Here is a 68,346-nt window from a genome sequence, read left to right as displayed (position 1 = left end):
TGAATAATTCTGATATTTAACCATTTTTGTTATATTAAGCAGAATTTCAAAATATAGATTAAAATATTTAAAAGATTAAAGCTATCTATAAGCTTAAAAATAACAACTCTGGAAACGATACTGTACATAAAGCTGTACGTGTAGACAGTGAAATGTTTTAATAGTTCACAAAGCCACAAATCACTAAGTAAAACTCTCTTCAAAGCCCCCAAAAGGTCACCACTACTGTTGGTGCCTTGGGTTTCTTCTCTGAAGATGTCTGCACACCCAAGAGCACACAAGTCCCTTCTGACCACGCCACAGAATGGACACCCTAAATATCTGTAGGTTTGAATAGTGTCCCCCTAAACACAGAATGTCCCAGTCCAATACCCGAGCGTGACCTCACTTGGAAAGAGGGTCTTTGCAGATGTAAGCAAGTCAGGGACCTGGAGAGGAAAGCACCCTGCACTGAGGACCCTAAATCCAATGGCTGGTGACACTAAGAGAGGAGAAGGAGACCAGGGGCTGGAGGAGGCAGGGCAGAGGAAGCTGCACCACGCCAAGGACCACCAGGGAACACTGGGGCAGTCACAGGCATGGGCGCATTCTCCCCAGAGCATGGCCCTGCTCACCCCTGACTTCACACTTCCAGACTCCAGAGCTTGGAAAGAATATATTTCTATTGTTTCAAGCCACACAGTTTGCGGCAACTTGTTACAGCAGCCACAGAAAACAAATGATACTGTTCCACGCTTGGTGTTTTTGCATGTGATAACATACAATTGTCCCCCCTTATCCACAGTTTCAGTTACCTGAGGTCAACTGCAATTTGAAAATATTAAGTGGGAAATTTCAGAAATAAACGATTTGCAAATTTTTAATTGTGCACCATTCTGAGCAGAGCTATAAGATCTGGAGCCTTCCCACTCCATCCTGCCTGGGGACATGAATCATCCTTTTGTCCAGCGTGTCCACCCTATATATGCTACCTGCCCATTAGTCACTTAGTAGCTATCAAGCTTATCAGATGGATTGTCAAGGGACTGCAGAGCCTGCATTCAAGGAAGCTTTGATTTCCTTAATTATGGCCCCAAAGCCCAAGATTTGTGATACTGTCCATTTTTGTTAATTTCATCTTAATTAGAGTATGTTGCTATAAGTGTTCCATTTCATTTTCATTGTTGTTAATGTCTTACTGCACCTGATTTGTAAATTAAACTTTATCACTGGTATGTACAGGAAAAAGAAAAAACAAGGAAGATAGTGTTCCTCGGTTTCAGGCATCCACTGGGGGTCCCCCATTGATGGGAGGGACCCCCGCGGTACCTTGGAGATATTTACTTACAATCTCGTGGACCACCTTCAACCACATAGATCTCCCCAGGTGACTTAATAAGAAAGGGACAAACCTGTGGACACACAGGGAGTGGACGGCCATCTACAGGCCAAGGAGAAAGGCCTGACTGTGACCCGGGACTTCTGGCCTCCAGAACTGTAGGAAAATTAATTTTGAATGTTTGAGTCAGCCAGCGTGGGGGTGGAGATTTCTAACCCCATCAAATCTGGAGGCTGAGGCAGGAGGACGGTTCAAGGCCAGCCTGGACAACTTAGTGACACCCTGTCTCAAAATAAAATTAAAAGGGCTGGGGATGGAGCTCAGTGGTAGAACACCCCTGGGTTCAATCCCCAGTGCCAAAAAAGAAAAAGAAATTGCTGAAGCCATCCAGTCTGCGGTGCTTGCTGAGACGGTCTGTCCCGACGTGCACCCCAGGCTAACAGCTCAAGCACCACCCTGCAAACCCAGGAAATAGAGACTCTTCCAGGATCACAGCTGTAGAGGTGCTGGGCTCAGGGGCCACCACGCTAGACCCTACCCTCTGGAGGATCAAAAGTGGCTGCACATTCCTCCAGCCCCTTAGGTCATCTGCTGGCTACCCCTCTGGTACAGAGGCAGTGCCTATCTCTCCACAGGACTTCGGTGTGACTTGCTCTGGCCCATGGGGCCTCAGCACTCGGTACAGGCAGGGTTTGTGAAATCTTGCCTGCAGGGCCTGCCACCCTGAAGCCCGGCCCCCAAAGGCACGCAGCTGAGCAGGCCTGCTGCACACAGGTAGCCCTGTGGCCAGGCAGCCCGCCACAGCCACCACTAACCATGCAAGGAAGGCCGTCCTGGGTCACTGAGCCCCAGTCAAGCCAGCCACATGAGTGACCCTCACATGGCCAGGAGGAGTGACGTGACGCATCCCACCAAACACAGCTCACACACAGCTGTGACAGCATCTGTAGGTGTGAGTGGAGGTAAAGGGGAACCCTGAGTGATCTGGTCAGCTGAAAGACCTACGGACAAAACTGAGGAAGCCAAAACTGGCCCTGTGGATTGCAGGGGCAGCCTGAGTGTCCCTGGCCAGCCCTCCTGAAGGCCTGCCCCGCAGCTTCCAACTCACCCACCAGCACCCACAACGGCCTACACCAAGTGCTTGCAATGAGGCTCTTTATAAACTGGTATTTATGACCAGTCAGCCAGCCGCAGCTGCAGGTTCCACACCCTTGGATTCAACCAGCTGCAGATTAAAACTTTGTTGTTGTTGTTATTTTTCCAGAAAGTTCCAAAAAAGCAAAACTTTGAATTTGCTCTGTGCAGAGTACTGGGCTGAATCCCGTAGATGGAGTGGGGTCCCCTGCCCTGGGGACCACAGGTGATCCAGAGACGGCTTTCAACCTTAGGGCTGAAGACACTGGATGGGTACTATTTTTCACGCCCGCTTCAAGCCCACTTTGGTCGGGCATTCCCTCCCTCTAGTGGAGCCTGCACCTCCTCACCCAGTCGGGCTCTCCGGCTGTCAAACCGTCTCCCTTTGAACTTAAGGACAGAGCAAAGCTGCTTCTGCCGTCTCACTGGCCACCATGTCTGACCTCACTGGCCACCATGTCTGAGCACAGCGCTCCAGCTTGGGGCCCAGATAAACTGTCTGTCCCCTAAGCCCCAGCCCTGGAGCTCTTGCGTTGCCTTTATGGAGGCACAGATATCGGTGACCAAGGGACTCTCTCCGGCTCCACATCTCATCTGCTACCTGACCTTCGGGAACAATGAGGGTCCCAAGATCCTGGATTCCTGATCTGCACAGGGAGCTGTGTTCTGAATACGGCTTGTCCCATCTGAGACTCTTGCTGAAATCTGGTCCCCAATGTGACAGTGTTGGGAGGTGCTGGGACCTTCAAGAGCTGACCCTGGAGATGCCTAAAAGTGTGTGTGAGGAGTGTGGGTTCTGCACGAATGTCACACTACCTCCTTGGGGAAGGTGCCTGAGCATCCCGGGCGTCACATCCCCAGGGGGTCCTGGACCCAATCCCCGTGGACACCAAGGGGTGGCCGCATGTTGGTCCAATACAACCCATCCCAGACTAGACAGGCCCTCACGTGTGGGTTCCTGCCTGCCTGGCCCCTCAGGTGTCCCCTCAGCTGTCTCATCCCTGGGGCACCAGCCCAACACTGTGCCTGACAAGGAGCAGCGGCTCAGGACATACCCACCACATGAGCAGGTCAGGGCCGCCCCTCAGCCCAGAGGTCACCTTGGGGGCTCTTCTCAAGATGGGTCCTCACCACTTTGTCCCACTCCACCTACTGAAATCCAGTGTGTGTCACTGTGCCCTTCCAGAGGACATCTGTCCCCATCCGCATCAGTCCTGTCAGGACAGGAGCCTCCAAAAGGCAGTAATGGGAGAACACAACCTGGGCTGTCCCCAGAGAATCAAATGGTGACATCAAAAGCAGCCCCTCCGACCCCAGCAGTGGGATGCAGATGCTAGCATGTCCCATAGTGACCACCCTTGGCAGCACTGAGCCCCCTTTTTTTAAATTTCTGGGGGGGTTTTCATCTTTATCTTTTATTTATTTTATTCACGACTTTTCTAGAGAGCCTGTTAGGGCTTGGGTGTGGCTCATGGTTACGGAGCTTGCCTGGCTCGTGCAAGGCCCTGGGTGCCCAGACAGAGAAAAAAGAGAGAACCCAGTGATTTCCGAATGCACATGGAGTCCCGCCAGGGGGCCCAGGCCAGAGCTGGGCGGTGGAGGACATGTCTGGACGGTGCGTGAATCTGCAGGATCTCCACTCCGTGTGCGCCACACACCCCTCTGCTGCGGGTCTGGCCTCCCCAAGCCCAGCATCCAGACTTTATAAGCCAGCGCTGCTCACTGCTGCACAAGCCAGACGCGGACACAGCTGGCCCTCCGTCTACCCGGGTCTGGTCACAGGAACTACAGGACACCTGACCCGGAATAAATATCGCCAAGAGGTTCAAAGGAAGGGCCATGACCTCTGGGCATCCTGCAGAGCTCTGGGCAGCACACAGTGAGCCACAGTCTGTGGGAGGACAAGAACAAGCAGTAGGGTGGCTCTGACCAACCTGGCAAGGACAGGCCCGTCTCCAGAAGGGAACCCGGGGCGGGGGGAGGGGGGATGGCCTTCACTGCCTCCGGAGTGGGGACCCTGCTGCTGGGGAGGGCAGGGGGGTTTCCAGGTCACACCGTCTAACCATCTGGATTTGGCAGCCTGGGCACGCCCCACCCAGGGTGAGCAGCTGATGGTGGTGGAGGGGCACAGGAGGGACCTGCCCTGTACTGGAGGGAGTCGGGTTAGAGCCCTCACTGGCCCAGCCCACCTGGGCCAGCCCATCCTCACCTACAAAATGGGGTTTTCATGGTCCCCTCTAATTTTGAAATGACTTGATTCCAAACAGAACTCCTCGGATCATGACAGATTTTTGCCAACCAGAAGCAGGAAGTCTTGTGCATACCCTCGTACTCTCCATCAACAAGCCGCAGGATTGATAGTCTCTTTTCGTGTGTGTGACCTGAACGACGGTTCTGAGCTTGGGTTCTTTCAGAAGAGAAGTGGCCCAGCTGATGAAAGGGGGAAGCAGAGCATGCTGTGGAGTGGGGAGAGGGTGTGTGCTGCGGGTCTCTAATCCATCACTCTCAAAACCCCTGGATGGCTGACGGTGTCCAAAGGATTTACAGAGGATGCTTGAGACCACCTCCGGCATGGAGGAAGATCAATTAGCAGACTCATGAATCGTGCATCGGGGCAGCACTGCGGATCTCTAAAGTAATTATTTGCTCTTAAGTAAGGGCTTCACCCTGGATTTGAGACCTTCATAAGTGCTAATTTTAAAATTGTGAAAATAATGCAGTTCACACTGGAAAACTGCTCTCACTAAACCATTTTACACCACGACACCTCTGCAGAGGTCCTGGGAAAGAGCAGGGGAGGGTGTGTAAGTGCCACAGTTAGCTGGTGTTAGGATACCACTGAAACCAGCTAACCAGCAAGTGTGTTCTGAAGCCCCCCGGAATCCACTCACCACTGCCAGGGCTGCTGAAATCGAGGACAGATGCACCTGCGGCACCTAACCTGTGAGTGCAAATCCTGGGGGACAGTGTCACATGCTGTTCTGGAGACACACTAGCTCTTTGCAAATGCCCTGAAAAGAGGTCCACTTTGACACTATTTTAATTTCAAGAAACTGGAACCCCGCACTGATGTGACTGCAAAATGAAAAAATGACACCATTTAAAATAAAACACTCATGCACTGGAGACCTCCTGTAAGGGGCTGCAGTCTGTGTCCAAAGTAACATCAATCAAAGCAACAATTATTTCCCACCTCCTGTCTGCGTACCTTAACCTCCCCCGAGGGAGCCCTCCCATGGAGGGCTCTGGTCTGGGCAAATCTTTGGGGTGATGCAATGGACTAGGCAGCCCAGGGGAACAGTACCAGGAGTCACCTGCTGTTTCTACCGTGTCTGACCTCGGACAGCCTGCGTGCCAGCTGGAGTGGCCAGGCAGGTGGGAAAAGGCAGAGCTGGGCTCCACAGCCCGTACTAGGAGCCGTCCTGGATTCCTTTTCCTCAGCCGTAAGGTGAGGGCTTGGGAAGGCCGCCCTTTATAAGAAGTGTCTTGAACAGTGAGAGCTGCAGACCATCCCTGGCCAGGAGCTCAAGGTGGAGCTCTGGGGTCAATATTTTCATGGCAGGCCCAGGAGCGCTTGGCCATCTGAAAGCTCAAGAACTTGAGTTCTGATATGTAAACGTCGGGTGGCGCCTACATATAACATTGTGCCACCACATACACAGCGGTGGCACAACATGACCCAGTGGCCTGTAAGTTACACCTTTGTTTGCAAAGGTGGAGGGAAGCTGGCGGGAGGGGAGGAAGTCCGACGGTTCCATTAAATATTAAGCATTATGCGATTCTGAGTTCATCCCATGCAGACCTGTTGAGAGGAGTCTGGTGGCTGCCTGAGGCCGATATTCTTGGATTGCAGTTAGGAGACAGTACTTTTAGATAAGCTAAGTGCTCATGAAACTGCTACAGACATACCTATGTCATCCAGCTGGGTCTTTCCTGCTACTAGGGATTGATCCCAGGGGTGCTTTCCTACCAAGCCACATTCTAGGTCCTTTTTAGAGACAGGATCTAGCTGACTCATCGTAGAGTCTCCCTAAAATGCTGAAGCTGGTCTTAAACTTGTGACCCTCCTGCCTCAGCTTCCCAAGTCACTGGGATTACAGGCACGTTCCACAGTGACAAGCCGTAATCTAGTTTTAACCAAAGCCAGGGTCACTGGGTTGATCTCAATCCTGACTTCTCTGCTGACTTCAGAAGGACACCAGCAGGTCCTTCCCCACCTCAGTATCTCTGATTTTCGATAGTCAAGTGCATCATGAAAATACTTATCCTCTCATGTCGCTTGCATAGAAAGTGTTACTAAACAGAACACCCGAGATGCATCCCTTCCTGCCGGTACTTTAATAATGCTTGGTATATGTTTTAAACATTCTTATAGGCAGTTAAGCATAAATGTGAGTGTACATAAACTATCCTACCCCAGGAATAATTTAAGGAACCTTACAACTTTCATGAAAAATATCTTTACAATATATCCCTTGGATTATTATAGACCTGCACTGGTGTCCAGTACAGTGACCACCAGCCTCAAGTGGCATTTATTCATTTTTTTTAGAGAAAGAGAGAGAGAGAGAGAATTTTTCAACATTTATCTTTTAGTTCTCGGTGGACACAACATCTTTATTTTATTTTTATGTGGCGCTGAGGATCAAACCCAGCACCCTGCTCATGCCAGGCAAGCATGCTACCGCTTGAGCCACATCCCCAGCCCCTCAAGTGGCATTTAAATTGCTTATAATTAAATAAAATGTAAAATTCAATTCCTCAGTAGTATTAGGCACATTCTGAGTGCTCATTAGTCACAGGTGGTCAGTGACCACCATACTGGAGCATTTGTGCAAGTTCTGCTAGGCAGAGCTGCTGTAGACTTTCTCCCATATCTAACAGTCCCTACATGACAGTAAATACTGAGTAACTGTTTGTTGAATGAATCTTAAAGAATTAGTTCTAACTTGTTCTTTTTTTTTTTTTTTTCCTCCAATTTGAGACAGGGTCTTGCCGAGTTGCCTAGGCTGGCCTCAAACTTGCAGTCCTCCTGCCTCAGCCTCCAAGTCGCTGGGATTACAGGAGTATACCACCGCACCAGGCTTGTCCTATTAATTCTTCAAATGAGTCCAACAGAAAAGAGAATCTGTTTCAGCACAACCCACAATCTGGCACATGGGGACTGACTAGGGTCACTCCTTTTCTGCCTACTACCTCATAGAAAACTTCACCCACTCTGGATCACACCCTCACCATATTTATCTGATGGCTTCATTCTAGTCAAATTTGTCATGTTTCTCTTCATAAATAACCTAAATGTTGTTTTTCCCCATTGGGCATCTGCAGTGGGTTGAGGATATATTGAGCCTTCCAAGGATTTTTTTTTCCCAATGCCTTAGTGTCAGATTCTAAACTAACTTAATTTCTAGTGCAAGAAAAAATTCCCCCCTTTAAAGCTTTTTGTTCTTAGAAACAAAATCAAAGCAAGTACCTCAGCATTCTGTGTATCAACAAAGAAACTGAAAACGTTCAGGGCAAAACCTTACACCCAAGACGAATTCTGCAAGAAAACATCGCTTGAAACGGATCCAACTACTCTTGGGATTACAATAAACCCACCTTTGCCCTGGCTGACAATTTACTGCCTAGCTGCACAGGACAGGGACAGAAAGGGCTGGCAGAGAGATGGCATGCAGCTCCCTCCACCCGCGCTCCTTTTATCTCCCACCAGGGTTTTCGTTCACAGCCCCCCTAAGTGAGCAGTCACTGGCCTCAAGAAAAATGTTCTTTTCCTGTCCCTTTGCAAATGGTATCTGCCTTTGCAAGTTCTCTCCACCATATCAAATATATGTAGCCATTTAATCAAATAAACAGGAAAAGGTCCCATAAATTGGGGAAGGGAGCATTCACAAAGTTCCTCTTCTACAGTAGGTCTTTCTGCTAAAACTAAAAATACAGTTCTCCTCCAGAACCCTTCATAAATATGGTGGTAACCACAATTACAGTGAGCAGGTTCCTACGAGAAACGGCTTTGGGATTTGCTCAAAAGAGGGGGAGCTTTGCAACTGCACTGTAGGGAGAAAACAGAACCAGAAAATGAATTTTCATGGAATTAGAATTAAACTCAAAGTTAAGGCTAATGTATATCTTCATTCCGTGTTGGACTCCTTCTGGTTCAAAACACAAATACTAAGGGTGAGTTGCTGAGCAGAAAGAATCTTGGGGAGAATAAAAGTGTAGGGTCGCCTGCCCACGGTGACCGGGGAGGACCGGGGCGTTCTCCTATGACAATCTGGGGTCCTTTCCGTTTGGCGACTGATCCGGAGGCTGCTGACAGCCGACCCTGAAAGCCCTTGAATGATCTGAGTCCTAAATCGGACGCATCTCTGCAAACCGTCCCAAGTTCCTGTAACCAAAATCAAACGAACTAAGAACAGCAGTGGCTTTTCTCCCCACAGGTGTCCTGAAACTTGGCATCTGGGTCTCGCTGTCACTGCAGTTTAGTAAGAACTAAATTCGTATAACTTCTTTCTCAAGTGGTTGGCATTTTTAGTTATTCATGCATTTTCTTCTCTTACCTTTGGGGTTGGGGGAAGCCTGGGACGCTGTTTTTGTCCCAGAGCCCCACCCCCGCTGCCCGTACCTATTTTCCATCCCTTCCCCACTCCTGGCCCGTTTTGTTCCCTTGCAAAACAGAACTGTCCCACCAGACCCATAGACCCAGTTCAAGGCGGGGGCGCCGAAGCAGCGCCCCTCTACGGCGGGGGCAGGAAGCGCCGCGCGCCCTCCCGTTTCCCTCCCTTCTGGCAAAACAATAGCTTTTTGCCGGGAAAACCAAGTTGGGAGGAAGGCCGGCGCGCTCCGGGCGGAGTGGCACTTGCGGCGAGCTGCAGGTCCGCGGCCGCCAGACGCGCCCTCCTTCTGCGCGGGCCCGGCCCGCCCGCCGACCCGCGCTCCCACTCCGCTCCCCAGCCCCAGCCGCGCCCCCGACAGCGAACAACACTCCCGCCTGCTGCCGTGCGGACCCCAGTCGGGGTCCAGGCCCAGCCCGCCACGAACAATGCGCGCCCCGCCCCGCGCGCCCATTGGCCGGGCCCGATTGGGCTGCGCGCGGGGCGGCGGGCGGCTCGGCGCGCGTGCGCGGGGCGGGGCGCGGGCGGGGGCGGTGCTTTGTGTGCGGCGGCGGGCGCGGGGCGCTGGGCGCGGGGCCGCGGGCGGGCGGCGGCATGGAGGAGCTGAGCAGCGTGGGCGAGCAGGTCTTCGCCGCCGAGTGTATCCTGAGCAAGCGGCTCCGCAAGGTGCGTGCAACCCCGCCCGCCGCCGCCCGGCCCGCCCTGGCGTCCGGCTCACCGCCTGCTCTTCTCTCCCCGCAGGGCAAGCTGGAGTACCTGGTCAAGTGGCGCGGCTGGTCCTCCAAGTGAGTCCCACGATGCGGGCCCGCCTTCCCGCGCTCGCCACCTCGCCGGGGGTGGGGGCGGCCTGGGGACCCTCGGTCGCGCCGTCTAGGGAGCGGGGCGTTCACGAGCGAGGCGGGAAGTTCGCGGGGTCCCCGAGCGTTCCGCGGGTGGGGGCGCCAGCCGGGCCTGGGGCCGCCCTTTGTTTACGAGCCCGCGGGGAGCGGAGCTGGCGGCTTCCCTCCCCGTAGCCCCCTGCGGCCCTCCTCCGCTGCGCCGCGCGCTCCCCGGGGCCCATTTGTTGCTTTCACCCCCGCCCGGCTCACCGCTTCCTGGCCTGGCGGGGCAGGCGCGGGACGCGAGCCCCCCTCCTCCTATCCATATTTCCCCCCGCTGTAACCTGAGCTTCCTATTGATGGATGTAGGATTCCCCCCTCCCCCTTTCTTTCTTTTAATGGAAGGGAGGGGACTTAAAGTCCCCTGAAGCTGCCTCCGCAGCTGCTCCGCACCCCTTTTTACCCTGACTACCCTTTCTTTGCTCCAACTCCGGTGCTTGGCCCCCGCTGACTGGGGCGCCAGCCACATTGTTCCGTCTGGGCTGTCTGTGCCCCTCAGCCTCCCCCTCCCTGCGTCCTGGACCTGCCTTCCCTTCCCTCCCTGGCTCCGGGCCAGGGTTTGGGGGATTCCCTTTCTGCAACTTTGCGGTTTCGGAGAGGGGGGTTTGTTTTCCTCCCAGGCGCAGACTTGGAGTCCTTGGAGTCCTCCTGTGGCCTTTTTAATTGAGGGCTTGAAGTGGCAGTTTCTCTGTGGATTTGAGGTCAGGGCACTGGCCTCAAGGACCTCCAGCATCTGGGTTGGGCCTTTTAAGGGCCACTGAGCCAAGGTGTCCTTGCGTCCAGTTGTGCTAGGGGAGCAGTGGTGACCCAGGCAGGCCTGGGTCTCTGACACCAACCTACTGTTTGCTTTTCCAGACATAACAGCTGGGAGCCAGAGGAGAACATCCTGGACCCACGGCTGCTCCTGGCCTTCCAGAAGAAGTGAGACCAGTAACTGTACAGGAGGGGGGGAGAGTTGGGGCCAGTGGCCCCCTAGAGCGCTTGGGCTGGGCTGGTTTTAGGTCTCATAGCAAGACAGTCCCCAGGTCTCTTGTGCCATCTCCTTGGCTGTCTGTAAAAGCAAAGCATCCATGGTCCCCAGCCAGCACTCTCCCTATCTGAGGAGTCCCTAGGAAGTGCTGCTTTGGTCTCTGGTGGACAGACTGGCAACAGCTTACCTCCTCTGTTCTTTCATGCAAAGGTTCTGCTTTCATTTGAGCTTTTTGTAATTTGTGGACTGCACTAATAAGAACCAGGGCCACAGGTTTGCTGCAAAACTTCAGGCCTGTCCTCTTGCGCCTACAGAAGTGTCCACTGGGCAGAAGAAGGCTCAGGCAGTGAGCTGACGTCACAACACAGTTTCACCTGTTGTGTCCAGAGCAATACGTTAACTTTGCTCTGACCTGCCAAACAGTACTGAGGTGGAACTCGTCTGCAGGCTTGGGCTGGATTTGCTTATGTAATTCTAGATGTCATTTCCACCGATAGGTAGGAGACCTGGGTTAAGAGACAGGCCTCCATGAGGTGCTCTAGAGGAAGGGTGGTGAGGGAAGGCAGTGGTACCCACTCCTCCAGGTGTGAACACCATGTGGTAGCAAATTGTGGGTGGCAGCCCGATGGCTTCCCCCTTATAGGAGCTTCCTGTGTCCAGAGGCAGATGATTTGGTGCTCAAAGCCTCCCAGCGGGGTCACTCTGACAGGCTAGTTCTCAGGTCATCCAAGCTGTGTTCACATCACAATGTAGCAGATAGGTTTTTGCATGGCCAGAGAAAGTAGATGCAGGTGCTTGCTTTGGAAAATCTGGTATCAGCAATCTCATTACCTTCTATTTAGCTCATAACTTGGTCCTGTGAACCTCAAGGAGGTCAGCTTGACACATTGCAGGACCTTAGTTCATTTTTTTGCCTTTGAGGTGGCCACCTTGGGTGAGGTGCTGTGGCATCCTTCTGTAGTCTCACCACTCTGAAGGCAGGGACAGGAGGATCACTTGAACCCAGGAATTTAAGACCAGCCCAGGTAAAAAAAAAAATGACCGTGTCCTAGGACTGAGTGTCCCTCTGTGGTACAGAGCTTGCCTGGCATGTTTGATCCCAGCACCACAAAGACAGCAGACAGCATTCCAGCTGTTGAGCGGCACATGTCCTCGACCTAGCTTTTGGTTAAACAGACAAGAGCCAAAATATCTGAGAGTTTCGAGAGTTTTTAAACCGTGGATGGCTAGGATCACATCGTGGAAGAAATAAAACCAGGAAGGTGGGCCTTGCCTGGAAGTGCTAATCAGATTCTGTGGGGGGTCACCTTCCAGGCCCATTATCTATTTTATTTTTTACATAATATCTATATTTTTATGTGGTGCTGAGGATCAAACCCAGGGCCTCACACAGGCTAGGCAAGCGCTCTACCACTCAGCCCCGGCCCCAGCCCTGTTTGTTTAACTACTGGAATCTTCTCCAGGTCAGGCCCCTTCCTCTGGGGTGGTCTGAAGTATGAGCTTCGGCGGGGGCTGGTGGCCATGCTCTGGGGAGTGCTTCCTGACCCCTGAGGCAGGAGGGCTGCAGGAGGTGCAGGCTTTGAGCCCTCGCTACTGCTTCACCAATGAGCACTTCCGTTACTTCTGTCAAGAGCAAGTGGCTAGAGAGGAGAACTCAGGAGAGCCTGGCCAGCAAACTGGCCCTGGGGAACATTCTCAGGCAGAGGTAGGACTTTGATGGTGGGGGCATTTTTTGCTGTCTCCTTGCCTTGGTCTTTCTTCTATTAAAATGAGAGTTTGCACCACATGCCCCAAATGCTGCTTCCCGTTAGCCAAGCTGGATTTTTGCAAGACATTCCACCTGCAGAAAGTTTGTAGGCGTAAACCAGAGTTGTGCCTGTCCTCGCTTTGCTTGGGTCTCTTCCACTTGTCTTAGCCAGATGCCAGTGAGCTGGCGTTCCTGTGGAGATAAAGATGACCCTTGCCACACCAAAAAAAAAATGAGGTCTAGACCTTTGCTGTGGGCATTTGATGGACACAGTGCAACTTTGCAGCAAAATAGTCAACAAGCTGCCACAGACCAGAGCAGCAGAGAACCTCAGGGGCCACGTGAGGTGTTAGAAGCCGTGGGGCTCCTGTGTGTTAGGAGAGGTTGTGAGCAATGCCTTTCCACGCTGATCAGTGTGTGTCTTCAGGGAACACGAGAAGGAGATACAGAACCGAAAGAGGGGGAAGAGGCCCAGGGGTAGGCCCAGGAAGCACACGGTCACGTCGTCCTGCAGCCGTCGCTCCAAGCTCAAGGTGAGTGTGCGCCTTACCTGCTGACCCTACTTGACTCTTCACCTTCTAAGACCTCTTTGGGCAGAGGAAAGATTCCAGGGCTCTTGGGTGGGGACGTTACTTCTGCAGAAATTTTCCTCTGCTCAGAAGGCGGAATCCCCCTGTGTACTGCCTCCAAGCCTCTGAGTAGGGGCACTAGCAAGTCACAGAGTCCTGCCTCTCCTTCCACCCTGTTGGCATCCTGCAGGGCCAAGCCTCCTGACCCTGTTTCTCTGGGCTTCTGTACATTTTTTCTGGGTAGCAGGGTCAAACTTGGCCACTGCCTGCGATTCCCTCTTGCTCCCGGGGGCTTATCATCAAGAACCAGAAAAGAATGGGAAGCATACATATGGTAGGTGCTCAGAGCTTTACCACGTAGATATGGACCAACAGGGTGATTAGTCAGGCCCATTCCATACCCAGCCCTGAGTCCACCTTAAATCAAGGTAGCCAGGAAACACAGGGCTGGCTGAAGGCCCAGGAGCCAGCAGGAGGACAGGGGGCCATGAGTGCTGGTATCTTGGGAATGTCCTGTCATTCCTCCCCTCCCTGCCATGATGCCACAGCAAGGTGGGCTTCCCCACGCCACAGGCATGCGTGCACTAGAGTCCCTAACATCACCCCTCCACTCCCAACAAACCAGAGGCGAGACAGGAGGGGAGTCCGGCCTTGGTCTGGATGTGTCTTTGATTGTCTTCTCGATGAACTGCTGTAGACCCTGGCATGCCTTGGCCAGGAGCTCGGTCACTTCCAGGGGACTGTGGATCCCTACTTGGAATCTTGCTGACTGGTCTGCCTGGGTGGGGTTCATTTGTCTTTCAAATCTTCCTCTCCAGCAGGACAGTGCAGGCTACAGAAGCCTGTGGACTGTAAAAGGCTTTCTTTGGAGTGAGGAGACTGGGGTGTCCGCTGAGGAGACCCTCCAGGTCTGACAGGCTCAGTTCCTGTTCAGATCAGAAGAGCTTTGCTACGGGGAAACAAGAGCAGGAAACCCATCTCCCTAACCACCTTAGAAGATTCTGCCCAGCAGGCAGCAGGGGACTTAAGAAACAGGGGGACATACTTTGGCATTTGGGATGACATTCAGAAGAGGAGGAGGGGGTGGTGTGTTGACCTGTGCACTAGTATGCTCTGAGGGGTCAGATTTGGAAATAGGGCGATTGGAGCGGGAATCTGCTTGGTTCTGATCGAAGCCCTTGGGCTCTAAGGCTCAGCCCTCTAACACAGTGGCTTGTGCCATTCTGGGTACAATACCCTTTTTGACTTGTCTGCCAGATAGCTAAAGCAAAACTTGTGTCCCTTAAAAGCCAGGAGTGTGTGGGAAGTTCTGTGCTGTATCCTCGTTACTCTGAGTTAATTTTACAAACAACCTGTTTTGTTTTTTTCCTACTCTGCCTTTAATTTTACATTTCATGTAAAGCCTGTTACATCTTTTGGGGACCACTTGCTGAGCGGTCACTTCTCCTTGGTCTGGGAAGCCACAGAGTTGCTGGCTGCAGATGCTGATGTCCCTTGAGGAAGCCTGGTGCTCTGACCCTGGGACCAGGCAGCAGAGAAATGACTCCCCCTCTTGTCTTCCCAGGAACCCGATGAACCCTCCAAATCCAAGTCCAGCAGTTCCTCCTCTTCCTCCACGTCATCTTCGTCTTCCTCAGATGAAGATGACGACAGTGACTTAGATGCCAAAAGGGGTCCCCGAGGCCGTGAGACCCACCCAGTGCCTCAGAAGAAGGCCCAGATCCTGGTGGCCAAGCCCGAGCTCAAGGATCCCATCCGTAAGAAGCGGGGACGCAAACCCCTGCCCCCGGAGCAGAAGGCGGCCCGGCGGCCTGTGAGCCTGGCCAAGGTGCTGAAGACTGCCCGAAAGGAGCTGGGGGCCCCAGCCAGCAAGCTGTCCCCTCCGCTCAGCGCCCCTGTGGCGGGCCTAGCGGCCCTAAAGGCCCATGCCAAAGAGACCTGTGGCGGCCCCAGCACCATGACCACCCCGGAGAACCTGGCCAGCCTGATGAAGGGCGTGACGGGCAGCCCCAGCCGTGGCGCCATCAGCTGGCAGAGCTCCATTGTGCACTACATGAACCGCGTGGGCCAGAGCCAGGCCCAGGCGGCCAGCAGACTGGCACTCAAGACCCAGGCCTCCAGCAAGTGCGCCCTGGGGCTGGACCTAAAGATGAGGACGCAGAAAGGGGAGCTGGGGGTGAGCCCCCCAGGAATCAAAGTCCAAAAGGCCCCCAGCAGTGGAGCTGGGGGGCAGAAAGGGAGCAGCGCAGGGGAAGGACCCCACACCCATGGCAGCAGCAAGGTCCCCGCCGGGTGCCCAGGCTCCCAGCTGGCACCCACCCAGGAGCGGAGCTTGCAGGTCTTGGACTTACAGAGTGTCAAGAACGGCATCCCTGGAGTGGGCCTGCTTGCCCGCCATGCCACAGCCTCCAAGGCCATGCCTGCACCCAACCCAGGCACAGGGAAGGGCACTGGGGGTGGCCCCAGTGCTGGGAGTGCAGCCGGCATGCCCACTGAGGCGGGCAAAGGGGAGAAGCTGGCCTCCAGAGCAGCAGCACTACCCACCCCTTCAGGCAAGAGGGAGAACATCAAGAACAGCTCTGCCCCCGGTGGGCAGGACAGCCACGCAGCCCCCGGAGAAGTCCGCAAGGCCACCATGCTGTCGGAGATGAGCACTGGTGAGGAGAACAGCAGCTCAGACTCGGACCCTGACTCGGCCTCGGTGCCAGGTGCTGGGCAGAGTCTGTCGGTGTCCGTCCAGACCAGCCAGGACTGGAAACCTACCCGCAGCCTCATCGAGCACGTGTTTGTCACTGATGTCACAGCCAACCTCATCACTGTCACGGTGAAGGAGTCCCCCACCAGCGTGGGCTTCTTCAACCTGAGACATTACTGAGGCCCTGGGCCACCCTTACCCAGAGCTCCCACCCACCCAGGCTGTCCCCTCATTACTGAGGCTGACCCCTTCTCCCTCTTTGCCTTTGGTGAAGTGTGGCCTGCCACCCCACAGCTAAGGGGAGGTCTGTAGGGGTCTCCTGCACCACCGGCTTGAAGACCTCCCTCCAGACCCTGCCCTGGGGCTTAGGGCTGCCTCCTTGCCTTGCTGGGGCCTGGCTTCCCTGTGTCCTACCTCTTCAGGCCTCCCTCACTCCCATTGCCTCAGGAAGTCCAAGGGCCCTGGGGCTCAGGCCCCTGCCTGCTCACTGCAGGTCTCCACATGAATTTGGGTGCCCCTTCCTAGCCTGAAGTGACAGCACTCAGACCTGCCTTGTTCCCAGGGAAGGGTCAGAGGGGGAGCTTCTGGCACAGCTCACTGTTCCCCCACAGGGGTGGGCAAAGTAGAGTGGGGTGGGGGGCCTGGGCATCCTTAGGCCTGGCTCCAGCCTTCAGAAGATCAAATAGGGCAGAGAAGGGGCCTGTGGGCAGGAACCCCAGCCAGAGCTGTGCCTGAGCCTCTAAGGACAAGGTGGAGACCCTGCCCCAGGGACTGAAAGGACAGGGTCAGAAAGCAAGGTCAGGAACCCCAAAGACGTTGGATTTAGCACCCTCTGACCCTGATTCCGAGTAACATCTTAAGCCCGAGTTGGCCTCTGGAGTCCAGCAAGGGTCCAGGTACATCTGAGGATCCTCCAGGAGTCTGAACCAGATGGACTGCTGCCTCCTGCCAGCCTGTGCCTCAGGGTCCTCTAGAGTACACCTGAGTTCCCAGGGTTGGAGCTGGGGGAGGGGACAGACACGGGCCAGGAAGCTGGGACTAAGAGTTGGGCCAATAGGCTTTATGCAGGGGGGGGGGGCTTAGCAGACAGCTGGATTCACCAGCCTAGGCCTGTGGCCCATGGACTGGCTGCCAGCCACAGGACAATGGGGAATGCAAATGTTTGCCCCAAGTCCATGGCCCTGACCCAGTGGACAGGCCACTCCTCAGGTGCCACTTTCCCTGACAATCCCCCCACACACAGACATATCTTTGGGGGTTCCATATTCTGCTTCCCACTTGAGAAGCAATCTCCCAGTGCCATTGTGGATGTGGGACAAAGTCTGAGCAGCCTGCCTAGCGGAGGGCCTGTTCCGTCCCCTCCAAGAAACAAGATTTCTGAACCCACCCAAGGGCCTCCTCCCTGTCCCACCTCAGTGCTGAGTCTCAGCCGCCTTGCTAGGTTTCTGGTCAATGTCGGGATTTTTGTGCTGGGATGTCAGCAGGAGGTGGCTGTGGTAGGCGATCTGATTGACATGATTTTGTGATGCCAAAAAGAAGTCTAGGGGAGGTCTGGAACTGTCACCAGCCTGCAGAGGACCTCTTGGCTCCAACCATCTTGCAGAGAGGAGCTGTCCTTCCTCAAGCCAGCCTGCCTAGGGGCTTACCAGGCTTCAGGACCCCCAGATCCTCACCCCCACACCAAATAGGAAGAGATGGCCTTTGTGTAGCCAGATTGACCTCAACAGTGTGCCTTTGGGGACAGACCATGTCCATCACTGCACTGAGGGTCATCCAGGTCCAACTGGCAGGAAGTGCTGCCTGCAGCAGGGATGGAGCCCACTGCGGGCTCCTTGGCTGACTCAAACTTTGCAGCTTCTTTTCTGCCAGGCACTGTACTGCCTTAGAGGTTCCTCTAAGCTCTTGAGAGGAACCTAGAGTCCCACTAGCTGTTAGCAAAGTAGGGGTGTTTGTCCCTGGGTGTCTGGCCTGACCAGCCTTGTCCCCAGTTGCCAAGTCTCTCCAGACCCCAATTTGGTGCCTTTTTACCAGCTACTTCAATCCCAAAGCTTAAATCTGCAAACACCTTCCCAGCCACTCTGCCTTCTTGCTGTGTTGTGTGTTGTGACCCCAGTGTTTTATGTTAAAGAGTGTGTGTGTGGGTGCAAGAGTCCCGGCTGGAGAGGTGCACCAGATGCTCCGAGCTGGTCATTTATGTTTACCAATAAATAAAAGTAGTTCTTTTTATATTTTCATTTGCTGCTGTATGTGTGTGTGTAGAGCTAGGCATTGATCACACATCTGGCTTAAGATCCCTTGTTGCTTTATTCCTAAGGGTCCCAGGTGAACTGTACCACGGTGTGTACTGAGTGGATGTTTTAGCCCTTGTCTTTTTGTTGCTTCTGTATTGGGTGGGAAGGGGCCAGCTTGTCCTCTTGGAGACTTTGGCATATTTTTATATGTATTTTTGGTAAAAAAAAAAAAAAAAAAAAAAAAAAAAAAAGTGCTCTTTGCTTTAGTTACACTCCGAATTCTGACCCCACTAAGCTCTGGACTTGAGGCTTCATCAGAGGAAAGCTTGTGGGGAGAACCGGAGCTCTAACCAATGTCAAGCAATGGCTTGATTTGGTGTTTTGTTTTGTTTTGTTTTGTTTTTGTGGTGCTGGGGATTGAACCCAGGGCCTTGTGCATGCAAGGCAAGCACTCTACCAACTAAGCTATATCCCCAGCCCTTGATTTGTCTTTTAATTAAAAAAAAAAAAAAAAAGCCAAATCCTGTATACTTCTTGCAACTGCCTAATCTATAGCTGTGTCTGCTTTCTTAAGGAGAAGGAGCAGAATGAGTGTGTCGTCACCGTGACTTGACAGCTCTGTTTTGAAACAGGACAGCAGCCTGTCCCCTCTTCCAGTGGGACAAGGAAGTGGTGTGGGGAAGGGGTCTGAGCAGGGAAGAGGTGGTCCCTGGACAACCAGATTTTTACCCAAGTCCATCTCACAGTTCTTTATTGGAAAACTAACACTAGCATAGATGGCAGGGGGCTTTAGTCTGACATTGATTTATTTTGCAGGAGAAGGACTTTAATAAATGGTACCAGAAGATCCTTGTCTTTCTGTTAACCTTTAGTATATCAATATTTTTTTTAACTTTTTAGCCTGGTACATATTGAGTGATGTCTGGAAACAAAATAGACTGCTGTCCCTGTCTTGGGGCCAAATATTCACCTGGGTACAGACTGAATAGTTGGTGCATGGAAAAGGCTTAAGTGTTTTCAAAAATATTTATTTGCTTGTTTATTTTTGGTACTGGGGATTGAACTCAGATGCACTTTACCACTGAGCTGCACCTCCTCCGACCTTTTTTTTTTTTTTTTTTTTTTTCCTTTTTTGAGAAAGGGTCTTGCTAAATTGCTGAGACTGGCCTTGAACTTTTCAATCCTCCTGTCTCAGCCTTGCAAATCGCTGGAATTAGACTTAATTGTTTTCATAGGGTACAAAAAATAAAAAAAATGTTTGAGGAAGCAAGGAATGGTGTTTGATTTTTAAGTGAGACTCTACACCAGCAGTCCACGACCAAGGGCAATTTCAGGGGACACTTGGCAGTGAATGGAGAGGGTTGTCACATAGGTTGGGTTCTACTGGCATCTAGTGGGTAGAGACCAGGAATGCTTCAAAAATACCCTGCAATGCATTCAACAGTTATCCATGACAAAAATGAGCTTTCCCAGGATGTCAGTGCTGCTTTTTGAGAACCCCTGATAATAGGAAAGACAGAAAACACTAATAAAGTGATGATAGAACAAAGGGGAGGAGGGATGCTACAGGCATCCAAGTGGGCAGAGGACAAGATGGCTGCAACACACGGAGACATCTCCTAGAGGCATATCAAAAGTAAAACCAAAATTCTGCCCCTCCTTCAAGTGCCTTACTGGACTGCACCCCTGGGAAGTTCTGGAGAGTCTCTGTGAAGCCAAAAGACTAGAGAGCCCGCTCACTGTGGCTCCTACCCCATGGCTCATAATAAAGAGATGATGTGCTTATTATATAGCCTTCTCTGCTCCTTTAAGGTTTGCATTACCCTCGGCATGAATTTATTCATAAATTTCATTCTCCAGGGAGAATGGAACTTTCTTTGAAGTGAAGAGAACTTGGGCCTGGAGTCTGGATGCCCCTGGCTGAAAGGCTAATTTGGGCAAATTAGCCTGAGTGTTTTAGTGCAGGGGGGACTCCAGCTCCCAGCTCCAGAAAGGCCTGCGCACCTGGAATCTCAGAGGCAGGCGACACTGGATGCCACTTATTTGGGTTGCTTCCTGAGGCCGTTTATTTTGGAGAAGGTGAGCAGGGTGGGTCCCAGCTGTCCTATGCTCTGGATTCTCCAACTGCATAGAAGCACTGGGGACGTCCCGGAAGGAGCCAGTTAGCGGAGTGCGAGCAGGAGCGGGAGCCGGCGGACTTGGTCAGACGGGTACGGGGCCTTGACCACACAGGCTTATGTAAGTTTCAGCCCTGCTAATCTGATCATCTAACCCACTGCCCTCCCAGAAGAATGGGCTGTGCCCAAAAGAGGCCCGTCTCGAAAACCCAGCCGCACGTGCCACCCGGACCTACTGGAGGGCGCCCGGTGCGACTAGGGCAGTGGGACTTGGAGGACAGCTGGACATCTTTCTTTCTCCACTCTTGCGGCTCGAGGCGCTGGCCTCAAGGAGGGCTCGGTACCGAGCACCCCCGGGTGCCTTTGGTTTATGGTGGGGGTGGAGGTGACTCTGCTGCTGTCAGGAACCAGAAAATATGACGGTCTCTCTGGGGGGGAGGGGAGGCTCTTGGGACCTAGGCTGAAGCTGCTGCCTCTAGAGGGCGCGCGCGTCCCATGAACTTCGGGGCCGCCGAAGCTTTGGACGTGCAGGCATCACTCAGTACCGGTTCCTACAGGCTGCCCCTAAACCTATTGCACCCCTCTACCCTGCCGTCCTGAGTGGCCCCCTGCCATCCGGGTCTCAGAAGACTGAAAGGAAAGCCCGGGATCCAGTCTACAGCCTCACACGCCACGCCACGGTCTGCCCAGGACTTCAGGCAGTCATCTACCTTGGACTGCTTGAATTCAGTCCTCTGCCACCCCCATCTCGAACTCCAGAGGGGTCTCTGGGCGTGGAGGAGTTTTTGATGAGAAGAGGAAACCAATGGGCACAGTTCGATCCGCCTCCCGCCTCCCCTTCTGCGCACAGCACTGGGTCTCCACCAGAACCCTTGCGCGGGAATCATCATAGGCACAAAACAGACCTATCCGACACTCCGCGAAGAGCCATAAACATTCCATTCAATCAGTGTTTGTCCTGGACCAGGCTCGGCTCAGGCAGCGGCTACCTAAGCTAGTTCTGCCCTCGGGACGCAAGGGACCCGGAGGTGGCACCGCGGTCAGAGACCCTCCGCACTTGATCTCCGCTTTCCGGGGAGTATCTGCCCGGGAAACAAGCCCGCCGAAGGAGCCCCTGCCAAAGCTAAGGGTGGAGGTGGCCCGCGAACTGAAAGAAAGGGTAGGGTCGGCGCCTTCGCGTTTCCCTAGCAGAGGACTCCAGAAAGAGCCGGCGCCGCGACGGGCGGGGCGGCAGGCCCTGTGACGCCGGGCCACCCCACTAGTCCTCTTTGCTCCTTGATTTCCCTCGCCCGCCAAAGAGCCCGGGACACAGCCTGCCCAGCCCAGGCGCAGACTCTGGACCGCTGGGGCCCTGGGCGCAGTCTGCTGGCACGCGAAAGGCACTCAACGCTCAGCGACCTCTGGCGTCAGGGCGCTTCTTGAATCCTGGGACCTTCCATCTGGTCACTGAGATGGAGGAGGCAGGTGAAGAGGGATCCGCCAGTGGCAGAAGACAAGACGGTGCCCACGCCCTCCCCTCAGGCCCTGCGGGTGCTCCGGGTTCGGGTTCGTGGCTTTTTGGCGGGGCGACGTCTGCGGAGGACTTGAGAGGGGGAACTAGGTTCAATGCAATGGCCTCTTTGGGGAGCCGCAGGTGGCTCCTCGGTGCGGGCTTCACGACCCCGCCCCCCCCTCAGTCGGCTGCCCAGGAAGACCGGAACACTCCCTACCAGTACCCTTCAATCTTCTTTCTCTCGACGGCCCCTGGCTCAGCCCTGGGGTGTCCGCCGCCAAGAAGACCAGGGGCGGAGAGGCAGTGGGGACCGGGAGGGCGCGCTGCAGCGGCGCAGCGGCTCGGTGTTCACTAATCACATCAGCTCGCTCTGCGCCGGCTCGCTCTGCGCCGGCTCGGAGCAGGCAGTTGCCTAGCAATGCCCGCGAATTCAATTCCTCAATCAATAGGCGCGAGGCTCTGCATTTCGGGAGCGCTGTTGAGACTGGGTGGGACTGGGACACGGGTCCCTCGGTATTAGGGAGCAAGCCGGGAGGCTGGGAGCAAGGCTACCAAGCACCTGGGCCTCGGAGAACACCGACGTCGGACCTGGGGGTGGGACGGAAGGGGGAAGCCCCGCCAGAAAAAGGGAACCCCAAGGTGGCGTGCATCCTCCTGAGGTCCCCGACTTCTGCCCTGGTCCCAAAGAAGTGTAATCGGTAGGCAAGGAAAGCCAGAAGCCTCCCCGGGGAGGCAGAAGAAAGTCATACCCGGCTCCCTCCCAAGCCCAGCCCCCCTAAGTGGGGGTGCCCTCGTTGGGGAAGGGCTTTCGCGGGGACTCCCCGTCGGAAGGGGAGGAAGGTGAGACCTGGGGTGAGAGGAGGCACAAGTCATCCCTTTCCAGCAGCTTCTTCACCATGTTTAGAGAAAAAAAATAAAATAATAAAACCAAGACGTGTGTCTATTTACAAAGTATATATTTAAACACGTAAAAAGCGGTATTGGATACAGACATTCACAACCAAAGAAGAAAGGTACCGAAGCTTCACTCGAGTTGAGGCGGAAATCGATTCGAGATTTGTACAAATCTGAGAATTAAATAAGTCCAACACGCGTACAACCCACGCGGTTGCAGACTCCCAGCCATGGCCCTCAGCCCCTGCCCACCCCCCCCCCCCGGGTCAGCGTCTCAAGAACGAGCGAGCGAAGGAGACACACACGACTGTGATGGACGGAGATGAGAGGACGAGGGGACGGTGGGCAGAACCAGGCTAGCCAGAGGAAGGCCAAAGTCAAAGTCGGCCCAGGAAGGACGGGAGAAGGGAAGGCGCTGCCAGGTAAAGACGCATGTCCCCAGAGTTTTGGTCCACTCGGTAACCGACGTGCCCCTTCAATGCAGTTTTATCTGAAAATAGTGTCGACATTCAAATAAACACACTTGGTCAATGGCGCTTCTTTATACAAAGTCTAAAATACCAGTTTTACAAATGTGAACAGATAAAAATCCCCATTCCGGGAGTTTCTCTTTACGCGCAATTTGATTTTCAAAAACAAAATCACGTAGTACACCGTTTCCCTCTTTTTCTCTCCTCTTTAAAGGCAAGAAAGTCTGGAGCGCAGAGAGGCTGAGAAGCGGGAGGGAGGGCCAGGGCCGGGAGGACGAGGAGTCTGGGGTCCCTCCACACACCCCCATCGCGAAGCTCCCGCAGCCCAGTTCTCCATCGCCCCAATCTGTGCTTCGTCCCGCGCTCAAGGCCCCGGTGCCCTCCCTCGACGAGAGTGAAAGTTAGAGCTTCGCTGGCCCTTTAAGGGCAGGGAGGGCGGAGAGGCTGCAGGATCAGTGCTAGAAGGGACGGAGGTGAGGCGGGAGGTGGGGAGGGGGGTGTCAAGTTTGTGCTTTTGAGTCAAAAAGGGGCGCACGTTTTGCGCCCTCCGCGCGCAGCGCGGTCGGGAGTCTGCCTAGGCGGGGGTGTCGCGGGACTGGCGTCGCCACCGCCTCCCCCGCCGCGGCCGCCAGCACTCCCAACTCTCGCTCCTCCTCCCCCTTTGGCGGAGTTTGAATGTGGAGTTCACAGAGAGAACACTCCGCGAACCAAAAAGGCCTATAAATTACAGCTTTTGCTCTTAAGAAAGGGGGGGGGGCAAAAGTTCTGATGCGCGTTCCTGGACGAAAACTCCGCCTGGCCCCTCCTTCCCCTGGTCGCGCGGGGCCGCCAGTCCTACGCCCGGACCGCCCAGTGCGGCGCGGCAAGGCCTGGGTGCGCTGCCCTCTCCCAGCGCTCCCGCCGCGGGTCCCGCAGGGTGGCCAGCCCGGCCGGCCGTGCGTCCCTCCGAGAGCTGGGCCCGCCCTCCCCGAGGGAGGGAGCCTTGTCCAAGTCTTCCTGGGAGGTGGGGCCACCGTCTCTTCTGGCGAGGCTAGAGGACGCAAAGGAAAAGTCCACCCGAACACTTTTCTTGTAAAACAACCGTCTGGAGCTCTGGGCACGGACACGCAATCCTCCCAATTTATCCTGGCATTTCGGGAATGTAAACAGATTCGTTGGATTTCTTTTCTCTCTGCGGAGTAAGTTAAGGAATGGAGGGAACGGGGAGAGTTTATCCACAAGACATATACACACGATCTGCGTGTATAGCGCACACATCTCCCATAAAGTGCATTTCCTGGTGTGGTCCTGGGGGGGAACTGCTCCCCACCCACCCGCGACTTTCTGCCTTCAACATCACACACAAAAAAAAAGTTATTCAAGTTAATACTTTTCCCCCCTAATAGACTTAATCTTAAAAAAAAAAAAAAATAGAAAAAAGAAAACCCAGACTGACCCCACCCCCTTTTTTCTGATTGGGGAGCCAACCTTTTGTTAGTCTGTCTGGCCAATGGGGAAAGAGAAAAAATCCCGGCCCTGCCTTGGTGCCAGGAGTCTGGCACTGGGAATGTGGAGAAAGGAGGAGGGGTGAGGTGGGCAGGCTGAGTTCCTCCAGGCACCTCAGAAACCCGGTGCACAGGCCCCAACTTCCCTAGAGCCCTGGGGTCGAGGGTAAGGGACCCCCTCCAGTCCAAACTCAGCCTGTATGTCCCACCAAACCACACTCTTTCTCCTGTTTAAATAAAACAACTTCAAGAGTTGAAATATATATATTTAGATATTTTTCTTAAATAACATATTTACATCTAATAGAAAATATAACTCTAGAGATAATTTTCCAACCAAAACTGAGGGGGAGGAAGGAAGAATGAAAGGGGCTGAAGAGGTGTGAAGTCAGGGACAGGACCAGCCAGAAGGCCACATCCCACTCAGAAATCAAAAGCACTATGTCAAGTCTGCGCCCACTCGCTTGTCCGGGCTCTCCCACCCGGCAATTCATCTTTTCTCTTTAAAAAAGCCTTGGTCCGTGTTACTTTCCTTAATGGTGACGGTTAAAAAGTTTGAGGTCACATCAGTGACCACCACCTTCTCCAGGTTAGTCAGGGAGGGGCTCCAGGATTCTTCCTCTGGGTCCCCCAGGATTCTGGCCACTGGGATCCTGGCAATGAGGGAGGGTCTACCCCCCTGGGCCCCCATGTCCCGATACAGGCTACCCACAGAGCCTGGGGTGCCTGAGCCATGCCGGACCCTGGAGCCACCAGGGTCCAGGGCACCCTGACCTTTGGCCTCCAGGAAGGCAGCCCTGTGTTTTATGACCCTGGCAGGGAAGGTGTCCACAGCCAGCTTGCCCGTGGCCTCTGCTGAGTTAGGACTGGTCACACCGCACGGCACCAGGTCCGAGTCCTGCCTCCGGGCCAGCTGGATCACGCTATGTCCAGCTGGGAACTTTCCTGCCCCAGAAGGGGTATCGTCCAGCTTCCTGCCCTTGAGGTAATCTCCGAGGCCATCGCTGGATTCTCCCAAGGGCCTCTGTGAAGGGTCCAGGAGCTCCTTTCTGGGCCTGGGGCCTCGCTTTTTGGAGCTGTCCCCTGGTGAGCTGGGCTTGTCTTCAACTCGGCTGGTGCCCCGTTCTCGTTCTCGTTCCCTTTCACGCTCTCGATCCCTCTCCCTCTCCCGGTCCCGAGGGGGTTCTGCTCGGCAGGTACTGCTGGTGCTGCTGCTGCTCCCTGGTGGGGATAGACCCATGTTCCGAAGGCCCTCTCGGGCCCGGGAAGTGGAAGCCAAGTCCTGGGGTGAACGGCCAGGGTAGGGTATCCGGATGCCCCGGGCAGAGTCACTTCTGAACTCATAAGTTTTGGCCTTGGCCTTAGCCTGGGCCTGCAGAGAAAAGGTGGTGTCAAGAGGGAAGAAGGGCCTCACCCACACCCAGGTTCCTCCAGCCTCACCTCCCAGCTTCACCCTCTGATTCCTGGGAAGTTCTATATGGGTGGGGAGGAAGTGGGGCTTGTGGTGGCAGTCTCAGGGAATGGGAAAGAATTTGCTGGAAGCAGCCATTTATAGCCAGCACACTTCTTATATTTCATTATATATTCATTGGGATGGCTGGGGGTGGGGGGAAGCACAAAGGCATTCTTGTATGGTTAAAATCCCTCCCCTGGACACCGGTTGGTGCTGCCCACTGAATTAGTTGTCAGGGGATTCCCTCCCACATTACAAATTTTCTGTATGAGGACACCCCTTTGCTTCACAAACCCTCAGACCCACCCCCTTTACACAGACTCCACATCACTGCACCCATCCCTGGATACTGCCATCCTACCTTGAGGAGAAAGGTTTTGGGTTTGGGTCCCCGTTTTTTGGGCCCATAGAGCTCCATCTCTCGTTCCCTAGAGAAAGGAAGGAGGGAGAAGGGGTGTGTGAGTAAAGAAACCAAGTGAGGCTCCAGTGCAGGCTGAAGAGAGGCAACCCTGCATCTTTCCAAGTGAGTAGAGGGAGTTTAGAAGGGTCTGTACCTTTCCTCAAAGGCTGCAAGCAGCCGAGCATCCAGGATGTTTTCTTCTGGCTCCCATGTGCTGTACCTAAAAGGAATCAGGAAGAAGTGGGCGTCAGTCCCGGGAGCAAAGAGAGAGAGCAGAGGGCGTGTGTGTGTAACTTTTCTTGTTGCCTTGCATTGTATCTTAAAGTAATGGGGAAAAGAGGAAGAAAGAAACCTCCCGAATAACAGTCTGGGTGTGAGAATTACATATAACCTACTTACTTCTGTGACCAGCCCTTCCATTTCACGAGGTATTCCATGCGTCCCTGCGGATGCAAACGGGAAAATGTATGTGTGCATGGGAAGGAATGCATGACGAGGACACAAGAAATACATATGAAAATGCATGCACCAAATGAATGCTCAAAACCCCACAGCCAAAGGCACACGCCCGCTGCATCACCCCTGCAAGAAACGCTGCACTAAGTGAATGCACCGGCATTCATTCCCCACCCCGCCCCCCATCCATGCAATCTGTGCATCGCTGCAAGTCTAAGGAGAGCGCTAAGGCTCAGAGCTGCTGGCGGCGGCGGCGGCGGCGGCGGCGGCGGCGGCTGCTGCTGCTGCTGCTGCTGCTGCTGCTGTTGCTGCCGCTGCCGCCGCCGCCGCCGCTGCTGCTGTTGCTGCTGCTGCTGCTGCTGCTGCTGCCGCCGCCGCCGACGCCGCCGCCGCCACGGCCGCGGCCGCTGCTGGGACCTGGGGGAAGGGAAGCTGCCTGCAGCAGGGGGAGGGAACCAGGGCCCGAAGGGGAGGGCCCGGCCGCGCCGAGGCCTGAGGCCCAGGGCACCTACTTTCCGTATGCGCCGCTTCAGGAGGGCTTCGGCCGCGAACACCCGCTCCCCCACCGCCGAAAGCTCCATGTTGACTCGCCGCTTCCCCCCTCGGCCGCTTCCAGGAGCAGAAAAGCAGCAGCCAGCGCACGACAGACCATAATACTCTCCCGCTGACGTCAGTTCTCCTCCCTCCCCGCGCTCGCTCCCTCCTGCGGCCCCCCGCCCGCGCCGCTGCGCTCCTCTCCCTCCTACCCCGCCCCTCGCTTCCTCCCGCCCCACATGTTGCTAACGACGTTGCTAAAGCCGAACGGCTGAAGTCTGCTCCTCGCGCGCTGATTGGGCGTGCTCAGGGCCACGCCCCTCTCCCTGTCTCCCCCGCGTTGCTACGTGACCCGCGTTCCAATCGCCAGGGGGAGGAGTCTGAAACCACTCCAGAGGCCGAGCGTGGAGGAGGGGGCCGCCGGCGGAAGTGACGCCACGACAGGGCGGGCTCTACCTCTGTCAGTCTGCGGAGCTGGAGAGGGGGCCTGGCTGCCCTCTGTTCTCACCCGAGCCCCCTCCCCCGCCACCAAGTTGTCCCTCCGGTGCTCGGCGTCCCCCACAGCTCTCGCTGGGACCTTCGTGGCGGCGTCGGACAGGCCCCTCCCCCTCGGCAGACCCCGGCCCGCCCCACCTCCACCGCCCGGGACTCGCGCTGTCCCCTCCCCCGCTGCCGAGCTGCACAATGCACAATGCACAGGTGCTGGGACGCTGAGAGCCGCGCCCGAATCCCGGGTCCCGGCGAGTGCCCCGGCTGCTCCCCACTGCCAGCCCCCTCCCCCGCCACACACCGACCCTCGGTCTCTATGGCAACGCCCCCCCGCCGTCGCCAGCCCCATCCCGCTAAGGAACCGCTGTGCCTGCGCCTCGGTCTCCTGTCTCCCATAGCTGCCCTCACCCACCCCGCGGGCTTGTCCGAATGCTTGCTCGGCTCCGAAGCCCAACGCAGACCGGGTGGAGGCTGGGCGCTCCCATTCGAGCCCTCCCACGTCCCGGGACAGCGGGGACGGGGACGTCGTGCGCCCGCTCTCCCCCGACCATCCCCGAGCCGGGAGCCACTTGCCCCTGTCCCTAGCGGGTGCTGTCCTTCCCTTCCAGGCCTCGGCCGCCCCTGAATTGGCCTGGGTTTGTTAAGGGCGTGGACGACCATGGGTCAGAGTCTGGAGCTTGGCTAATTTTGGGGTGCGTGGATAGGGACTCCTCGGGCCTCCTGCAGACTAGGGCACCCGGTCCGCGAACTTCCTGTCCACCACTCTTCCAGACGTGCGTTGACTGATACCCGGCCAGAAATGACTACGTCGCGACGTTAGGGGCGTCGCAGGGTCCAGTGCGGGCTTGGCAAGAGGGTCTCTGAAGATGGCGGGTCTGGAAAGGAGGCGAGACCGGGCCGCGAACGCCTCAGCTGCATGCATATGCACAGCTCTCGGTGACCAGAGGCAGGGGTTGGAGGGCAGCAGCGGAAACTGCAGCCGCAGTCGGGACCCAGCGACCTCCCACCCTCTTCTCTTATCACCTAAGCTCCAGATCACAATTCCCGCTCTCTGGAACCCACGATTTAGTTAAAACACCGCTTGACTGGAAGCGGATTCCCTTGGCCAGGGATGGAATGGGGTGGGATGAAGGGAAGGGTAAAGAGAAAAGGGAAAGAACGGTAGAGAAAAGAAGCGAGCCAAGTAGTCTGGCTTCAAGGGCAGGAAGCCCAGAGCGGAAAGCTGGCCTCGGGTCGGCAGCGAGGTGCACGGCGCGGGCGCAGCGGTCCTACGCGGGCCGCGCGGCGGACAGCGTCCGGCCCGCCCTCCCTCCCAGTCCTCTCGCCCTGGGAAAGGAGGGTTCCAGTTTTAGGCCTTGCTATGACTTTTCGAGGTGGGCGGTAGCCTGCAGTCCCATCTCTACGGTTGTCCGGTCTCAACGAACAGGGCGACCGTCGATCGCCCTGGCGACCCGCACCCGCCGCCTATGAGAGGCCGCCGACGTTGCGTCCTTAATCATAAAAAGTCATTCCCGGTAACAAATAGTTTCGTCGGCCGGTGCCAGCGATACAGCTGTTTCTGTTTAAGCTTAAATACTTTCCAACAGTTTGGGCAGTAAAAATAAAGTTGGCCTCAGCCGCCTATAAGTGTCTGGTTTCCCCGCCCAGAGAAAGCCCACCCTATGCCCTGGGCCTGGGTCTGTCTGCTCGCCCCGCCTGCCCCTCTTGGAATCGCTGCCCACCCCCGGCGACGGCTGCCAACGGCTGCCGGCCACTTGGAGCCCTGCGCCCTGCATCATTCTTCTCAGGCTACAGGGCCACCTTGGAGCCAGAGGGAGGAAGCCTGCCCCAGGGCCCAAGACCAGATCCGCCTGCCCTACACCCTCCCCACACCCTTGGGAAGCTCCCCTGGGCCGAAAAAAGTGATGGTTTCCCTCCAGATAGGGTTTCTGTAGTTGTGTCTCCGAGTTGTGCTTGCCTTGGGTGCCTATAAGGACACTGGGATGAGGTGTGCCGAGGTTGGTGAATGGTTTCAGTTTCACACTGAAAAAGAAACAAGCTCTCCTCTTTTTCTGTGCTCCTTTCTTCCTTACATGACCCCCTCCTTCGCTCTCATTTTTCCTTCTTTGCTAAATACCCCTGAAGCTCTGCTGTGAGAAGGAAACGCCTGGTGTTGCTGGCTAGGGTCCTCTTCTATGGAGGGGTACTGGTGGTTTCTGCTTCCTGGCCCCATTTTTCCAACTGTCTTTTTGATGATGATTCTTTCCAAATAGCTTGCTGTCAACAAAATTAGCACTTGGGAAGTGTCTGAGTTTGCAAACTTCGAGGATTCATGCTAAGCCCAAGTCAAAGGTGGAATTCTGCTCAAAAGAAAACCAGCAATACAGAATAATCTGAGGTTGGGGGGGTCTGACTCCTGTTGGTAGCAGTCGTTCTCTGTCCTCCAGAGACATGACTCTGGTTGTTTCAGCCTTGCCTGGCACACCCTGCCTCCAGCTGCCCAGAAACAGCAGGGTTGAAGGAGGTGTGAAAATAGGTCATTGGGCAGCTTCACACCCCTTGACAGTTTGGAGAGAAAGAGAGAGGTGGGGGTCTGAGAAGTGGGTCTGCAGTCCCACAAGACCCAGAGCTAGGTAGGTAGGGGAGGACACCTATGGGTGCCGGGAGAGGGCGCTAACATAAGAGTGGTAGCACCCTCACTCTGGTCCTTTGAGACTGGTCAGCTGGTGGCACTGCCCCAGGAACCACTGGAAGGAGGTTCCCACTCCCCACCTTTCTTACTGAACCCTCTCCTTCCCCTACTGACTTAGTTCTCACCTCTCTTCTTCCACAGAACGGCTTTTTCCAAGTTAGATAATTTATTTTCCCACGTGCACCTACCACAAAACAAACTTTCAAAGTACCACAGCTTTTAATCCTACTTCTGGGAGTCCAATAATGCAGCGCCCAGGTTGGCATGCGCAGCCTCTGCAGTAAATAAGGTAACTGCTTCCTATTACTTTAGCCCCATATGGCTGCAATTTGAGTGTCTTTGGAGACAGTGCTTGTGTTATGGGTATGGGTGGGGGGGTGGGGGGTGGAGTGAAAGTGGAAATCAAATGCTCTTAGATGGTATTTTTATGAAGGAAATTGTCGGTGGTTCTCTTAACAGCCTGCACCCCCTCCGAGATGATGTGCTCAGTTTCTTTGTTTACGGAAATGCAGGCTCCAGCCGCGCGGAGACACCTGCTTCCAGAATCCCAAGTCTGTCTGCCCTAGTCCTCACTTCTGTGATGCCCTGGGCACTGGACCCAATGCCCTTCTCGAAAAAGAGCCTCTAACCTGCTGGAGGGAACCCGCGGGATCCCCGGGCCCTAGCCAGGAACCCAGTGCCAGGACCCAACTCGGAGCCCCGACTTTACACCGCAGAACCTGCAGAAGGTCGCACAGCGTCTAGGCTCCCTCTTAGGCCTCCCAGTGCCTGCCGCCCACGGACTCAGCCTTCGGTGAAGGAGTCCGGAGGCTGGAGTGGTGCAGGTGAGGGGCGGGCCGGCCGGGTGGGGCGCTCCGCTCTTGGGTCTCCAGCCAGAGCGGCAAGCCCCAGCGCGTCCTCTAGCTGGAGGCTGAGGCCGGGCCTCGGCTCGTTCTTTGGGAGCATTTCAACTTCGCGGCTTGGCGGGCGTCGGACCTGCCCAGTCTTGGCCGCGGACGCGGGAGGGAGGTTTTGGAACCCAACGGTTTGCCTCAAGCAGGCCAGCGGGAGGCCAAAAGTGAGCGCGGTCGGCTCCAAGGTGTGGCCGCGTGAGCAGCAGCGGTGGCCAGTGGCTTACCCTCGGAGGTCCAGCCCGGAGCGCGGGGGGCGGGGGCGGGGAGGCATCCAGCTTGCCTACCTGGCGCCTGCCCGCAACGGGTCCGCTGCGGGAATGCAGCAGGGATCACCCAACACCCTGGATAAGGTTCTGAAGGCGGGGCCTGGGCAGGCTGGTGGGTGATTAGAAGGGAGGCTGTGGGGGCTTCAGGCCACGGCTCCAACCTCTAGTTGTTAGAGAAGCCAGAATAGCTCTCCTTTCCTGTTCCACTTAGTCCTCCCTCTTAGACGGCCACATCCTGCCTGCTAGGGAAGGGCAAGCCAAGAGGAACAGAGTGAGAAGGGGTTGACCACTTTACAGTAGTCCCCAAGGGTCCGTACACTGGGAGCCTCTGGGTCTTTGCTTTCTGCTCCCTTAGACTACAGAAACCCAGATCAAGGTCCCACCCTGTCCCTAGAGGAAGGAAAAGTTCAGTAACATCTACCAGCACTTCCTTGCATTTAGCACCGGCACTACTTAAGTCACAGCAATCAGGAAGAATCACCTCTCTTATCCCCATTTAATAGATGAAAGGAAGGCACAGTGAGGTCAAGTAACTTGCTCAGGTGCACACAGCAGCAGTTCTGCCTGAAAAGTCCTAAGATGGAGTATCTCATAGGCCACAGCAGTCTAAAGACCCTCTGGAGTCCCCTCTCGCTTAAGGAAGGAATTTAAAGTAAGAAAGGACTGGTGGAAACCTTGTGGAACTGGCAGAGCCAGAGCAGTGCCTATAGCGAGCCCCCAGCAGAAATGATGGGACTGGAATAAAAAAGGACCCAATCCACACACCTGGAGGCTGAGTGTTGCTGGAAATATTTGATTTCATTTTACAGTATGGTAGCAAAACCCAGCTTTGGGGCCAGGCTGTTTGGGTTCAAATTCACTTGCTAGCTGTGTGCCCTTGTGCAAATTACCTCTCTGTGCTTTGCCTTCTATCACTTTGGTGGGAGGCGGGGGGTATGGCGCATTATGTTTAACCATCAGGATCCCATGATCCGCGGGAGAGGTAAGATCCTTTAAGCACTTTCACGCTGTCCGGCGCAGGCGAATGCCCCGTAAAATCATCTTTCTATGGCTGTTGTTATTGACATTCTGGGACCAGAACAGGCTAATAGGATCCGGCGGTTCTGATTTAGGTGATTTTCCCCAGGGAACCTAGTGTCAGCAGAGACTGTTCCTACTTCTCTACGGGGACACCCACAGAGAGGGAGCTCAACGCACACCCACCTTCCGTGAGAAACCATTTTAGTCACAGTTAAGACTCGCTCCTTGGGCGTCTACCCGGGGCGTTTGCGGCCAGGTGGGCTACTCGAGGAAACGCGCGCGGCCACGGGGAGCGCGGAGGCCCAGAGCGCAGTGGGTACTGTGCGCCAGGAGTACTGCGCGCCTGGAGCACGCGCACAGCGGCTGGCCCGGCACGCATGCGCGCGGAGAAGTGGACCCCTCCCCAACTCTTCCCGGGAAGCGCGCCTGGTGTGAGTCGTGAAAGCCGGCCCTGGGAGCCCAGAGGCGCCCTCCGGACTCAGGGGAAGACTCCCTGTAGAAATGAACAGCCGCGCCCCCGACCTCGCCCTGGGAAGGGTGTAGGGGCGGATGAGTCCGGTCGTTCTGTTCCTACCTCCTGAGGAGAAAGGACTCGGAAGGGACGTACTAGAGGTGGCATCGCCCAGCCTAGGTCTGGACCCTAGGAGGAGAAAACTGGGCAGGGAGGCGGGGTGTGGCGACGGAGCACCCCCCCCCCCTCGCCCGCCACACACACACACACAAGCACACAAGCGGTGGTCTATACGGGTCAGAGCCTTGGAGCTTTATCCCAGACAAAGGCATAATCAGAAGCCTTCTTTCCCCCTGCCTGGCGTGAGAACTCTGTCGCTGCTTGGGCGCTGGCCCCGACAGTTCAACCATCCGCCAGTCTGTAGTTCAAGATGTCCTAGGTGGACAGTCTGACCCCGATTCTGTCTGCACGGAAAGAGCCTTGGCCTAGTGGGTTCGGCATGGTGGGTGCGTGATCCCCTATCCCGGTGACCCTGCCCATCCCGAAGCACGCACCCTCCCACGGGAAATCACCGAGTGAATGAGGGTAGGAGAGGTAACCTGAGAGATGGTAGTGGCACCAGAGCCTGCGCGCAACGAGTTCGCTCGGCTCCCTGGCTCCCTTTGAATCCGAGCTCCGCCAGGGCTGGCGCTTCAGCTACGTTGGTCGCTGCAGCGCACCCCCTCACCCCTCGACCCCACACAGGCTCTTCCCATCCCAGGAAACTCCAGAGATACCTCGGACTCTTTCATTCTCACTTCCTACCCTCCCCCAAGCGGAAGAAATTGAAGTGACTTTTTGCCGGGACACTGGAGACTTCCAAGTTACTTCCAAGCAGTGACTTTGAGTCCAGCGGTTGTTCTCGCCAAGAGCCAAAGTCCAGCCTCCCCTTTTAGAGGTCGGAAAAATCGAGGTGCAGGAACCTGGCCGGTCATTAAAGGAATCGCAAAGCGAAGCTGGGCCTCCCCAGAACCTCGGGGTGCGGAGGCATCCGCCAGCTCGCCCTCCGCCCGCAGGAGTGAGCAAAGATGGGCCGCGGTGGCGGGCGGCAAACCCGAAGGCAGCTGTGCAGGAATCAACAGAGAAAAGGTGATAGTGCCAGAGAGGAGCGATATTGTAGCCTCGGATGGGCCTTGGCAAAACACCCGGCACCCGGCACCCTGCACCCAGGTCCGCATCTCCCCCTGCACCGCAGGCCGGGGTTTCTTCGGGACACCCCGAGCCATCCTCCCTGGAGGGAGTGTGGTCGGAGGTCCACCTGCCCCAGCTGGCGTCGAGGATGAGCGGCCAGAGCGCGGCGGCTCCGCGCACGCCCAGAAGCCGTGTTGCGGTTCCGGGGCTACCGGAAAGCGCGGGGCCAGCGACGGCTCGGTCCCCGGGCAAGCGCCTCACCGCCCCGCCAAGACCTGGCTGTCCCTTGCTCGCCAAGGCCAACCTCGGGGTGGCTCAGCCCCTGGGGAGAGGGTTCAGACCGCAACTCCATCCAGGACGCTCCGGCCAGAGAGCTGGGACGCCTCTTCTTTGGGCAGACGGAGGGATCAGCTTCCCCAGCCGATCTCTAGGAAATCAAATTCAGGGAACGCGGTACCGTATTTACCCGCACAACTTCCTCCCTTGACATTTTGCACTCCCGAAGTTGGGGCAGAAGTAATTATGCAAACATCTGGGGCTGTCCTGCGCCGCTGCCCTCACGGTTCTTATTCATCCTGAGAGCCAACTCCCTCATTTGCATAATAATGGCTTATCTAGAATAACACAGCAATCAGAAGCGAAATTAATTTTCTTTTCTTGGGTTCGTCCTTGAGATCCTGAAAACAGGCTTAGGGCAACAAAGGCTAATTTTGCAGAGTGTGGGATTCTTGTCCAGGACCAGGAAAAGATGAAACTTAAAGCAGCAAAATGTGATGTCCACACACTGTGATGTTCACACTGTTTCCGTATGTTTCTTTCAGCCTTAGAATTTAGCTACTTTTTGGCAAAACGGGAAAAGGGTGAAAGCGCTGCCAGAGTCCCTAAAGACCTCTGTCCATCACCTCATCTATGGTGGGGAATTCCTAGTCTCGGGAGACTGGGCCAGTGGGATCTGTGGTTGGGTGGATGGCAGGCAGACCAGGTGGGGAGGGGTGGACCCCAAATCCAGTGGCTAAGGATCAAGGAGGTGCCCACTGATCAGCTCTCCCTACCTATGTCTGGATCCTCTAAGGACTCAGTTCCTCACCCTTTGAACAGTTCCAAACAGAGCACTTCCTTGCTCTGGAATGGTAATCCCTCCCAGGGTATCCAGCTGACATATTCTCCAGTGGGCTGCCCTGGATGTTCCGAATCCTCGGGTAGTTGGCTCAGGAATCACCCTCCCCACCTCCACCGGAGCTAAGGCAAGAGAAGTCGTTGGATTCAAAGCAGAGTAAAGGGGTGTGTGGGTGGTAGTGGGGGCATTATGGGAAGAAACATCTTTTATCCATTAAGAATTGTCTTGATCTTTCTCAGTATGAACAGGAGTGGGAGGGGAAATCCACAAATAAATATGGTAAGTGAATTTGGGCCAAAATTGTAATGTTGGGACCATTTTGCTGTGATTCTGGGCTCCAGGGGATTTTGCTGCAGAACTTGCCCCCTTTGAAGCCACCATCTTCCCTCCCATGGTAAACAGTAAGAGGAAAAAGGACTGGAGATCCATTCTGCCCCCCTGCACCCCTCTGTGGACAAGAACACCTGGTGACCACTGACAAGATACAACTTTTATGTTTACTGAAGGAGGTGGCTACAACTTAGGCTTGTAACCAAGAAGCCTAACAGAATTCATGATTTCCTTTTAAAATCAGGGGTGTAGAAGGAATTGTCCTGAGATGGAATGATGTGTAGGGTACCAGGGGCAGGTGGAAGGGAAAGGGGCAAAGAACTCCCTTCTGCAGGACTAGCCCTTCTGGAGAGAAGGGAGGAGAGTGCAAAGAGATGTGGGAAGAAGGTGGGGTGGTCTAGGGTCCTCGGAGGAGGCCTCCTTCCTCTTTGCTGTGTGTTCTGGAGTTAATCTCCATTCTGACTTCTTTACCCCCTCCCCAACTGGTGCAGTCCCAAGCAGAGGTGTTACCTCTTTCCCAGTAGGGTGTGTGTGTGTGTGTGTGTGTGTGTGTATGTGTGTGTGTATGGCGGGGAGATGTCCCAGCTTCCCTGGGAGGAGGGGTCACCCTTGGGGAAGGGCACCCTGGAACTCCAACCCAAAGCAAAGACTCCAGCCACCCATAAGTCCTTAAGTTTTTTCCTAGCCAGAAAATTTCAGGAATTGGAATTCCAGGCCTCCCAATCACCATCTGGAATTTGAGCCTCAGTTCCTTTTGGGGGAGAAAGTAGCCAGTGGAGAGCCCTGCCAGAGCGTTGCCAATTTCCCAACACCAGAAACTTCTTAGGTCTGCAGGAGAGGGTATCCAGCTGACCTTGTTCTCCAGTGGGCTGCTCTGGATGTTCACCCTCCCCACCTCCACCAGAGCTAAGGCAAGGGCACCATCCAACCTGGGATGGCCAGAGCAATTGCTCTTTCTGAGCTAGAGCCAGTTGGGACCCCGCCCAAGGAGAACACAGAGCAGTCCGTAGAGAAAGAGGCACTGTCACACAGCTGAAAGAACAGCAGGGCTAGAATTGCTGGATGTTTGGCTTCTGTTTTGGTCACCGCTGCTGCTCCCCAGTGAGAGGCAGGGAGGGTTGGCATGCTTCCCTCCCAGGGGTCTGGAACTTTTATGAGCCAATCCCCAAGTCCTATCAGGTGAAAACTTCACGCCCACTTTGCACACATCAGGTCTGTGGTGGAGTCGAGCTGAAATGGAAAGGGCAAACTCAGGTGGGCATGGAGGCAGGCAGCGGCTGGGTTTTAAAGGAGTCTTCTAAAGGAGGAGGGCTCACAAGCAGATGGGTATGGTGCCTGATACAGCTGAGGGGTGAGCGGAGATCACAGGCACGGCAGTCCCCCCACCCCGGGGAAAGGGCACAAAGGTGGATGGGGCGGACACTTGGAGCCACAAGACAAAGCTGCTTTCTCTACTGACACCTTTTGGTCCTCCAAACCTGAAAGCCCCTGGCTGTCGCTCTGAAGGCTGCCCATTCCTCCAGAGTATGGGAAAGGGCTCAGCAGAACTTGAGAGCCCTCTTAAGTGCTGAATCACAAGATCAGGTCCTTCTCTGGGAAATCACTGTCTCACTTCCAGATTGGGCAGGTTCTCTTCCATCTTGTTGTGACAGGCATCTGTCACAGATATGCATGTGAGTACAATGGGTCCAGGAACACTGGACTCCAAAGTATAGGCTCGAAAGCACCTGAAGTTTTTCCAAGATAGGGAAAGGGGTTCAGGCTCAGTGTCTTAGAGCAATGCAGTGCTTCTTCCTGTCTCTGCAGGTTCAAGCATCCCTTCCCCTGGGGGTTGGGGGGAAGCTCCTGAGGCTGTAGACACTGCAACTCTAGAGCAGGCTCCAGGGAATGTCATGTGAAGGGGGCGGAGGCATGTGAATGAAGGGCTTGTTGGGGGGGACTTGAACTGTAGCAGCAAGCGGGGCAGGGCACAGGGCAGAGGGTGGAGACAGGCAGGATTGGAGAAAATCATGCAAGGATGGGCAGGAGGTTGGAGCTGATATCCACCAATCTACCAGGGGAACCGGCTGGGGAGTGTGGAGCCTGTTACTACACTGGCTGGAGTGGAAGCCCCGGCAGGCACCTGGATGGATAGGTGTAGCTCTCACCTGCTGACTGATGGCTGCTCTACCCCACACTCTGCACTGAATGCCTCCCAGATTCCACTTTTATTCCTCATCACAGCTTTTGAGGGAGGCATATTAACCACATTAAATCAGAAGAAACAGGTTCAGAGGCTTAAGTAACTTGCTTATGACCATGTTATGCCATGGGACAGGGCTCCACCTAAATCTTTCATCTAATAGTTGAGGAGTTTAAGGGGAGATGTCAGGATAGCTCTCACTGGTGTGGACCAGGTGCCCACAGAGCCAGACATTCCCTGCTGCTCCAGGTCATGAGGTTTGGCATGAGAAAACTGCTGAGGTCTGGAGATGGTCAGGGCTTTTGGTGTTATTGGAGTCTGGTGGCAGCAGGAGCTCTGCAGTTGGGCTCACAGTCTTGACAGTTTCCCTCCTCATTCCTCTTGCAGGTTCCCCAGAGAGAGAGAGAGAGACTAGCTGAGGTCAGCGGTGGTCCATTTCAAGTACTGGAACAGCCAATCTAACAGCCACCACAAGTTCCCAAGCTAGGGCTCCTGAAGCCAGAAGCCACACTGACACACAGAAACTCATGCCTGCTGGGATACACAGTATGGTTCAGACCCACTCCACCTTTGGCTTGCAGAAGTGACAAGTCACTCTCTTTCTCTCAACTTCAGCTTCTCACGATGAAAACAAGCATCTGCAACAGGCAGTCTCAGCGCAACCTGTCTCCCCATATGATGCATGGTCTCCCTATATGATGCATCAGGGTGTCATTAAGGCAGGTTTATTGGGATTCCAGAACTTTTAGAAAATGCTTGTTGACCATTGGCTGCTGACCTGATGCACACAACTAACACAGCATGCAGAGTTCTGCAGTTTGTGCTTGTCCTGGAAGCAGGACTCCAGGCGGGAGCAGCTGATTCTTGTTCCAGCTGCTGGCCTGTTTCTCCAATGCTGCCAAGCCCAGAGACACTGGACACCTAGCTAGAGACCCCCAAATGGCAAAAGGAGGGGTCCGGAAGGAAGTTCTGGGTGACCAGACTACCTCTTTGGGCCCAACCCCAGAGGGGGCCCGATCAAAGTGCAATTCTCCCTCAGGCTCCATGCTGCTGATGGTATAGCTGCAGCTGGGACTAATTCCAGGTACATTCTATAGGTGGCATCATGCTACTGGAAATGGTTGCTTCAGAGGGTGAGGCTCTCCCAGTGGCAATATGGAGACACTAGGAAGCAGAGGCAAGTTCTACACCACTGCAGTTCAAACTGCATGGAGAGGGACACCTAAGGGGCCACAGGGAAGTGTGCCGGGGGACAGTTCACTGCATCTCTCAGGTCACTGGTCCCAGTACCACAGGCTTTTCCTTGGTCATCCACCAGTGGGGCCTGGAGAGTTGGGGGGTCCCCTGGAGTCTCTCTTACCCAAGGATAGGAAAGAAAAGCCTCAGTCTACACTCAGTGGGCCACTGACAAGTTGTCTTGGGAACTGCAACAGTCACCTGCAAAGAGCCACTGAGCAACAGACTGGGTGGGGAAGCTGGGCTACCACATCACTGGCCCCCACCAGAGCCCCCCTCAAACAGTGTCCCTGGACATCGGCTGGGGGCCACTCTCATGCTCAGACCCTTCCCCCAGGGCAGCCCAAATTCCCCTTCAGGTGAGCAGAAGCACCAGCCAGAAGTGAGGAAAGAGAAAGCAAGTGGAGCCCCAGTTGGAGACAGGCTGTGGAGTCACCAGCAAGGGAGGTGACACGTGAACAAAGTTGGGCAAGATACCCAGAGGCTCCATCCTGGCCAACTGCATCTCTGGCAGAGACCCCCTGTGGCCCCTCCTCCCCTCAGGCAGTCCTAATCCTCCTACCCAGGTGAAGCAATCCCTGAGTTGGGCACAGCCCAGTCCTGCCTGTCACCAGAGCAGGTTGTCAGGAAGCAGAGGCACACAGCCACCACGGGGAAGAGAGGTGTAACAGCAACACCATTCACCCATACACTCCCGGTGCCGGCTGCAGGACGCCTGTGCCTCCTGGGTACGGAGCCTGTGGGTACTGTGGCCACCATTCCCATTCCCACCTAGCCTCTTTACTGTGGAAGCCACACGCAGCCCCAGCCCCTACCCTTGCACCCTGTCTGGGTCCACGGCCAGGCCTGGAACCAAGGGGTCGGGATTTGGAGCGCTGGAACTCAGATAACAGCAGAACCAGCCAGGCCTTAGGAGACACCTGGAGGGACCCTGAACCCACGAATCAGACACTAGGCCTTCGTCTCCTCCTTAGGCATTTGGCTCCACTTCCTGGGATCCTGAGCCTTTGCTCAAACCTAACACAGATTAGCTCACTTTTTTTTTTTTTAAACAAAAGCAATTAGATTTGAATCCTGGTTCATTTGCATTTGTACCTCGGAAAAGGGGCGGGAGGAGCAGGAGAGAAGGGGCGGGGGGAGCCTGACGTTTGACATCTCCCGAGCGCCACAGCTGGCCAGGCTGCCATTGAGCCGACCACATCTGGCCAGGCGTAGTGGCCGCCGCGGCCCCCTCCTCGCCGGCTCCCAGAACCCGCGCGCCGCTGCCACTCGGCTGCGCGTTCATCGATCGCCAGGGCCGCGGCCCAGAGCGGAGAACAAGGTATAGCCTGTATTTAGGTTCCTGCCCTTATATGGAGATGTGCACGAGCGCCCGCCGAGCGGCCGCACCATATAAGGACACACGGCGGGCGCCGGGCTGAGCTGGTGCGCGCTCATTGGCCCGCGCGTCTCTCGGCAACCGGCTCTCACGAGTGGAAACCAGCCAGCCGCCCCCGCCCGCTCCCCGCCCCCTCCCTTTCTTTCTCCCCTGGTCTCCCCGCCTCTTGCCTTGGCGCCCCCTTCCTAGCTTACTCCCCTTTTTGCCCGCACCTTCTCCCCGATTTTTCTTCCCGCGGCCGTCCCTTCCCCCTCCCCCTCGTTGTCATTCTCCTCTTGTGTCAGCTCGGCCTGTCCTCGCCCCCTCCGCGCATACTGCCACCCCACGCACCCCCTCCTCAAACACAGCCAGCAACGCGAAGGAGCGGGAAGGCCCGGATGCGGGAGGGGAGCTGGTGTGTGTGCGCGCGCGAGGGCGCGCGGGGCGAGTGAGCGCGCGCGCACCCGTGTGTGTGTGTGTGTGTGTGTGTGTGTGTGTGTGTGTGTGTCGCTGCCGCATTAGCTGCTGCAGCATCAGGTCCACGCACATACACACGCACGGGTCTCTGGGAACAGTCCGAACCCCCTCCCCCACGCACTCACCTTCTTCCCCCCACCCCCCAGATAATCAGAGCAATTAGCTTCGGAAGAAATGCTCTAGCGGGGCTAGGGATGTGCTAAACCACAACAGCCCTAGGTACGATCAAATTAGCATCTCCCAGGGTGTCCCTTCGGGCTGGATTTCTGAATGCAATCATGATAATGATAAATCGATGTCTCATTTAAAGGTTACTTTAAAAACCTGCCAATTGTTGAGAAAAAAGAAACCCTGCGTGCAGGGAGAAAAATGCTGTAGAAGAGCCACTCGAGTTTCCAGGCAGAATGCAGTGGAGCGAAGCTTGTGATGCTTGCGGGATGCAGGTCAGGTGCCCGGCACTGGGCCCACCCGCGGGATGGGAGCCAGCGGAAAGAGAAGGCGTCTCTACGTCGCTGTTTCTCTGCAGATGAGACTCTCAATCACCTGAAACTCGGGCAGAATAGACAGCGCGGATCCCGGGGTGTCTCACCCCCCTCCCCCACGCGCAGAGGTGCGCGCACGCGCACGCACGCACAGGTGTCCGGCTGACCCCTGGGGGGGGGCGGTCTCCAATCCCGACGCCTGTTTTCTCATAGCGACGCCTCACTGGCTGGAGTCAACCCTTCAGGGACTCGCTCCTGTCCCGAGGGTACCCAAAGGTGACAGCTAAGACAATGGGCGCTCTAGCGCCCTGGAGACTTTGCCTGTGACCAAGCTTGCCTCTAAGGCTGCGGTCTTTTGGAGTCGCCCAGCGATGCCCCCTACTGGGCAGCCTGTGCCTGGAACTCTGCGCAGGTGGGGGTCATCGGGAGGGCCAGCTGGGGAGGGGGAGGGGGACCAGGGCATGGTGACCCATAAGACCTCTTTTTGGCCTCAGGAGTCCTCCCCCGCCCAATCCTTCACCTCTCTTCCCTCCAAATTTCAATTTTTTTGAATCTGGCCACTCTCTGGGGAAGGTGGCGGAAGCGGGCACTGCCAGGGTACGCGTGTGCGAAATTGGGGAGGGCACTGCCTGCGGGATCGAGTTAGCTTGGGCCCCCTCTTCCTCCTCGCTGTCTGCGGAAGGAAGCGCTGCGGCCGCAGCAGCCTTTGGTGCCAGCACGTATCTCTCCCTGACCTTGGCTGAGATTTGCTGCCTCGGTATTTTGCTTAGCCGAAAGCACAGTTTCCCCCCTGAGTAGGGACCAGAGTTGCTCTCAGGGCAGAGGGTTTGCTCCGGTCGGTGCCCAGCGCATGACCTCTGCCATCTAGGTCTTCGAACCCTGGAAACCCGTTGATGCCCGGATGCAGCCTCTTAGCGACCGGACACATAACCCTTCTCTGGCCCGCGCCCACCTCACGCCCATTTAGCGAGGTCGTTTATATTAAATCCCATCCTCAGGTTTCTGTGTGCTTAGGTACACAGACATCTTCGTCCAGCTGTTGGTGGGTTGAGGAACCCCACACCCACACGTCCTCCCAGTTCTCACCCAACAGGGACGTGTTTCCTTAAGTGGACTTCCATTCTACTTTTAAAGCCCAGCAGCAGAAGCCGCTCCCGAATCTGGAAACCCATTTTCTTGTCCAGTGGCTCCTGGTCCCTGGCCCCCTGTCCTCTTATTCCTGGAATTCGAAATTACCAGTCAATTCTGGTGAAATCACCAGAAGAGTCAAGAACGCGGCTGGCAGGAGGGGTGATAGAGAAACTTGCACATGGGGGGGGGGCGTCCCAAAGCTACAGACGCACCTCTCTCTGTCCGCGCCTCCCGGGTTCCTTCGGGCTGGGAGAAAAGGGAGCCACGGATACGTGAGGCTATGCCAAAGGGTCGCAACTCCGGAGCCCGACCCCACCCACGGATCCTTTGGTCGCACTTTTCGTTTATTCCTCAGCAACCTCAGTCCTACAGCTCCTGGGGCAATCCCTTCTCTGCCCTGGTGCGCCACCGGCCGTGCCCTGAGCCCACGCCTGGTTCGGGTCTCTGGGTCGCCCAACACACCCCTCCTGGAGCTATCGGTTCCCCTTGGCTCTCGGAGAAGAGTGCTTGGGGCCGTGGGCTGGGGAGCGGCGGGGTTAGAGCGGGCACCTCCTTGACACCGCGGCTCTACACCCGGTCTACGTGGGGGTCGGGAGCCGCTCCCTGCGGAGTGGAGGGTGGGCGCTCGGCACCTGCTGAGTTGCCGCCGCGGCTGCGGTTCATGGCGCCCGAGGATCCACCCGGATCTTCTCGGCGGAGTTCCGGGCTTGGATCGTTCTGTAGTCGGCACACACATAGCTTTTTATTTTTATTTTTTTAATTTTTATTTTTTTTGTGGGGCGCATCAGAGGTGCCCACACTGTCTCCAGTGCCGGGGCGGGGGGCAATGTTATCTAGAAGGGTGCGGTTGCATGCGGCCACCGAGGTCAACAGCCCATTAGTATTTCCCCAGCCCGGCGCCCGAACCTCGCAAGGGCACCGGGCAGGCGGGATGGGGTGGAGGACCCATCGAATACGCCCTTCCCGCACTGTACCCGCCGCCCCCACCCGGTGCGCACCCACTCCGCGCGCCCTCCGCCCACAGGTAACCGCCCCTCCCCCTCCCGCTCGCCCCCGCTGCAGCCCCCACTCCCCGGTGCACGGGAAAGTCGGGGAGCGAGGAGAGTCCAGGGCGAGGGGAGGGAGCGGGCCGCGGGGCTGCGGCGCTCCCCCCGCCGTGGCAGCGTGGCGACTGGCGCCGCTTTGGCAGCCATTTTCTGCAGCTGCCTCGGCCTCGGCTCTGCGCAGCGAGGCGCGGGCGGCCGCCGCAGGGCGGACAGGGGCGGCGAGCGGCGGGCGCGGGGTCAAGGGACGAAGGAGTGACAGTGGCGGGGCGGCGAGCTCGGGGCGCGGGTGCTGGCCCCCACCGCGGTGCGGGCAGAGCGCGCGGCTCCGCGTGGCGAGCGCCGCGATCCCACCCTTTCCCCGCCATCTTGTACCCCGGCTGGCGCCTTCCCAGAGCCGAGCCGCGCAGACAAAGCCGCCCCGGGCCGGCGGGGCCCCGCCAGCCCACCCCGGCTGGGCCGCTGGGGGACCCTGGGGCCCGCACCCTACCCTGCCCGCCCAGGGGGCTGCGCGCCCCGCCCCAGGGGGCTCCACGGCGATGGCCACTCGCCCAGCCCCGGAGGAGACGGGGATCGCCCTCTGCATCAACTCGCCAGAACGGACCCCGCCCCAGCCCACCCTGGTCGTGGATAAAAGGGGGTCCTGCTGGCTTGGTAGAGACCAGGTCTGCACACTGTTCTAGTTCGGGGTTCTTCTCTTCCGATAGGGTTGGGGATCACTAGTCCTGAGCCCCCACCGCCGACTTGTAATGACAACCTCACAACCTCACGCCCGTTTTTTTTCACGGAGGATCCACAAAGATCCTTAAGACTTAAATGGGCGAGGGCAGCTCTGGAGGCACACCCCCACCCCGTGCCCTTCAGTCGCTACAGACCTAGAAATCTGGCATTCCATTTCCTGGAGTTCTCGCCTCACCCCCGCCCGCTTAAGCCCCTTCCCTCGACGTCCCTGCCCAGGAACTCAAGAGTTAGGCTCTGTGGAGTGTGGGAGGGGTGAGGCACCCCTTCTCCAGCCCTGAAACACCCAATAACCTGGCGCCTGCGAGCCTAAGCGCTAAGTGCCAAGCTACTCTTGGTAGAGAATTTACTCCCCCAGACTCTATTTTCCTATCTCCAAGCCCCCAGTGCCTGCTGATGGGATAGGATCACCCAGGATTCCCAACATCCCTTTGGGACTACCAAACTCCGGTAAAGCACAGGCCACCGACCCAGGTTCGCCCCTCTCCTCTCCACCTAGGCTCCCAGGAGTTTCCTACTGCAGAGGACAGTGGTGGATTAAAAAAAAAAAAAAAAAAAAAAAAAAAAGGAGATGCAGGTGACTGGCCTAAGGTCATTGGCCAGTTAAGGCAGAACTAGCTCTTTCCCACCCACCTCCACCCCCAAGATCAAAGCCCAGCAGGCCCGGTGGTGCTTCACCCCTCCAAGTCCTCTTGGCCAAGATTCTGAGCTCTGGGCCAGCGGGGGCTGGGCACGGGTGTGGCGGGGGCGGGGCGGACGGCCAGTCTGTTGGTCCACAACTGAAATTGTGTTTCCCCAACCCCACCCCTGCCTTCCCCTCAACTCTCCAGGCCGCCTGCGAGGGTCGGAAATAAAACACCAAGGGTGCCCTCTCCACCACCGCCGCGGAGTTCAGTCCTTCCCACCAAAGCCTGCCAGCCCGCGTGGATTCCAAGACCAGTTCCGGAAACCAGTCTGACCACTTCGCCCGTTTCCCAAGCCTCGGCGGCGGGCGGCCGGCTCCCAGGGTGGGGTGAACCCAGCTCGGCTGCCGCCTCGGCTGCCATGCGCTGAATGGATTTGCCCAGAAGGCTGGCGTCCAAGCGACACTCCCGTCCCAACGATGGGAGCAATAGGGCCACTCCCCGCCGATATCCCCATAGCGAAAACCGATGTAAGCCCCTCCCGGATCGCCTCGCAACGATGACCAGAGCGGTCTTCTGCGCTCGGTCCTGTGGGCACCCGCAGAGCGCCAGCTGCCCTGGGGGCGCTTACATTCGGGCTGGCGCTCTGAGTTGAACCCAGAACGGAGTGACAAGGCGGCGCAGATGTTGCAGGATGCGGATGGACCGGCCTGGAGCAGACCCCAGGCTGGAGTGTCGGGAAACAGCCCGACGTCGGCCGGCAGAGGGAGGGTGGGCATGTGTCCCCGAAGCCCACTCCTGCATGTGTTTCAAAAACTTGAGCATTCTCCGGGTTGCTGAAAGAAAGCGTCTGGGTCGGGCAGGAGCCCCTGTCCGTGGGAATCCCCTAGAGGGCAGGGAGGACCCAACCACTGGCCATGGGTTGAGACAGGATGGTGGGTGCTGGCCAAGGGGTGGAATCCCCCAGGATTCCACCGATGGAATTGGAAGCAGACTCCAGAGTTGCTGGTGCCAGCCCCACCCCACCCCCACCCCCACGGCAAGCACAGGGGGAGCGGTGCTCTCCAGAGTCTGGGGGGGGCACGTCTATGGGGTGCCAGGCTGAGACCCACTGGGGCCAGTCTTGCAGGGTCAGTCCAGCAGAGGAGCAGCCTGGTGCGCTCCTTGGTGCATGCTCCCTTCCCTCACCTCATCTTTTCTTGGTGGTGGGGGTGTGTCAAGAGGAGAGCAGTTCTCACTCACATGCAGTCCCAGGGTTGTGCACGGGTCCTCTGGGGCCAGCCCAGTTCTCTGGTTGGTTCCAGGCTTCTATCCCTGCTGCCTTATAGTTCGGCTTCCCTCAACCTGGGGAGCAGGTGGAGAGAAGTGTTTGAGGCCATTCTCATCCCCAGGAGGGGCTAACAGCTTGCTTACTCCTTCTAGGCCAGGGTGAAGGGTTTTAAAAGAGCAGGTGGGTGGGGGGATATTGGGACAAACAAGGAAATGCCACGGCTCTCTCACTCCTAGTGGGCAGAGGCTGGTCTCCTTCCAAAAGTGTCGGGTGAGGGTGTTGAACTGGAGCCCAAGGTGAGGGTACAGGCCAGGTAGAAAAGGCCATGGCAGGATGAGGGACAGGGGTGGGAAGAGTCACTTCTATCAAGGCTCTGTCAACCACAGCCACCCAGGGAGCTTGGAGCCCTGCTCTGGGGATGCCTCTTAAGGGAAGTTGGGTTCCAGGTAGTTTAGGAGGAGCAGTCAAAAACTGGGACCTCCCTGGGCTGGGAGAGCCTGTTAGACCCTAAGGACTCTCAGGCCCATTAGGTCTTGGGAAATCCTGGAGGGAATGGCCTAGGCTGGAGGTTGACCTGGAACACCTCCTGGGTGGCCTCCACTTTTGAGATCTCCAAGGAACAAACCAAATAGAAGCATGTCCACACACTGGGCCTTAGCTTCTCCAGGTCTCTGCTTACCCCGCCTGTGTAATGTGCAGGTGAAGTACCACCTGTGTGGCACTGAGCAGGTGCAGCCCTAGCAGGGTGTGGGGAGAGGGCTTCCATTTCCCCAGCAGTGTCCCTGTTCTTGTGGTGTGTCCCCAGGTTGTAGAAGTGCTTCCTTATCATGCTCTGGATCTTCCTCTGCTCCTGGCTCTGGGCTAGGCCCTGCATTGAGGGTATGAAGAAGAGGCCCTCCAGTGCAGCATGGCAGCAGCCACAGTAGGCAAGAGTGGACCTTTGCCCCACCCACTTCCTCCACTCCTTCCTCCAATATCTGTCCATCTGCCCACCCACCCTCGCTCCCTATTCATCCAGCAGACTTCTAGGAACCTTCTCCGTGTTGGCCAGTGCTCAGGACTAGTTAGGGGTGTTTTAATGAATAAAACAGACTTGGCTTCTGTCCTCATGAAGCTCACAGCTGGCACAAGAGGAGACTCCTGAAGAAGTCACACACATTAGATAATTGCAACCTGAGAAGTGCCAGGAAGGGAAGCATGGGGTGCAGTTGAGTGCATGTAAGAGGTTGCCCAGGGGTGGGGGTGGAGGAAAGGCCAGATGGGGGCTGTCCGGCCATCTAGGGCTCCTGTCTCAGGATTTGCAGGGCTGGCAGCTCTAGCCATCAGGATGTGACCTAAACTGGAGCACTCATAGAATAGCTATGGAAATAGAATTACCACCAAGTGAAGACAGTGAGTGACATCCTTCTCCGCAGCTGGTGATTTTGGGAGAGGAAAGGCTGCAAAGAAACTCAGGAATAGGGCGGTGGTGCAGCTTATTGATAGGGCACATGCTTAACATCCAAGAGACCGTGCATTCAATCCCCAACACCTCAGAGTTGAAGAGAAGGAGTAGCTGGTTCTGTTGAGCAGATGTGGCAACCAGCAGGCTCTCTCGGAGGCTACCCTAGAGCTAGACTCACCTGGGGAGGCCCCAGGAGTGGGAGGCTGAGCCAGTTCTGGAACAAGCCAAGGAGGCTGGGTCTCAGCGGGGACTTCAGTAGATTTACTGTGGCTGGCCTGCCTCAACCATCCACACTGAGTGTGGACCCCAAGAGGAGTCTCGGGGACCCCCGTACTGTGCCCTATGGACTGAGCATGGAACACCAGGCTCAGTGCTTTCCCCTGCCTCACGGAGACTCCATCAAGCTCCATCCCTTGTGGTGACTCTGTGGTCCTATAAGCCCCTTTCTTCATGGAGTTCATCTTGGTTCATAGCAGATGCCTCCGATGGTAGGTGGTTGTGGCTGTGCCACCCCTTCTGCCAGGGAGGCAGCCTGGCCAGCACACTCTTCCCATCCAGACTCGTGATGGCAGTGACATGGCACTGTGGCCAGGAGCCCAGTTTCCTGGACCTAAAGCCCAGCTCCGCCATTCACGCTTGTGTAACCCCCAGACCAGCTACTTGACCTCTCAAAGCATCCATTTCCTCAGGGGTGGGGTAGTGATACACACAACTTCAAGTTATTGCAAGAGAACGCCTGTAAGGACTCTTGCACCATGGCTGGCTCAGTGAGCAGGCTGCACTTGTGGCTGAGCATGAGGAAGAGGGCAGAGGAACACCAGGCATTGGTGCAGACCCAGGGGCTGGTGCTACTCTGGCGTCTCCTAAATTCAAGCTGATGACGGTGATCATCAGAGACAGAGAACAAAACACCCTACAAGCTGTGACAAAAGCAATCTTGATTTCATAAATGAATGGAGAGTAAAGAATAAAGACCAAGCTCAACAACAAGGCATAGACATGGAGAGAGAGAGCAGGAGGAAAATGAGACCCACCAAAGGCAGGATGGACGGCCCCTGAGCAGCCGTGTGCCGGAGCCCGGCCAGATCAGCCTCCGGTGGTCAGGATACCCAGGGTTTCTCCTCTTTCCTGAGGCAGCCGCTGGGACAGAGACCTTGTCAACAGAACTCATTCATTCAATCAATATTTACCCAGGCCTCCCACACCTTGTGCCTGGCTGTGCTGGGAAAGGAGCCCCAGCCGGTGAGAGGGGGGCCTTTGGTCCGGCAGTCTCTGAGGGAGAGAGGTGCCCTGAGTGGGGAGGCAGGCCAGGGGTCCCTGCAGGGAATCCCAGTGCACAGCCTTGGTCTGGAGTCCTGGACACATTCCAGTTGCTTGGCAGAAGCTCTTCACCCTTGTGAGGTGAACTGGGGATCTGACCCCGCCCCCTGCCGATTCAGAGCTCTTTTGCACCAAAGTCTGGCCCTGGGGACTGATGAAGGATGAGAATCATCGTGTGGTGGCTGCTGAGGGGGGCACCCTCATTCTGCGATGTGCAGAGGAGAGGACAGCTCTTCCACACCGGTTTTCTTGCAGCAGCAGAACCCACCACCAGGCCCCCGAGCCTGCCAGGTGCGGGAAGGGCGTCCCTGGAAAGCAGTATTTGTGGGTCCATTGGCCACTGTCATCTTGAGGACAGGAAATCAGGACACAAGTCACTGTCTTCCTTTGTCAGCAACCTACTCAGCATGACAATTCCACACCTGCTGCACAAGGATGGGCCACACAAAGAGGTGATTCGCCTGCAGGGGACCCTGCTGAATCCCATGTGGCAGTGGGCAGAGAAGCCCAGACCACCTCTGGTGTTTCCAGTGTTGATAATGGTTCTTACTGGCTGACACCCAAGAGTTGGTGGGTGAAAATGGCTAGCATGTGACCTACGTGTGGCTTTAGACCTTCCGACCCTGTCGGCAGTGGAGGGCGGTGCAGGGACTGAGTGAGCCTTGTCTCGCAGTCTCTCTCCTGCACCTCTGGTGAATCCCTGGGTGGAGTTTCAATAGGCTTTTCCCCTTGGGTCATAATTGAGTTGGGGAAGGGACCAGTTTCATTGGAGATGTCCCCTCTAGCAAGCTTGGTGTGCTGCAGCCCTCCTAATACCAGCTCCCCAGGAGACCAAGGGCAGGCCCAGAAGGGGAACTGTCCAGTGATTCCAAAGTGCTACACGTACCAGGGACAAACCAAACTGTGATCCACCCTGACCCAAACCACCGGGAGTGACCTTTGCCCCTCAGCACCTGAGCTGGCCTGGCAGCTCCCCCACTGTGCCTGTTCACCTTGCTCTTCCCATTCCAGGGGGCAGGCAGAGAAGAGAGAGGCCCTCCATCAGCCTGAGGAGGGAGAGCTGCAGGCCAGGGCTGCTGGGTTTTAGAATTCCTTCACAGGTGTGTGACTGAGTATCTCTGGGCACCACACTCATCCCCATCACAACAGAACGGTTCACACTCTCTAATCTATCCTTCCCAGATGAGGTAAAAATGACCGCCGGGTAGCCAGATTAATGACTGAACCGCCGAGCAGGGAGCTGCTGGCTGCGCCAGCCCTGGAAAGGGCTGAGGCAGGCTTGGCCATCGTGGTCCTGGCTGCCCCTCACCGCCCACCACTCCTGGCCCACGCTACCTCCGTGGAGTGTTCTTCAGCCCACCTCCATGGGGCTCTGCCCTGGGAATTATCGTCTCCATTTACTGGTGAGGGAGTCAGTGAGTTCCTCCCTTTCTCCTCCCGCCTTCCCCTTCCTCCCTCTCTCCTTTCCCTCCATCATCAAGTGCCTCTGGATCACCCATCAAGTTCCGGCTGCTGAGCAGCACCCCGAGGACTTGTTCTCTTCGTGCTGACTTTCTGCCGGGGAAGCGGGGAAGTAGACAAGATCATTTCAGTTGACTCTGGCTCCTAAAGAAAAACAGGGTAGTAAGAGTTTGCTCTGGACAAATGGTCAGGGGTGGCTTCTCTCAACAGTTAGTGTGGAGAAGACAGCAAGAATGAGCCAGGCGCAGGCAGTGGCGCATGCCTGTTGTCCTAGCAACTTGGGAGACTGAGGCAGGAGGATCACAAGTTTGAAGCCAGCCTGGGCAACTAAGTGAGACCCTATCTAAAAAGGTAAATAAATGAATAAAGATGGCTGGGCATGTAGCTCAGTGGTGGGGAGCCCCTGAGTTCAATGCACAGTACCAAAAAAAGGCAGGGTGGAGGCTGAAGGAGGGGAGCTCTGGGGCCACCCCCACTGGCCCCAGGGCACAGAACTGGTAAGGGCAGAGAAGCGAGAACATGCAGCCAGGCTTGCCCAGCTCACCAGTCCTTGGGTTTCCTGCCACAGCCTTCCTTGGCAAAAGAGTAAGACTGGGCTTCTGGTGTGGTGGTGGGAGGGACAGGCTAAGAGGGGGTAGTCAGGGCTCCTTTGCCCCCACCCTCTGGGACCCCCATTCCTCTGTGTCAGAGTGCAGATTAGAGTTTGCGAGTGTGCACAGTGCTGTTCAGCTGAACCCACCTATGCACAACTGCCAGAGTTCTAGGCTCCGGGCTTTGCCCACCTGAGCAGGCTCTTGAGGTCCTTCCCAGATCCATCCAGGAGGCTCCAGGGCTGGCACCTGACTCCAACCCCACAGGGCAGCTCCAAGGACCTCTTTTAAAATCCCAATTCAGCATTTTTTTTTTTTTTTTTTTGCCAATTTATAGAAAAGTTGCAGGGTTGATAAGGACACTTGCATGTGCTCTTTAGAGTCTGCGGTGGTTTACACTGGCCCTGTCCGTATCATCATTCTCTCTATATGTTTTCCCCATACTGTTTTTCCTGAACTACTTCAGAGTAAGTTGGAGATCTTGTTCCCTTTCACACATAAATACTTTAGGAAACTGTTGTCCCAGGAACAAATACCTTCTTACACACAGTACAGTTCTCAGGATCAGGCCTTCTACGTCCATCCAATGCGGTTTTCTCACCCACAGCACTTTTAGAGGTTTTGCCCATTTCCTCAATAATGCTCCTCATAACTAGCCCCCCACCCCTGTTCCAAGAGTCAACCCAGGGTGATGAATGGTACCCAGCATCTTCTCTCTAGACGCCTTGACACAGGGGCAGATTCTCAGCCTCCTTCTGTGTTCCTTGACATTTGAAGAGCACACCTTTGACATTTCTTCATGGTCACCTCAGGCTCTGCATTTTGTTTTGTTTTGCACTGGGTATTTTTGGTATAGGGACTCTACTACTGAGCTACACCCTGAGCCCTGCTTCCCTGGCCTCAACCTCTGAGTTGCTGGGATTACAGACATGTGCTGCCATACTCTGCATCCGGCTCTGCATTTTTGGCAGGAATCCCATTGCGGGGCCATTATCTTCTTTTCAGTGCATGGTATCAGGAGTCCCAGGACGTCAGTGAGGCCCTACAGTCCTACAGTGGTAATGTTTGCTTTGATCTCTTCCAACTTTTTCTTTCTTTCTTTCTTTCTTTTTTTTGGAGGGGAGGGAACCAGGAATTGAACCCAGGGGCTTAACCACCAAGCCACACCCCCAGCTCCTTTTTATATTTTATTTAGAGGAAGGGTCTTACTGAGTTGCTAAGACCTTCGCCATTGCTGAGGCTGGCTTTGAACTCACTCTCCTCCTGCCTTAACCTCCTGAACCACTAGTATTACAGGTGTGCCACTGCGCCAGGCTCTGAGTGTTTAATCCTCCATTTCTTCCAGTCGGGTTTGGCTATCTCCTGCCCTATCTGTTTTGGTCTCTCTCCTCACCTGCTCTTCTGTCTCTGTTAGATCACACTCCCTTCCTTGTCCCTGTCCTCTGCCTCCTCCCTTCTTTGGGGTCTCATCTGACCCCTTCCGACTCTCTCTCTAAATCACTGAATTGCCCCCAAGTGCAAGAGCCCCTGGGCCCCCCTGCAGCTAACCCACAGGTAGCTGTCCTACCAGATGCACCCTGGCACGATTCCTCTCCTGGAAGGTGCCAAAGAGACATCAGAAGGGTGTCCCCTGAGGACATGACCTTGAGAGCACCACCTCTGCCCTAGCGGGGTCTCCCACACCAGGACCTCATCCCTAGGCCCAGGCTTCAGGGGAAAGGCACTGTGCAGGAAAGCTCCTGTCCGCCTTCTCCAGCACCTTCCATCCCACCCATAAGCCCTCTCCCTCGGGAGGGTGCACAGACCCCAAACTCCCCTCTAGACTCACAGCTGAGGCTCACTGTGGCTTGGCCAGAGCTGAGCAAATACTGTCTTTCTGCCAAGGTGGAGCCAGCACAAAGCTCTGAGGTCAGCAGGTTTTTCGCCACCTCAGAGAGCTGGACCCACAGGGGCCTTCGTTTCCACTTGGTGGTCAGTGGATTGGAGGCAGCCCAGACCCTCACGTCTGCTCCCTGGAGTGGGCCCCAAACCACAGTCAAGAGAATAGAAGCCAGACCAGGGCCCTCCACCAGCCACACGTGGCCACTCGCTCTCGCCCATGGCATGGGACTCTGAATTATATGGTCATCTCTCCTACTAATAGAGCCAATTTTATGGTGGGCGCCCTGTAAGCACTGCTCCTGGCTGGGACCCAGGTGCCCACTCATGCACAGAGAATAGCCTGCTGCATGGCGTCAGTCATCCACCTTGATGTGGCTTTGCTTTTGGGGGGCTCAGTTTTCCTGTCTGTACAGCATAGGACTTGGGATAGAAACCCCATAACGCCCTTCCCACTGAACTTCCAGGAGCCCAGGATGCCACCACCAAGGGCCAACCCTCTCCCCACAGAGGCACAGGTGGCTCCATCCGCCCTCCTGTGTTTGTGTGTGTTTCTCTCCAGGGACCAGCCCAGGGACTTTCCGCCCTTCCGGTTCCTCCACAGACATTGGTTTTCATCTACGGAATGAGGCATCAGCGAGGGCCACCTGAAGGAGAAGACAAAGAAGAGGAGCAAAAACCCTGGCCACTCTGGGCATTCTTCCTGCTGGACCAGGGCTGGGCAGCCCATCACCAGCCCCCAGCTCCTTGGCAGCAGGGTTTGCGGGGTGCAGGCTTGGGAGCAGCCAGGAGGCAGTGCCAACCTCTGTTGTGCCTCTTTGAATGACACAGGCACTGGGGACGTGAGGGCCATGAAGCAGGGAGAGCCTTCTGGTTTTGCAGATGAGCAGCCCCAGGCCCAGGCAGGGATGGTAATGGCCAGAGCAGCGGCAGGGCAGGGACCGATTCCTGAGGCTCGTGACTTCCACTCCGCTGCTCCTTCATCTGTCTCCCTTGGATTCTCAGCTTGCAGCTCGATAACTCCCATCCCCAGACCTGTTGGCAGGCAAGAGGAATAACTCATGTGAGTCAAAAGCAATTTGCAAACATAAATAATTTTCAGTGCCAGGAGAGGAGACGGTGGGAAGACGCATGAAAGGCTGAGGGAGCCTCCGCCTGCACCGCTGGCTCCTTCCTCTCCCTCCCTGAGCTGCTGGGAGGTTTGGGGAGACTATAAACAAAGCAGGAAATGGCCATCAGGTTTCTCTCTTCTGCTGTCCATAGGAAGGATTCTGCTGGCCGATCTCTTTTCTCCCCACCCCCAACTTTCCTAGGTAACCCCACCTCCTCCAGGGACTCAGAGGAGAAGAGCTGTCCTCCAGACCTCCTCCCACAGCCTGCATTGTCCCTTCAACTCCCAACAGCCCACATCCTAACAAAGCATGGATGGCACACCATTATTTTGTGACCTTCACTTAATCACAGCAATGTATCCGTGATTGTCCTGCTCTTCTGGGTTTGGAAGAGCTTTGCCAGAGTGCAAGAACCTCCCAAGACCATTATCAGACGGTGGGATAGGTTTTTGCTCATTTCCCCAGGATGCTGTGACCAACAGGGTCTCTGAGGGCCATGCAGACACTTTGAAGAGGTTTCTTTGGATGGTGACAGGAGTGAGTATGTAGCCAGTGTCACTTTGGAAGGCCCCCCCCCCCCCCCCCCCCCCCCCGAACATAAGCACACCTTTCCAAAACCTACCCCAGCAGGCTGTCTAAGGCAGAGAGAAACAATGAGAAACCAGATACCATGGAATTAGTGAAGAATTTCTCAGATGAAACAGGAAAGGGAGGAAATCCTGGGAGGTTTACAGGACACCTGGTGTAGGCTGAAAGGATCTGTGGCCAGTTATTGGCAATATTAAATTCTTGGTACTTCACTCAGGCAGTAAGTGAGGGGTGTTCCCACCAGCCCAGGCAGTGGCAGCCCTAAATGCACACACAGAGACACACGCCGGGAATATCCTTTCTTTCATCAGCCCTCTGCCCCTGCCTAGATTTGAAAACCTGCAGACAAGAGAAGTAATCACAGCCCATACTGAGTGGGCTCTTCCCTGTGTCTGGCTATCCACACAGCTCGTGTCAAGACCAAATCCAAGAATAAAAGTGTGTGTGTGTGTGTGTGTCTGTGTGTGTTGGACCACATGCATGCCAGCATCTCTCCCATCTTAAGCCACACAGGAAAACTGTGTCTGGGGGCTGAGGTAGTGCCCTCCCATCAGGAATTGTGGAATACATTTCACCTGCTAAACACAGAAATTCTGTCTTCCTAGACAGAGGGACAGAGGGATTCCTAACACCAGGATTATCCTTAGGGTCCGTTTCCCTCCATCCAATTACTGCAGAATTACCTGGAGTCTCTTGAAATTCCCACAAACAGATCAGGTGAGGAATGAGGGGTGACCCCAGATCAGCTGAGCCACATGTTTGCTCTCTGCCCTTGTAGGGGAGAACAGCCTCCTGGTCTCAGGGAGCTCAGCCACCTGAACACTGGGATCCTGGGGCAGTCCCAGGCCCCTGGTTGGTGGATGATGCCTGAGTGCTGGAGCCGGAAAGCCCTGCACACACACACACACACACACACACACACACACACACCACCTACTTGGTACACAGATGCACAGATGTGCACACAAGATATCAGATCCCGAGGTCTCTACTGAGGGACTGTGCACAGCTCTAGGAGGGCAAAGATGCCCCCAACACACCCCTGCCCTCCCAGGAGCTCAGGGTCAGGCCAGGGGGAATCACAGCCCCCACACCTAAGTGTGCTGCAGTGTGCCACTGACTGACAGCCAGGAGTGGGGACAAGTGGGGTGGATCCGAAAGTACTGCAGCAATTCCTCAGGGCAGGCCCCTGTAGTGGCTTTGAGGATTTAGAGCAGCCTCTGGAGGGCCCACCCCCACCAAATCCTGGAAACTGAGAGCAGGTCCCCTGGAGACAGACATTGCTAACCGTGGACTCCTATCTCCCCTTTAACTTGTCTTTGACCTGGGGCAGGGTTAGCCATCACACCTTCACTTTGCCACCAAGAGAACCTGCCTCCTGAAGCTGAGAGAATTAAATGAGATAATTCCCCTAAAGTGCCTGGCACATAATACGCACTCAATCAATGTTAACTATCATCATTAGCTGCCAAGGGAAGACTCAAGGAGAGGGAAGTGTGGGGGAGGGGTGGGTTTCTGAACCAGAGGCCACAGGAAGTAGGCACTTGTATCCAAGAATAACAGCCTTCCAGGGATCTCCTCCTCAGTCCTCACCTTCTCAGAAGAGCAGCAAACAGAACACAGGATCACAGAATAAGCTGGTTTCAAAAAGCATGAGGATCTGGTTTTGTTCCAGTGTAGGCTGTCCTGTCTCCAAGCCATGCCTAGCCATTCAAGGAGAGGCCGAGGCTGAGGTCCCAGGGACATAGACAATCCACCCAGCAAGGACGGGGCAGAGAAGGGTGGTGACCAGGATGGTCATTTGGAGGTAAACACCACTGTGCATCTGTCCCTTGGTCTAGCCAAGGCTGAAGGCCAGAAGTCCTTGGAAGACATTTGCATCTGACTTGTGATGTTTAATTAAAAATAATAATAATAATAATAACCTGTGTGTTTATGTAGGGAGTTTTCCAGAAGGGCTCCAGGGTATCTCCTGACTTGGTTCATCTTGACTGTTTTCAAGGCAACCAAAAAAACAGGCATAAGAATGATAAAGATGGGCTGGGGATGTGGCTCAAGCGGTAACACTCTCCCCTGGCATGCGTGCGGCCCGGGTTTGATCCTCAGCACCACATACAAACAAAGATGTTGTGTCCGCCGAGAACTAAAAAATAAATATTAAAAAAAAAATTCTCTCTCTCTCTTTAAAAAAAAAAATAGTGCTATGACTCTGAAAGAAAAAAAAAAAAGAATGATAAAGATTTCTGGAAAGGGCACCACAACCAGATGTCTTCCTTGTATGTTCTAGAAGTTTCCTGTTTGGTGTAACTGGGAGTGGAGAGGAGATTCAATTTGGGAGCCCAAAGTATGCTAAAAGACAGAGTCCATTCTGGCCTCCCCCCACCTCTTTGTCTCAATGTGTCACATGCCCAGAGAACTCCAATTCCACCCAACACTAAATCACAGGTCAGTGCTCCCGGTCACCCAGCGACTGCTGTATTTTATTTGACTACATAGCCACACTTAGAGGTAGGTGGTTTTCAGCTTTCTATGTCCTCTCTCTTCTGTTGGACTAAAATGTCCCAGTGGGCAGGGACTGACAATTCAGGAATAAAACAGAGTCTCAAGACAAAATTCAGGATGTCTGGCTACCTTTGAACTTCACCTAAACAATGTATTCTTTTCCTTTTTTTTAGTAGAAGTATGTCTCAAATATGTTATGGGACTTACATATACTAAAAATCATGATTATACATTTGAAAGTCCAACTTAACTGGGCATCCCAAGTTTGTATTTGCTTAGTGTATACAAAGCACCCTGGATTGTGGATCTCCACTCAACTCACCTCCAGGGGTGTCCAGGATTGGAATGACACTGAAAGGCTAAATGGCTCTTTTGAAAGCCAGCTGGAGAGGGGGCAGGCTGTAAGGAGCCTAGAGCTGCCATCAGGGATAGGCTGGTGCTGGAGGGGCTGGCTCTGGAGGGTGGGTACATTTGTACTAGGGCAGCTGTAGACTCTATGCCAGAGGCTCAGCCCCAAATCAAGGTCATTTGGAGAAAAAACAAAGAAATGTGGGTTCCAATGTGCAGGGTTAAGACATGTACTCACTGCCTTTCTTCTCTTACCTGAACTTGGGCTCAAAGACAGGGTTTATGACCCTTTGCTTGTGAAGTGCCCAGCATGAGCCGTCTACACCCAGGAGAGCTGGGGCTTGTGGATCCTCCCATCTCAAAGGCCCTTGGAAGACATACTCTCTTGTCCCAGTGCTGGGGCCCATGACCTTATTTCTGTACCCTGGACAAGCTGTCTGTCCATCAGGACCTCAGACTCATGCCATGGGGAAGCTCAGTGCCCAGGAGGAATGAACAGGGCAAGATGTTCAAATGTCGCCTGACATATCTGAGGACCTCAGTCAAACCACAGCTCCTGTCTCTTTTGGGAGGGGGTGTTCTAGGGCAGCAGGCTGCTCACCCCCACCTCAGCAGCTGCTCTGGATGATGCATGGCCTCTGCTGCATTGTCTGTGGCCTGACCTCCAACTCCAGGCTCTGCCCAGGACCACCCCCAAAGGCCCTGCTACCAGGCTGGTTTCCAGGTCTCAGGCCACTAGTAGGCCTTCTTTTCAGGCGTGGTGGAGAACTGCTGTTTTCCCTGCCCTCAGGAGGTGCCATCCTCCACCTCCCCTCCCCTATGCCTCGTCCAGCACAGGCCACCCCCAGGGCCAGGCTCACTCCCCAGGGCGACTGTGCAGACTTGCACAGGGGCTGCCTCACATTCTGGAGGTTTCAGTTCTCCTCCGCTGAAGAACAGGGAGTCGAGGTCCCTGCCTGGCATGGGCCTTTGTGTACCAGCCAGTGAAGGACAGGCCCAATTCTAGTGTGGAGCAGGCAGTTTGCCAGCAACCGATCGCCCTCCTCCACTCGCAGGGTGGCAAAGGGCGTTCATTACACAGAGGGGGAGGGGTGTTTAACTCACTCCAAAGGGGGCTTGGGGTGATGGGGGTGGTGGGAGGAACAATCCACAAAAGCCAGGGCTAGAAACTCCTGAGGGTTTTTTTTTTTTTTAAGCGCTTCCCTTCCCTCCTCCCCTCCCCCTCTGGGCACCCCTCCCCCACCCCTAGCTGGTGGCCTGCAGCCAACACTGGCCACTCTATGCGCATCCAGGCTCCCGCCCTCCCAGCCTTCCTCTCCATCTCCTCCCCTGCCTTCCCAACTCTGCCTCTCTACCACCTCGCTCCCCACCCTGCATTCGGAAGCACCTTTTCTTCAGCCGTCGTTCCCCGCACCCGCTCGGTCCTAGGGGGGACGGGGGTTTCTTGGAGGCCCGGAGCAGCCCCTCGCCCACCAGGCCCCCCGGTCCCTGGCCTGGCCGGGCATCCCGACCAGGAGTAAGATCGCTGTGTCTGCAGAAAATCGGCCACCACCGCCGCATTCCCGGGTCGCGGCTTCCCGGCCAGCCGAGCCGCACCCTTCGCCCCCTCAGGGCCCTTAACCCCTTCCTCCCTCGCGACGTCAAGCGCCTCGGCCATGCCACCCAAGGGGGATGGGCGGCGAGTGTCAGCTCACTCTGCTCACTAAGGCACTGGGGTGGCAGGCCCTGCTCGCCCGGTCCCCGACCAACCCCCCATCCATCCCGCAGGAAGCCCCCCGCCCCCTCCGAGGCAGCGCTCGTCTCCAGTCGGGGCTCTGGCCTGGTGGTTTGGGGACAGAGCCTGGCAGAGGAAGTCTCAGCGGCTTCCTCGGTGTGGTGGACCATGCCAGTGAAGTGAGAGGGTAAGGCTCCCTCCCCGCGAAACCTGCCCTACCAGTGGGGAGGACTAAGGGACAATATCGCTGGCCGGTCCGGGCCTGCGGCTGCGTGTGGCGCCCCAGGGGTTTCTGGGGGACAAAGGTCAACAGTTGCCCGCAGGCATGGCACAGGGGCTGGCCCCACCCGTGCGGCTCACCGCTGCATCCCCTCCTCTGCTACTCAGCTCCTGGGGAACCGCAGGCCAGAAAGTCCTGGGAACAGGGATAGCTCTGGCTTGCCCCAGCAGGAATTCCCCTTTCCAGCTGGGCGCCTGCTTCCCCAGGAATGGGGTCAGGATCCTGGGCCTCCGTTCTGATAGTTCAAGGTTTAGCGCAGGACTGGACAGTTTCCTTCCCAGACTAAGGCCCAGCCGCCTCCCCCAACCTTGGACATCCCCTCAAAACTACAAAAATGCACCTTCAACATCTCCATTTAATATTTACATTCAAGCAGGTAATAATTGGAAGCTTATAGTTTAGACATTTCTAGTAGCAGCAGGTTCTAGAGAGCTCGTTTAGCCTTTTAACAAACTTTTTTTTTTTTTTTTGCACATAGAAACAACACATCCATGTGTACAGTATCAAAAAATATATACCAAGGTTCCTGGTATTGCAGTTCCTGGAGGGAGGAAATGAAATCAACAGAAATACTGAATGAAGGGTAAGAAAGGTCAACAGAAAATAGTTTGTCTGATATAGAATATAACATGATCTAGGGGAAACTCCATAAATCTAGGTTTTTATATTTCAATATATAAATACCTACAAATAAATATATATATATCAGCCCGAATGGGGGTGGTCGGGCCTTTTGAGCTCAAACAATACATTTCAATAATAACACCACGTACAAACGGGAGTAGAGTCAGCACTTGACAAGTTAGCACGGTTAAAATATAATACTATAACTCTGAAACCGCTGCGCGGCTGCCCTGTCAGTTCCGGAGGTCCATGGGGAGGGCGCGGCTCTCGTCTCGAGTGGGGAAGGGACAAGTGGCGGCGGCGAGACCGCAGGCACCGCGTGGAAGGAGACAGGCCATTGGAGGCGCCTCCACAGGGATCCCACAGCCGTGCAGGGGGACGTGGACGCTTGGGTGTCCTCAAGTTGGGGCCACTGGCACCTCCTGCAGCCCAGAGGGGAGCCCTCCTGAGGCGGCCAGGGCTAGGCCCCCGTGCACGTGCGGAAACGCGTCCCTTGCAGACGTCCTGCAGCTACACGGTCACGTATTCTTTGAACGTGACGGTGAGGCAGTTCGCGGTGACGTCAGTGATAATTATATTTCCAAAGAAGGGCTTGAACTCGCTCAGCGGCTCTGCAGGCTCGTCCTGGGCCTCGGCGGGAGGCTTCTCTGCCGCTGTGGCTGTCGCTGTCGCCAGCACTGCCGGTGCTGCTGTGGTGGAGGGCACCTCGGGCTTCACCTGGAGGGAGCTGGGTGGTTCCCCAGCCTCGTTACGCGTCTTGACGCAACGCAAGTCTATGGGCTCGTCCAGGTCCGAGTCCAGCAGGATGACCTCTGGCTGCGGGAGTGTGGCTGCCGGCGGCACATCAGCGGGGCGCTCCGCGGCAGGGCTGCCCCCCAGGCAGGTGGGCGTGCTGATGCTGCGCGCGGTCAGCCGCTTCTTGCAGGGCTCACGCTCACCGTGGGTCTCCGAGAGGCAGCGCTTGCGCGCATGGGAGAGATTGAGGCCCACAGCGTGGTGGTGGTGGTGGTGGTGGTGGTGATGGTGGTGGTGGGTGGGTGGGTGCGGACTTCGGGTCGTGTCCCAGGTGAGCAGGTCCGGCTTGGTGGTGAGCTGCAGGGGCTGCTCTCCAAAGGCTTCCTTGGTTGGGGAGAGCTTGCGGGAGCTGGTGTCCTGGGGCTGCGGGTCCCCAGGCCCTGGTGCCTCCTCTTCCCTCCTCTTGAAGGGCAGGTCCGCCTTCTTTTCCTCGGCACCACTGGACGACTTTTTAAAAGTCCTGTCGGCCGGGGGGTGGCGCTCCTCGGTGGCACGCTTCTTGTGACTAGGGGAGCGTGCTTCGCCCTCTGCTGCCTCGCCAGACTTGATCTTCACCGCCTGCATGCCATTCTCCATGTACTTGCTCATGACGATCACAATGCGACCGTTCTTGTTCTTGTTCTTGACGATCTTCATCTTGCCCCCAATCCCATTGCCTGTCACCGCTTCTTTGGGAGCCGGTGTCATCCCGTTGGGAGGGCCCTTCTCAGAGCCTTTGCCTGGAGCCCCAGCCGCTCCGGCCAGGGGCTTCACTGCCCCTAGGTAGCTCTTGGCTGATGCGCTGTGGGCCCACTTGTCCGGTGGGTGGCTCTTGGCGCCCAGGTCTGGGCAGGTGGGACTCGGCGCCTCCTTGTGGCCACCCTGGTACTGCAGGTCATACATCTTGGGGTCCGGCTGGTAGGGGTGGTGCTTCTTGCTATTGAGCTGATAGTAATACTTTCCACTCTTGCCTGGTGGCGGGGGCTTGCCTGCCCGTTCCTTGCTGTGAGGCTGGTACTGGTGGTGCTTCTTGCTGTTGAGCTCGTACTGGTGCCCCTGGCCCTTTCCTGGCGTGCCCAACTCCAGCTTGGTGCGGTTGTCAGCAGAAGAGTCCTGGAGCCCAGTCAGGACATTGGAGCGACGGGCAAAGGTAGGTACCTGAGGGGGAGGTGAGAGGAGGGAGATGGTACACCCCAGCCAACCAAGAGCATCAGTAGTGCCCCAAATCCCACAGTCCGCAGCTGTGTCATAGGGGCTGGGGCACAGGAGGTCAAGGACAGAGGAAGTGCAATTTGGGTGCTCCCGCGGAATCCCCCACCCTCCTGGCCTGAAGGCAGCTCCCATATACGTCTTGGGAAGAGGGTGGGGGTTAGCAGCGAGTGTTTACCTGCACCACCAGTGGCTTGGGCTTTGGCCCTCTCTTTCGATATCCCATCAGTTGCTCCTGCCGTTCCCTGGGGAGGGAATGGAGAGCCGCAGGATCAGCCTCAGGGTCACCTCCCCAAATCTTCAGTGACGCCCACCCTCCTGCCTTGCGACCATCGGTAGGCAGTGAACAGGGATGCATAGACGACAAAGAGTTCGAAACAGAAGACCCCCTCTGCAGCTGGCTGGGCACCTCCATCAGCAGCAACGCCTTTAGGTCGGGTCCTTGGTAAAGAGCTTCCCCATCTGATATCTCTAAACCATCACCCCCAGTCTCCGTGAAGGGGGTTGGGTTGTTGGAGTAAAGTGGAGTGGGCGCAGAGATCCAGGGATTGTGAACAGCCCAAACGAGGTATGTGCCGACCTCGGCAGAAGCAGGGGATGCTAACGACCTCATTAAGATTCAGATAACGAGAGCTGCCGGCAGAAGGGAGGACTCATTTTCTTAAAGGCCAGGCACTAAACAGGGGGAGGGGCTGCGCCCTTGTTTACACAGCGGCAAATGAGCCAATTAGGGGCTGGGGGCGGGGGACGGCCGGCCGAAGAGGCCAGGGTCTGGCCAGGTTCTCTGTCACCTGGTGAACCGGCCGGGCACCGCCCCCGCTGAGCCAGTGGGCGGGGCAGGGGCGGGGCGGAGAAGTACAGCCTCTCGTTGGAGCCGGATCCTCGCTGCATCGATTCCCAATTATTAATAAAGCCCATGGGTGGTGGCACGAGTCACAGTAAGCCAGGTTTCTACTTTCAGGCCGGCCAAAGCGTGACCCGCTTGCGAGCAAACGTCCCAGGCACTGCCCAGCCCTTTGTGGGAAAGGAGTGCACCCCTCTACAGTTCTGCCCAAGCTATAGCCCATTACCAGGCCAGACAACCGATCTCCAGTGACCCTAGTTAATCACTCCCACCTCACTGCCCGTGGGCTAACCCAGTGGAGTTCTGCCATGCCCTGGGGCCGGGGCAGGGGCCTGACTCCGATGTTGCGTGGCATTGCAACAGCCTGCGTTTTAATTCTTCAGGGACCCATTATGCAACATGGCATCAGCCGCTGACATGGTTACAGGGTGGTGAACTCCCAGGTGGAGTCCGGGCAGGATCCCTGCCCGGCGCCCCCCTGTGTCGCGGGAGAGCAACTTCCCTGCTGGTGGCCTGCTCAAAGGGTCTAGAGTTTACAGTTTTAGCGCCAAATACACCACAGGAAATAATGCAAAATAAAAGGGGAGGAGGGATGGAAGGCAGCAGGCTTCTGAGGTTCCTGCTGCTCCTCCCCTTCGAGCCCTTCCCCCTATCCTCCCCAAACAGAACCACAGCCACTGGCAGCGAATCCAGCTGCAGCAGCTGCAAAGTGACAAGCATCTGTGGGCAGAAGAATGAGCCTCCCCCCGCCCCCCGCCCCCAAGAGGACACCTCTCCACCACCATCGGAGTCCATCCCATGCCCTTGGGCCAACCTCCTCTGCCCTGATGAGGCACCCTGCCCCACCAAAGAGACTGGTGGGGGATGTGAAAGGAACAGAGCTCCAGGCAACACTGCTATCCCCAGCTGGGGTGAAACGGGGTGAGGGGAGGTTTCAGGCCTTGCCAACTTTTCTCCAGCCACCAACAGGTTAAGTTCAGTTCCATGACGTCCAGGCAGTTTCACAATGCCAGCTCCTTTGGAGCTGCCCCCGGAGGTGCCAGTGCCAAGCGGCCAGTGGCTGCAGGAAAGCAACACCTGGGGGTGGAGCTCCAAGGTTGCCGCCAGAGAAGGGCCACAGGAGTTCTCCAGGTCAGTTGCAGGGCTACCCAGACACTTTTCTTGCAGTTCCCCAAAACACATGCCTCACCTTCCCCAGTCCTGCCCTGCCCCCACTCCCAAGCTGCAGCAACCTCCAAGGACATTGGTTAGAAGAGCCGAGGCCACAGCCTTGCCAGTCCAGACCCGTTGTGGGGTGGGTTCCCCCTTTCCCTCTTTCCCATACTGGCATGGCCCACTTTCCTATTCCCATATACGGTCATGGAGACAGGCGATGGTAGCTTGGGGGACGCTCACCTGTTCTGGAAGGCAATCAGCAGCCGGGGATCCAGGATGTTCTCCTCCGGTTCCCACGTGTTATATCTTGCAAGGGAAAAGGGAGGGGGACATGGCTTAAAAAAAAAAAAAAAACACACAACAACAAAAAAACCCAAGCCAGCTTTGCAGCCTCCAGGTGGGGAATGACATAAGGCCCTACTCTGTCTTCATGAACCAAAAGCTATTTAGCTGTGGATGTGGAAGACAGATTTCTTCAGGCCTGACAAGATCCCTGATACACTGCCCCCTCCCAAGTCAAAATAAACACACAAGGGCAGGAAGAAAAGGGAGGGGTAAGGAAAATGAAACTAGCAGTTTATTTTGCAGTTGTCAAGAATTTTAAGCATGTTACTGCAGACATGTTCCAAAGCCACTTTGCTCACCAGGAACCCTGCGTGCAAAACAGCCGAAATGCAAAGTCGCGAGTCCCCCTCCTCTTCTCCCCAGCCCCGAGTTTCCGCGAGGGCTTCAGCCGTACTGCATTTGACCCCTAATCCGATAACCGCCAGCCCAGAGGTCCCCCACACCCCCTCGCGGCCCTGGAGCTCGCTGTCACGGGCAGGCAAACCCCAAATACTCTGCAACACAAAAATATGCCTCTGTGTGTGTGTGTGTGTGTGTGTGTGCGCGCGCGCGCGTGTGGCTGCGCGTGTCTCCATCCGGTGCCTTCGCATTTCAAATTAAAGAAAAAAATTCCCCACCAAAAGCTCTGCAGTGACAGTTCCCAACATTTTCTGCCTTTTTTCTTCCCCTCCCTGCACCACTAGGAGCGAGGAGGCACACAATTGCATTTTCGTTGCTTTTAATTTTTTTTTTTTTTTTTTTTGGTTTTGCAATATGGAGCCGTTCGGTGGAGGGAAAGGGGAAAGGAGCCATTTTCTGCTGCACATCAGTCAGTGCCTGCGCCCTCCCTCCCTCCGCCGGCCTCCCCGGCTCGGCCCCGCGTCTCTCCAGCTCCTCCGGCTCCTTTTAGTGCATAAATTAGTGATGGCATTTCCCGGAGAGTGGAGCACAACACAGGGCGCCGGGCTCGGGCTCGGCTAGGCTTCCCAGTGCCTGCCACCGACTTCCCCACCCCCTCCTCCTCCACCCCACCTCCACCCCGCCTCCCGTCCGCTCCCCCACCACCCCACCAGCTCGGCGGGTCCGGCAGCCCGGCGCCCCGCGCCTCGACACCCCGGCCCCCGCCCCCGCCGCTACTTACTTGGGGGACCAGCCTCTCCATTTCACCAGATACTCCACTCTGCCCTGAGGGGGAAGAGACAGCACTCCATCAGCTTCCGCGGGATCCCCGGCTCCGGCCCGCAGCCTCCCCACCCCCTCCCCGCCTCTCGCGGGTGCTCCGGCCGCCGCTCCCGCGCCGCTGCGCCGCCGCCCCCGCGCCGCCCTACCTTGCGGATCCGCTTCTTCTCGATGCTCTCCACCGCGAAGACGTGCTCGCCAACAGCTGGCAGCTCCATGGCCGAGCCGGAGCGCGCCGGGGCGCCGGGGCCGGCAAGGCTGCAGACGCTGCTGGCTCCCGCCGGTGCCCAACTGCCGCCTGATCGAGGGGCCCTGTCGCCCTTGCTGCCTGCGCCGCCTCCACCACCGCTCGCCCCGCAAAGCCCGGCTGGTAGCCGCTGCCCGCGCCCTCCCGGCTCCCGGCTCGCGCTCGCTCAGACAACTGAGCCCGGGCCGCGGCTGCACAAGAACTCATGCAAATCCCGGACGTCAGCGGGCGGGGCCTCACAGGGCCAGCTCGGCGTCAGGGGGCGGGCCGTGGCGCGGATTGGCGCAGCCTGGCCTACCGGAGGCCCCGGGCCTGGGCGTCGGGGAGGAGGAAGGGCGCGGGAGGGGGCCGGGGAGAGGAGGCCGGGGAGGTGCAGGGGAGGGATCTGCAAGCTGGGAGAGGGAGCTGGAGAGAGGGAGCGGGGGCCGGATAGAAGAGGTGTGTCGGCCTGGGGCGGCGGGGGTGGCCAGCTGGATCACGACGATCCTAGCCAGAATCTCGGCCCTGGGCCTTCTGCACCCCGGCGGCTCATTCTCAGTGTGTTCGTCTCGGGGACCCCTGCTGGGGGCCACGGAAGCATCCACCGCAGTTTATGGTTGCTCTAAATTGCGTCATGGGCGGCTCCGGAGGCACAGGGAACGGCCGGCAGGGGGCGGAATCGGGGCGGGGGCAACTCGCATTCCCACCCTCTTCGCCCCGTAGCCCCGCCCATCGAGGCCGAAGGCATATAGGAAGACGAGAAAGGGCGGGGAGAAGACTGAGGATTGAGTGCAAAGAGACGTTGAAGAGGACAGAGGAATAGCTGACCCTGGAGCCCTGGCGCTCAAGAACCTCACCAGAAAGGGACTCCGAGTCTGATCCCACCTGGGTCCTGAGCGGCTCCCATTTTATTCTTGATCCGCTTATTGGCAAGGCGGGGTCGGGATGTCCTGATTGTAGCAGCCCCCAGCGCCAAGAAGGACAAGAGGCGGAGAGGACAGACAGAGGGTTCAGGGCATGTCCGGGTCTGCCTGGGGAACGGAGGGAACTTCGTGGAGACCTGGGAGGCCTGCCTTGGGATCCTGGGAAAGAAGGAGAGGGTAGAGTAGAGGTTGGCACTGCTTGGGGGAAGAGCGCTGAGCGCGAAGGGGAGGTGAATGGAATGATTGGGAGTCACTCATTCCTCATGAATTCGCGTCCGCAGGTCCCGGACAGGCAGCCAAGTCGAGGCCTTGCGGACACCGCTGGGGAGCCCTGCGCAGAGTGTGAAGTTTAGCACCTCCGCGGGCTGGCGAGACAGTGTGTTCCAGCGTGCAGTTCCAGCGGCCAGTTGGGGGAGCTGCTGCGCCCTCGCGGCCTCCGGAGGGCGCCGCCGGCGGGTCCGCGAGTTCCGTGGGGTCGGGATGTGGACCTGGCAGGAGAGGGCGTCCCTAGTTGGAGGGTCAGGAGTGCTTCTGGCCTGGGGTGTGTCCGGGTCGTTCCCGCACCCCCCCCCCCCCCAGGGCTTCTGAAGGACAGTGAGCAGGAAGTTTGCGCAATCCCTTGGCTGAGAGCAAAAGTTGCCCGAGAGTGGAGAGCAGTCGGGTGCGGGGCGGAGGCAGCGGAAGAGCCATCGGGGGTCTCCACTCCAGCCTTGTCACACTTCCCAGAATGCCGGGTGCGGACTGCGCCACTGCAGCCAGGGAAAAACGAAGTGCAGAAGGGAACCCCCAAAGCCTGCTGGGGCCCGTGTTCTCCCAGAAATCCACGAGGAACCTGCAGGAGGTCTGGTGTTAAACACACATGTTGATTCCACCATTTCACCTCCACCTCACAGCTCACAGCCGGCCGCTGACCAAGCCCAGCTTGCCTCCTCCTGGGAGGAGTGTTAGAGGTGGGAGGTCGTCTTCTGACTGCAGAAGAGATGGGCTGGGTGTGCGGTGACTGATCCTCAAGAAGTGTGTCAGGTGGGGGTGCAGAGTGGGACAACACCGCCTGCTCTCCCCCGTGCTCTCCCCCCTGCTCTCCGGGCTTACACACTCTGGGAGGCAGGGGCACTAGAAAAGGGTTTTATCCCGATGTTTGCCTTTTTCCTGACACTTGCCCAAGGGGAGAAACTGTTGCTTGGGACAGCTTGGCACTCGAGGCCAGAGTGTGAGTCGCTGTCATGGGGACAGTCACCTATCTATCTGGAGCCATACAGGCAGTCCATGCCGCCTTTTGGTCTCAAGGTCTACAGGGAACTTGTCCTGGCCGGTCCCCTTGTCCGGGAAGAGGCTGAGCTTCCCGACATTCTATCCGCCCCCTAACTCGAAAATCCCCTGGAAACGTGTTTGCTCTGGGTGTTTCCAAGGCGTGCAGGTTGGGGGCTCTGAGGGGAGGGCGAGCTGCCG

General features: G+C 56.3%; 3 protein-coding genes across 4 annotated transcripts; 1 reads left to right on the top strand and 2 right to left on the bottom strand.

Moving 5' to 3' along the window:
- Window positions 1-9,652: 9,652 nt before the first annotated feature.
- On the top strand, window positions 9,653-16,511 carry Cbx2 (chromobox 2). The gene is made up of 5 exons (XM_076870711.2): window positions 9,653-9,732; window positions 9,808-9,851; window positions 10,800-10,865; window positions 13,089-13,194; window positions 14,795-16,511. The coding sequence occupies exons 1-5, from the start codon at window positions 9,661-9,663 to the stop codon at window positions 16,103-16,105; spliced, it is 1,599 nt and encodes a 532-aa protein (XP_076726826.2). The 5' UTR covers window positions 9,653-9,660; the 3' UTR covers window positions 16,106-16,511.
- An 8,430-nt stretch (window positions 16,512-24,941) lies between these two features.
- On the bottom strand, window positions 24,942-27,596 carry Cbx8 (chromobox 8). Its single transcript, XM_076870393.2, has 5 exons — window positions 27,435-27,596; window positions 26,866-26,909; window positions 26,621-26,686; window positions 26,428-26,494; window positions 24,942-25,985 (listed from the first exon to the last, which is right to left on the bottom strand). The coding sequence occupies exons 1-5, from the start codon at window positions 27,501-27,503 to the stop codon at window positions 25,104-25,106; spliced, it is 1,128 nt and encodes a 375-aa protein (XP_076726508.1). The 5' UTR covers window positions 27,504-27,596; the 3' UTR covers window positions 24,942-25,103.
- Window positions 27,597-59,976: 32,380 nt separating this feature from the next.
- Window positions 59,977-66,683, bottom strand: Cbx4 (chromobox 4). Of its 2 annotated transcripts, XM_076870391.2 has the most exons (5): window positions 65,898-66,683; window positions 65,711-65,754; window positions 64,486-64,551; window positions 62,425-62,491; window positions 59,977-62,195 (listed from the first exon to the last, which is right to left on the bottom strand). In XM_076870391.2, exons 1-5 carry the CDS (start codon window positions 65,964-65,966, stop codon window positions 60,774-60,776), a joined length of 1,668 nt encoding a protein of 555 aa, XP_076726506.1. In that variant the 5' UTR covers window positions 65,967-66,683; the 3' UTR covers window positions 59,977-60,773. The 2 variants fall into 2 exon arrangements, with proteins under 2 accessions (XP_076726506.1, XP_076726507.1); XM_076870392.2 differs by lacking the exons at window positions 65,711-65,754; window positions 65,898-66,683 and adding an exon at window positions 64,890-65,335.
- Window positions 66,684-68,346: the final 1,663 nt, after the last annotated feature.

Source organism: Callospermophilus lateralis, chromosome 11 (assembly GCF_048772815.1).
Source record: "Callospermophilus lateralis isolate mCalLat2 chromosome 11, mCalLat2.hap1, whole genome shotgun sequence".
NCBI classification, from domain to species: Eukaryota; Metazoa; Chordata; class Mammalia; order Rodentia; family Sciuridae; genus Callospermophilus; species Callospermophilus lateralis.
Note: the sequence above shows the minus strand (reverse complement) of the source record. Positions and strands in the feature narration are given on the sequence as shown.

What these genes read in the sequence shown, in the direction of transcription:
- Cbx4 (XM_076870391.2), bottom strand. Translation starts at nt 65,966, where the DNA reads ATGGAGCTGCCAGCTGTTGGCGAGCACGTCTTCGCGGTGGAGAGCATC. An exon ending in AGAAGAAGCGGATCCGCAAG is followed by an intron (nt 65,755 to 65,897) that starts GTAGGGCGGCGC and finishes CTTCCCCCTCAG; the next exon opens with GGCAGAGTGGAGTATCTGGT. An exon ending in CTGATTGCCTTCCAGAACAG is followed by an intron (nt 62,492 to 64,485) that starts GTGAGCGTCCCC and finishes TTCCCTCCCCAG; the next exon opens with GGAACGGCAGGAGCAACTGA.
- Cbx8 (XM_076870393.2), bottom strand. Translation starts at nt 27,503, where the DNA reads ATGGAGCTTTCGGCGGTGGGGGAGCGGGTGTTCGCGGCCGAAGCCCTC. An exon ending in TGGAAGGGCTGGTCACAGAA is followed by an intron (nt 26,687 to 26,865) that starts GTAAGTAGGTTA and finishes GATTCCTTTTAG; the next exon opens with GTACAGCACATGGGAGCCAG. An exon ending in CTTGCAGCCTTTGAGGAAAG is followed by an intron (nt 26,495 to 26,620) that starts GTACAGACCCTT and finishes TCCTTTCTCTAG; the next exon opens with GGAACGAGAGATGGAGCTCT.
- Cbx2 (XM_076870711.2), top strand. Translation starts at nt 9,661, where the DNA reads ATGGAGGAGCTGAGCAGCGTGGGCGAGCAGGTCTTCGCCGCCGAGTGT. An exon ending in TGAGCAAGCGGCTCCGCAAG is followed by an intron (nt 9,733 to 9,807) that starts GTGCGTGCAACC and finishes CTCTCCCCGCAG; the next exon opens with GGCAAGCTGGAGTACCTGGT. An exon ending in GCCGTCGCTCCAAGCTCAAG is followed by an intron (nt 13,195 to 14,794) that starts GTGAGTGTGCGC and finishes TTGTCTTCCCAG; the next exon opens with GAACCCGATGAACCCTCCAA.